At 42.3% G+C, this 60,948-nt stretch overlaps 1 protein-coding gene and 1 pseudogene across 2 annotated transcripts in view; one reads left to right on the top strand and one right to left on the bottom strand.

Annotated features, from left to right (window-relative positions):
- Window positions 1–12,500: 12,500 nt before the first annotated feature.
- Window positions 12,501–27,456, bottom strand: LOC311360198 (arachidonate 12-lipoxygenase, 12R-type-like; annotated as a pseudogene). Its single transcript has 12 exons — window positions 27,310–27,456; window positions 26,535–26,737; window positions 26,306–26,385; window positions 26,028–26,147; window positions 25,605–25,708; window positions 24,402–24,574; window positions 23,773–23,916; window positions 23,267–23,433; window positions 22,591–22,710; window positions 13,486–13,586; window positions 12,984–13,154; window positions 12,501–12,680 (listed from the first exon to the last, which is right to left on the bottom strand). The product of its transcript is annotated as an arachidonate 12-lipoxygenase, 12R-type-like (transcript).
- Window positions 27,457–47,068: 19,612 nt separating this feature from the next.
- The window catches only part of LOC311359114 (abl interactor 1-like), an 18,380-nt gene continuing 4,500 nt past the window's right edge, over window positions 47,069–60,948 (top strand). Inside the window, exons 1-8 of the mRNA XM_084479073.1 lie at window positions 47,069–47,118; window positions 48,558–48,691; window positions 49,021–49,191; window positions 49,959–50,147; window positions 50,536–50,594; window positions 50,692–50,742; window positions 53,336–53,544; window positions 54,003–54,128. Of these exons, the coding sequence (XP_084335199.1) occupies window positions 48,560–48,691; window positions 49,021–49,191; window positions 49,959–50,147; window positions 50,536–50,594; window positions 50,692–50,742; window positions 53,336–53,544; window positions 54,003–54,128 (937 nt within the window). The 5' untranslated portion in view covers window positions 47,069–47,118; window positions 48,558–48,559. The remainder of the gene's footprint in view (window positions 47,119–48,557; window positions 48,692–49,020; window positions 49,192–49,958; window positions 50,148–50,535; window positions 50,595–50,691; window positions 50,743–53,335; window positions 53,545–54,002; window positions 54,129–60,948) is intronic.

Raw genomic sequence — 60,948 nt, 5'->3', positions numbered from 1 at the left:
TGTAGGAGGACCCAGAGAGGGAAATGACTAAGAATTAATAATTACATTTAAGAATCTTGTCTGTGGTACAGTATACACTCAAGAACACAAAACTCAGCTTGCAGAGTTTCTTTAGAAATGACAGTCTTGTTTGACCACTTGGGGGCAGACTTGTACTTATACAAGACCGTCGTAGAGAAGACTGTAAGCATGGAGAGAGACATGGAGCAACTTCTCCAAAGGCTGAAGAATTTAACAGAACAGAGAGACACACTGCTTTGTAAACAGTGCTGTCCAAATGGTTGGGATAAGTTTGGCTGTTTGGCCCCTAGGCTCTAAACGAGCCTATCTCTGGGCCCCCCTTCAATTGGGAGATTGAAGGGGGCTCAGCTTATAAGGAGAGGCCCGTTGTACTCCTATTGACCACTTTCACATCAATGAGGGCATTCAACTCTACTCAAATTATATGTTTAACAGGAAGTGATGGACTTGGTGGGTGATCCAGTGTTCTTAAATGGGGGGGGCGGGGGGGTTATATGGATGAGGGCCTAAAAGACGCACAAGATTATCAGTTTGGTGATTCTATCTGGCCCAACCGGAGGTGATGCAATCCCTCCCTGAGAGGTGATACAAAACTTTTTAAAAACACCCCATTAATGAGCCTAGAATGACTGGTGAATAAGATAGAGACGTCTTTTCTTTATATGAATCTGCAGACACATTTTTCGCCTTGCCACTTCTGAGATTGAATTGAATTGAATGAGATTGAGTGAATTTCTCTTGTATCTTTTCTTGGTAATGAGATAGAGGCCTGATTCTCAGGTATGCATGTTGGACGGGTAGGGTGTAGGACTGGGGAGAACCACAGCTCAAACTCTTGCAAGCGAGCCGCTGGGCGATCAGGAACTGCTGGACCTCCTCCATTGTCGCTCTTTGTTTAAAGGTGCCATGACATGCCACCAGGTGTGGTGCGATTGGCCATTACAAGCCGTTTTGGAAATCAGCCCCTTAAGACATCACAGGTGGGTGTGTCCACCTAGATGTGTGACGGATAGATGAGCAACGTTTGCTACAGTCCACTGGGTAGGCTGGTAGACTGATCTATCCAGCACACATCTAGGTGGACACACCCACTTTCTGCCCCTTATGACATCATAAGGGGCAGAAAGTGGGTGTGTCCACCTAGATGTGTGCTTTACAAAACGGCTTGTAATGGCTAATCACACCACACCTGGATGCACATCATGGCACCTTTAAGGTCGCGTTCTTCTTTATCATTGAATTTATTAGCAGGCTAGACTGTGTCGCGCTGCTATGATGTCACGATGCTTACGTGGCTGCAGCGGCTATCGTCATCCGGCTTAAACCCCGCCCACCATAAGGGTGGTGTCGGCGGTGGAAACGCCAGCCTGAGTTAGCGTAACCGAGCTGTCCTGCCCCGCCCCGCTCCGCTCGGTGGAAACGAGGCATTAGAGAGATGGGGGTGGGAGTGTGTGTGGAGGATGGCTGGTTGAAGTGGCCTCACCTGGACTCTGGGGCTGGGTGCGGCTGCACACCTGTTGCACATGAAATTATCAGTGAGCAACAGGTTAAACCGGCCAACTCCACACGCACCCCGGAGAGCTCCTGCATGGCAGCGGAGCACCCTTGCCACGTTAGTTAACTTAAGGAGGGGGCGTGTGTTACAATGTGTGTATTATTATTTAATATCTGGTATTAGCCACACCCAGTTGGCCATTCCACGACCAAGTGGGGGAGACCAATCTGGTGGGCAGATTTGCATTTGATATTGTCACAACCCGGCTCCAAGGCTGTGACAAAGTAGGGAGAACAAGCACGAGCTGGCTACTAACAAGCAGTATTTATTTAACAATTCAAACAAGACAAAACGTGTAAAGATCAGTATCAGTCATGAGTGCGTGTATGGGTGGGTGATAGTGTATGTGCAGATCAAAGTAACCAAAACGAAAACGCTGCCATCAGGCCTGCCGGCAAACAGGAGTCAGTTCCCCGCCACCTTTTCACAGAATGAGGAAGGTCTTTGTAAGCAGAGCACACTGGCCCAGGTGTTCCTCATGCCGCTGACGATCCCTCCACTCAGCATCTGTAAAACACAACTCAAAAGACACAGGGACACCTAGTGCCTGGGAGGAGGGATCGTCACAATATATTCAATTATTATAACTAGCATGTATATTATAATACGACTAATATTTATAATCCCCCGAAACGTCTTGTAATACGACGTTTTGCATCGTTTCGATGGTGATTGATATGAACACTATGATTTGATATGTGTCTTTGTGACATGACCGTCTTTGTACTTTTGTGCTTTTGTGTCTTTGCTGCGGTAGGTCCATGTGATCTGCTGAAGTTACCATGGCCAAACTTGGCACCTGGAAAGCTGTGTTGATGTGAGGTCTGAGAACTGCTGCCAGGTCTTGTCATTGTTATCATCACACAGTTAACAAGTGTTACAGGCAGGAGACTGAAGGGGTGCAGGGTGTCTGAACCCTGATACCTTAAGGCACCCCTGAGCAAGATGCCCTAACCCCTAAACCAATGACATCTGAATTTGTCGCTTTCACACTCGATTCTTGGTTAATAGTTATAACTTCCCCATATACAACGCCAGACAGATTAGTGTTGATGTAGCATGCAACATCTTTGTAAACAGCTCATTTGCAACAACGGAAAAGCAGAACTTGTGGACATTAGAGCAGAGAAGCGTATTGCAGACAGTGCAGACACATGGTCTGAAGGCCAGACACCAGCATTGCTGCACTATAACAAGTGTGGGAGGAAGACTAATGTAAATATCAACCAGGCTCTTCAAGACCACCCATCCCATTCACTCTGAGTGGCGTATCCAGTTCTCCACATTGTTATGCCTCGTTTCCACCGAGCGGATCGGCTCGGATCGGAGCCGTCTGAAAGGGTGCCGAAAAGCTGGAGCTACACACTGCCGTCCGTTGATTGGTGGACAGAAGTGTCACTTCCATGTGAAAAAAATCAAACACAGTACCAAGTACCACTTTCAGCAAACAAGGCTTGTGTTCCTATGTTGATGAACTGCCACATCCCAAGAAGGAAGATGAGGAACTGCTGGACGTCCTCCATTGTTGCTCTTTGTTCCTTGTGCCGCGTTCTTCTTTTTCATTGAATTTATTAGCAGGCTACACTGTGGCAATTTATTTTCCTATTTTCTTTGTGTTGGTAATGATTGCATCCTAGAAGGTGGCCAGTATACTGCTTAAAACAGTACTGTATGCTGTCTTCATCCTAATAAGTTATTGGTGCTTTAAGTACAGCTGTGGTGAATAGAAAGTGTCCCAAGCTGTTGCACCACTTCCACCTTTGTGGTGACTTGTGGGTCTCATGTAGGCTGGGTGTGGGTTCCTGTGAACAGACGAGTCCTGGACTCCACTGAGACCACACTGTGGTCGAGATGCTCAACATGGGGGCTGTGCTGCTGTTACTAATCGGGGTGACTGATGGTGAGTCTTTTATGGCATTTACTGAATTAGTTCAGAACAGATTTTATATAATTGAGTCACTTACGGTTTTGTAGTTCTTGGTTTAAACATTAGTAGTTTTTATTTGTTGGGTTGAACCAACATTTCTTTCATCGTACGTTAATTCTGGGTAAATTGACTGATTCATTTCTGAATATCATTAATTAATTCTCTGCTTTTTACTTTGTGACTTGAACACAATGCATCACCAGATATCAATAGTATTAGGGCTAGGGTAGGGTATTTTTATTTATATGACAATCGTAGGGAAATTATGTATATCAGATACAATATGTAATAAAATATTACATGATTCAACATATTTTAGTACAGAGTTCCTCTCTGCAACGGCACATACTGTATTCAAAATGTCCACCTCTCTTCTAGTAATAATAATAATGAGATTGGGTCTGTGAATCTGAGTGAGATACATCTCCTGTGGTGTTTTATTGTCCTCTGTAACCTCCAGGTGTGAAGACCTTCTGCGACGCCACACAGTCCTACGACAGAGCCCAGTGCTTTGGCTCTCTGGGAGGAATGTAACGGAACCGAGCGGGTCGTATACACAAAAACTGTGGGCTTGGCCAAGGAAGCAGAGGCAGTAGTGGCTTAGGACAATGTTTTAATGAAATAGGGCTTGAACAAAATGATCAAGCAGTGGAAGGTCCAAAAGCATGAAAATGCAAAAATAAGGGAAATGAAATTAAGCAAAGAAAATACAAACAAAAGTAATTAACTATAAAACTTAAACAGTTCACTACTTCTGCATTAAGTTCTGTTGTAGTCTCTTACCGCAGAGAACTACAACTCTCAGAGTAGGTGTCACACCCTGGACACTGCCAGACCCTACCAACATGCAACAAAACCAGGGGAGACATATACAAGGCGGCCAGCACCATTAACAATAGACAGGGGAACATTCAACAATCAATTGTGACACCAACAACAAAACAAACTCTGAGACAAAACACATAGATTGCACCTGCCCTTACAAACATTACGATATTATTTCACATTCAGCTAATTAAACATACGAACGAAATTCACCACAGAAGGCTTGATCAAGGCCGATTCCACGGGGAACTCCCCCATAGCAAATTCACTGTTGGTCCGGACTTAGTTCTGCCCGGAACCAATATCTGCGACCCTGTCCCTCATCGGCATCCTTTGCCCGTCTCGCAGGAGCCGCACAAGAAACCACAGGTGTTAATCTCCCATCTATTTAGCTACGTAAGCGTGGCGCCTTACCTACAATCACGACAATAAATATGTGCAACATGCATTGAAGTAACTTAATTGTTTTGTCATTCTTATAACCGGTTAAAATGTCCATTGGCGTTGTGCAAAACTCGCAAAGTAAAGTGCAGGATGTTTGTGGCGTTAGCCACTTAGCTATGGCCAGTAGCTGGTGCCTCTTTCCGTTTGCGCAAGTCCACTCTTTGTGTGTTATCAGTAAGTGTATTGATCTTCTTTAATCTTCTGGATTTCACACGGTATCAGTATACATGTCAGACCATCAATGTATGTAGTGCGTGCGTGCATGTGGATGTAAACAGCTGACCGGGAGGCCAGACGAGTGCCGAGCCGGCACTCTGGACCGTCACAAGGAACCCTGGAGGTCCAGATGCCTACTCAGTTCTCAAGAGTGATTGTTTACACAGTGTGGAAAAACAACATTGTGATAGTTAGTTCTGACCCTCCAAGAATAGATGACCCTCGATATTCATTTAAGGTCGATACTGGAATATTAACTATAGAGGACCTCAACAGGTTGGACAGCGGTGAATACTCAATGGAACAACCATTTAATTTAACTTTTTTATACACAAATTTTGATTTATCCATTCAAGGTGAGTAACTATATCTATATTTCAGTAGCAGTAATTATTGGTAAACCGGGTTACAGATAAGAGGGAAACAGCCGGTTCAAGCTGTCTCATCATCATTAAGGATTCATTAAGGTCATTAAGGGTCATTTAGACCCTGACCTCTGACCTCGTAGCTCTTATAGAAACACTGTTGGCTCTCAGGCTCCGGTTAACAATATTGATAATGTCACATGCTCAACTGTACTTTGTGAATGTTTATTTAAGGCCTATTCAATACTCTTTAAACAGTTCCTCCGCCCATTTATTATTAATACTGTCTACATTTGATTTAAAACCTTTTAGAAATGTACTTTACTACTTCACTGAACTTGTCGGTATACAATATGTCAAGTACAGTTAACACTAGTTAGTCTGGGAGTAGGAGGGGGGGCTAAAGAGGTGGATACTTCTAATTATAATTGTATGAAGTTTCTCATTGAGGATAACAGAAGGTTTCTGTTCGGTCAAGCTGTGAGCCTCACCTCCTCGGTCGGTTTCCCTTAGCCCCGATGTCCTCTCCCCTCCTGTCCCGGGAGTGTCTGTCCCGGGGACAGCAGAGGGTGTCCTGCTTTGCCGGGGGGGAAGGACTCCACTACAGCTGGAGTCTAGACGGACCCCCGCTGAACGCCACGCGTCTCCTCTCTGGACCCAGTGGCGCTAGTGACGTCACTCTGGAGCCGGGCCGGGCGGGGGTGATCACCTGCTGGGTCCACAACATGAGCGCCGCCGCGGCTAACCTAACCCTGTCTGTGTGTCAATGCGAGTGAAAAACACAACGACGGAAATCAACGAGAGGCCCTTGGATCCACTAGCTGTTGATCCGTCACATGACCTATAACCATCACATGACCTATAGTATACGTTTATAGGTCACATAATCGCCCCCCCAAGTAAAAATTAGTTCCTTACTGTGTGTTCACACCAAAAGACACATTGTTCGCCTGGTCGCGCTGTCGCCGAAGTTTTGTCGCGTGACAAATCATAATCCTACGCTGTGCAGTTATGTCAGCCAAATTTTGTCGGGCAACGGTGCTTCATGCCAATTCATTCTCAACCACGAGATAACCGTCATTGCATGTCTTTACCTGTTGTGGAAGAGGGAGAGACGTCGGAATGCCCGTCGTTTATGGGTTAATAATATAATCCGGAGGTGCACACAGCTTTTGGCTGTGATATTATATATTATATTATATCAATATTTATATTTAAGCAATAGATCACGACAGGCTGTGGTATGTGCTTATTATACCACAGTTAAGGGGCGTTGTCCGTCCCGACGCGCAGCGGAGGGGCGGACAACGGTTACGTAAGTATGGCTAAATGAAAGTCAAAGACACCCTCAATTTTGAAAAAGCGATAGTCAGAAAAGCATTTTTTTTAACGAATACAAAAAAGTAGTCCCTCCTGGCTGCCGGCAAAGTGTACGGCGGTTGCTATGCAACACACTGTAGCGTCCTTCAGAGAGAAGGCTAGGCTAGAGACGTTAGCTTCTTTCGCCGGCAATTTAGCCTACTATGGAGTTCACTCACCGTGTGCCTATTGCTTTACAACATTTCCACCCTCTCCAGCAATCAACATGTTTTTAGGCTTCAGTGAACTACGCTATCGCTTTTATATATACATAAACAACAGTTCAAGTTAGGCGCGGAGTGATTGTACTGTCCTCGCTGAGGTGTACTAACTCCAACTAGACAGTAAGCTAAACTCTCTTCCAATCATGAACATGAAGAATGCCGTAGATTCCTTTTAGTAGATTTATTTTCAATCTTCGCATTGTACTGACCCAATAGGTGAAAGAGAGTGAAACTAGAAAACAAACAGCAAACATATTGCATTTAGTTAAAACGATCTAGTTTCCATAACAGCACTTTTAGCATAGTAATTACATATTCAGCTTACTGCTAACATCTCCTGAACCTATATTAACATCCTCAGGTTCAAATTAGCTTCCATAGTTTTTAACATTGTCACTTCGATTTTAGCTTGATAACTTTGTTTTTACATCATGAACTGAATACTATTAATGAATTAAGTAAGTTTCAACAAAGGTGAGATACATACAAGTGATGCCTCTGCTGGGAAACAACATATAAGAAGTGATTTCTGCCGTCTGCACTTTTAAAGAACCTGCTGCTTCTAGTGTTTTCCACATTCTAAACGTGAATCTAGACATTTCCTGCCTACTTCCTGTACAGCTGAAAGATACAAATGTCAAAATAAAAGTCTGGAAGAAACTGAAACTTACAAACGAAAAGTATCATAATTTAAATGAAAAGCCTGAAGGGCAGAACAGTGATACTGAACTCTGTAAACTGAACGGGCGTCATAGCTGTGTGTATACGCTCAATATACAACAGTTGGGAACCAATCAAATCGCTTGATTTAAGCCACCCGTTTTTTTTTTTAGCCACCCATATTTTATAATATATATATATACCTTCAACTACTAATCGCAGCTGTCTCGCAACATCGTATGCTGCGTGTCATCGGCTCTCTCCGTGCATGCGCTTGTGATGCGTTCAAGGGGCATCGTAAACCACACTACTTATATGGATCTGCAGTCGCTTCCATATTTGATTTAATATATACACAGACAACTGGGATTTAGTTGGAGTGAAATTAAGGGAACTCCAATTAGCCATGTGCTAGGATAATGTTGTCAAACTGAATGAATCATACAGGAGTAGTAGTATACAGGAGGAAAAGTATTTCATTAAAAATGTCAGCCCTTAGCCGTAGCCAACACTGAAGTAGAATATAGTAGCAAGATAAACAAAAGTCTGAATCTGAATACACAGCTATGTAGAGCACTACAATGCTATTCAAATAGTGATGAAAACATAACATGTAAAAGGCAACACAAACTTAACTAAAGAATATTCTAGTAACATAACCCCTAACTGCCATCATTTATTTCCAATGGGATGAAATTTCCTACCACCAATTAGTTAGGTAACCTCTACATGTATATTGTGTATCTGTAACAGTATCATCATGTTTGTTATTCTTGTATTTCTTTATTATTTCAGACTCTGGGTCCATAGCAAAAAGAACACAACACAAGACACAATACAGCACAACAACAGACAACACAACACAGACAATAAGAAAAGCTAAAACATAAAAATAGAAATTTACACCACTGATATCAAAAATAGAATGACTATAAAGTTAAAAAGAGACAACTGTACCAGTGTCTCCAGAACAGAGATTGATACCTGATGGAACTACAGTTGATGTGGGTCAGACTGTTGATTATCTGGTTTTCTGAGGCATCAAGCCGACACATAAATCTATACATCAGGTTTCTGAGTACTGCATTAAAGGTGTTGACACGTGCATTTACAAACATTTCACTCGCACTTAACCATCGAGGTCTTTTAAGTAGGATTCTTAATGCATCATTATACGCAACCTGTAACTTTTTCATACTTGCTTTTTTGTAGTTAATCCACAGGTATGCGGTGTACAGTGGTGTACAGTACGCTTTAAACAAAGATATTTTAACGTCATCTGTACACGAATGAAATCTGCGAGCAAGAGTATTCGCCTGCGCATACATTTTGCAGCACTGCCTTCTAATATCATCATCATCTGTCATATCCTCTGTAAGAAAATGGCCAAGGTATTTGACCTTTTTACAGGGAACAATATTATGATTAGACAGATTGAAATCAGGAAAAGACATTTTTTGGTCCTCTTTAGTGCGGCAGATTAGACCGTGACTCTTGCTGGCATTATATTTTATGTCATGTTCAGCACCATATACAGAGCAGACATTCAGCAACTGTTGAAAACCAGCACTGCTCGGGGAAAGCACAACCAAATCATCGGCATACATCAGATGGTTTACTTTTTTATCACCAATCATACAACCAGTCCTACATTCTGTGAGTTGCCGTGATAGGTCGTCCATATACAGGTTAAAGAGAAAGGGGGACAGTATACTCCCCTGTCTGACACCATTGCTCACACCAAAAGGGGCAGACAAACTGTGTTCCCATTTAACCTGCATAGTTTGATTTGCGTACCAGTATGCCAGCACCCTCACTATGCATGCGGGCACACCTCTTTCAGCCATTTTTGTGAACAGTTTTTTATGATTTACTCGATCGAAGGCCTTGGAGGCATCAATGAAACACATAAGAACAGACGAGTTCTGTTTTTTATACTTACTAACAATTTCTTTTAGGGCATATATACACAAGTCAGTGCCATGATTACGCTTAAATCCAAATTGATTGTCTGAAGAATTAATGACATTAATTAACCTATCAAGCAGTATAGTCTCCAGTACTTTAGAGACAATGCTGGCTAACGCTATGGGCCTGTAATTGTCAATGTTACATAGCTTGCCAGCCTTGTCTTTAATAACTGGAACCAACAGGACTGATAACATGGAATCCGGCAAGATCCCATGTATCAGAAAGCCTGTGAAACAAATAGAAAGAAGAGGAAAAATCCTCGGACTAGCAAATTTAAGCTGCTCAGCTGTAGTTTGGTCTAAGCTGCTAGCTTTGTTGTTAGATAGTTTTTTTACTGCTTCACAGACTTGATGTGGTGTGACCCCCACTATCTCATCGCTTGCAATACTGCCCACTCTATAAACATCACTTTTAATGGTATTGAACAACTCTTTGTAATGCTGTCTCCATAGTTCTGCAATCTCATCTGTTCCCGATATGCCTTCCATGGTACAGGGTAAGGATGTTTTGGAGTTACTGAGTGCTCTCACCTCCTTCCAGAACCCAACAACATTATTATGAGACAGTTTTTTAGCTAGTGAGTCGGCTGTCATTGCCTGCTCATTTTTGCAGATAAAGCGCACAGCATACTTATATCTTGCAGTGGTAGACTTCTTATGTTCAAATACTGGACCTTGTCTTGGTCGACCAGAAGCTACCCAGGTTTTAAGTGCTTTTCGTGCCTCATCATGGTGCATGGCTACATAGTGATTCCACCCTGGTTTCATATTAGGTATCCTTTGCTTGTGCTTGCAGAGATGCCTACTGCCATCATGCAGCGATTTTACAATGGAATCATACACAGAACAGAGAGCATTATGATGCTCCACACTGGAACAGTTAACATCACTACATATAACAGCATCTCTTGGTATGTGGATGTTACTCAAGGATTGGTCTGTACGTGCATGATAGCCCAGGATTTCCTCCTTAGTAAGAGAAGACCAGTCAAGCTTTCCAATATTCATATTTATATTCTTATTTTTATTTAAAGCTGGTAAGGCATCTATCTCAATTGACATTGTAAAGGGTATATGATCTGATACAGTTGTTCCATACAAAATACTCATACTGCCTAGCGATGCATGGGCATCTGCTGTACTTATACAGTGGTCCAGCCATGACGTGGTGTGCCAGGCTTCACTTATATAAGTATAGCTATCGCTGGGCATAAGTGTGTCACTAGATAGGATTAAATTACTGTTCTTACAGAACTCTCTCAGGTGGTTGCCAAATTTTGATCTCTTATCTGTAATATCTGCATTCATATCCCCAATGACATATACACTCATATGACAGTTATCTTGAATAAAAGAATTGATAAAAGCAAGCTTATTTAAAAAGTCATCTTCATTCTGATCACACTCAAAAGGTGTGTACACATTCATAATCACAAATTCCTTATTGTTATGTTTGTAGTTTATTGCAATGCACCAGTCAGCATCAACTCTGATTATATTTATCAGCGGATCCAGCGACTTCCGCCAAAGAATCGCTACACCCCCAGGTATCCTACCCCTGACAATTCCCGTGCTGAGGTCGGTTGTAGCCTCCCCAGCTCCATGGAAGTCAGGATTTAGTGAGCTCAGCTGACCAAGGTCTTGTTTTGACAGGAAGGTCTCTTGGAGACATAGTATATCACAGTGGTTAAACAGGTTGTCAATTACTCTACGACGAGCTCTGTCCCCTGCGCTCTGGCCCAAACGCAGGCCACGACAATTGTATGACAAAACCTGCACAGACATTTTACATGGTTAGTGAGAAGTTGCCACTGTAGGCAGGCGCAGACCCTCAGCCGTACCATAAGAATTTTGTCCGATGAGTGCCTTCCGCGGCTCATAGTAGCGCCGCACCAGAGCTCCATCTGGCCACAAATCGGGATTATACATCTCATTCACTTCCTTGCATTCAGCAGAAACTTTAAATGAACAGAATCTGCGGTTTTCAGTGCCAATCTTTTGACAGTCCACATCCCGCCCAAGTTTCTCTTTAAGATAGCCAGATAAAGTCCCTGCATCTAGATCAGGATCAAACCTGGTGGCAAATACACTCACCAGTTATATAGAATATAGTTTGAAGCACTGAAGTAGAATATAGTAGCAAGATAAACAAAAGTCTGAATCTGAATACACAGCTATGTAGAGCACTACAATGCTATTCAAATAGTGATGAAAACATAACATGTAAAAGGCAACACAAACTTAACTAAAGAATATTCTAGTAACATAACCCCTAACTGCCATCATTTATTTCCAATGGGATGAAATTTCCTACCGCCAATTAGTTAGGTAACCTCTACATGTATATTGTGTATCTGTAACAGTATCATCATGTTTGTTATTCTTGTATAACTGATCATATACCATTTTGCAGTCAGTATTTCTCTACATGACAATAATGATAATCTAACAATGGAGGGGGGTACAGTAGGGGCCCCTATTATATCTGTTTTTACACAAAACAAATATCATTTTGGGCACCCAACATCATTTGGAATTAAAACATTTGTAATATATATTATCTTAATGTTTTTGCATGGCTAATTACACTGATGGATTGCCCATATTTCCTATAAATATTTAGACCTTTGGACATAACTGAATCCAGTTGGTGCCCCTTGCAGTGAGTGGGGCCTATCTCATGCTGACTCAATCCCGACTTGTCTAACTAATATGTGGCACTGCTGTTGTTGGATGAATATTAATGAATATTAATCTGGTTAAGAGAGTATTTTAGTGGACTGTAAATGGTTGATAGTAAAATGCGAGAGGCAGATTTCAATATGAGGGCAAGATATACAAAGGATGTAAATTTTCTAAATGATATCCCCGCATTGATGAGCATTATCAAACAGGAATGCTACTCCTCCTCTGGTAGCATCTTTGTGGTTCTAGTCATATAGACACACTATTCTCGATCTCCGAGGGTTGCAGGTAGCAGTACGGGACATCCAGACTTGAGTTCCTCGTTATGATCCTTTCCTCGATGCTGGAGAGTTCCTTCTGGAAGTTCTCCATAATCAGCAAGGCCGTCGGCTCACAAAAGCGTTCCTCAGGGTAGGAACCAAGAACAACCTGAGGGAACAAGACACATTCCATAGATGGCATTCTCTCTGAGATGTAGGCGTTCATTATTATCAGAAGCTGCATCTGTCTTACTGTTCATTTTAGGCAATAAGGCAAGATAACTTTTAGATGATACAGTACTTAAGGTAAGGGTTTCCCCTCAGGGAACGGTGAATTAAACGTATCTCATTTCATCGTCTTCTTGTTATAAAGCTTATTTACCTCATCTTATTATTTTTCAAGCCGGAAAGTCCCACCATGAGTAATCTTGTTCTGTTCCTATTACGCAATGCTCTCTATATCCCAACTTACAGAGTCCTTGTATTTCTTGTGTAGAACCGCCGTAACGCTGATGAAGGCAACTGAGTCACCAATATTTGGCAGTGTCTCCAGAATGGTCTCCATGGTAACCTGTCCCTTGGTAGTTGGAGGTGCTTTCCGAAGCTGAAGAGGGTTGTTTGGGACACAGCTGTAGTAGTCAAACTAAAACACAGAACAGTGGACAGTATCGTTTGTTTAAAGGGGCTGTGGCTTGAGCCTTGTGAGACCATCCTGATATTCAAGTTGTTGTGTTTCTGGGCTGCAATTGATTTTACTATTATGGGCGCAGCCTTATCTTCGTAAAAACACATGATTTTCCTGTTATCTTGCTTGTGTCAAATTTGGTTGGAAGTACAGCAGAAACATAGTCTCCTCAGAGAAACGCCTGCCGTGCAGATTTCTGTTCAGCTTGTTATGTCTTTATATCCTCCCCTTCGTACTGATTGGATCGTTTTGCTTTTTTGGAATGATGAAGAGAAGGTTGACCTCTGACCTGTCCACTGTTTACGGCTGCGTGTTGAGCAGATGTTGTGAAGATCACCATGGTGACAAACTTGACAACCCCTTCCACGGTGATGAAGGACTCTGGTATCCCTGCATGAGGACGTTAAGCATGTCTTCATATATACAAAATATACATTGTATGATATGTAGAAGCAATATTACATCATAATTATAAATATAGCCAAACCCTGACTGAGATACTGCCATTTAAAGTTATTAGTGTGCCATAGTACCTCCTGTTGGCCAATTTCTGCATTTAAACTCTGAGTCACATTGCAAACATATTTTAAGATTTGACAAAGCAACACTGAGTTCTAGAGCTGGCTTGTCCCGCCCACTTTGATGATGAGCACCTGAGGCCAAATTAAAAAAAAAATGCTATGAAGTCTGGACTAAAATGATATTTGTCTTCAAACACCACAAGGCATGGTTTGTCAATTGTTATTATAATTTCTACAATGTAAATAGTAAGTTTGATCTTCTCCCTCCCTTTGTCAATGTAGTGAGTTAATGATTATTTGGCGAAAGATTTCTCGGCCTACCTTTTAGTTAACTTAAAGGGACACTTCAACCCATTTGCTTTAAGCTTTGTATCATTAGAAGTTGTGACAGTTTGACCACTGTCCCTGTCTGTCCTCTCACCATGGTTCTGTACTGCAGACTAAAAGAGTCAGGGTGGGGCTGAGGGCTTTAAATATGGTGTCAGGAAACACCTGCTGCCACTGATTGGGCCAAACCATTTTTCCCTTGTGTCAAAGGAGGACACTGGACATTGGACATTAAGGGGTGACAAGCCTAAAATGCACTAGTGAAAATCACTGATCTAAAAGATGAAATGAACTTTAACATGGATGCTGTATTTCGATGAGTTTATTTATGGTTAATTAGCAAAGTGCCACAGTATTATAATCCCCCTGTTAATTGGGCCTGTCTAGTGGGAGGGGCCATGGGGTATAAAAGGGGTGAGCTGCTGTCCTTCTGACAGTCTGCTGTTGCCAGAAGAGGTGGTCTGGGTTGCTGTTGCCAGAAGAGGTGGTCTGGGTTTAGTACCACGAGATACTAAATATCAACTGAGGTGATTATTCTATTATGTTGTAAATTATGGTTGAATGCATTCAGTAATTGAGTTTAATTTGCATTTATTTTGCTAATGGATTATTTGATTTATTGACATTGATTATTTGAAGTACCGGTATTTGATTTTGAATATGCTTGATTTATTATAGAGAATATTTGATTATTTGATTGTGGAATTGGTTTTGAGTGTTTTATTTTACTATTTTCAGATGTTTGGCTTTTGGCCTCCTCTGTATGTTTGCACTTATCTGACACTTGGGGGGGAATAAATCTTGTTATAAACGGATTTGCAACTGTGTGCCTTGCCATCCTTTGGGTTGAAAGTCCGGTCTATTAAGGGTACATTACCTTCACCCGAGGCGGGGTGTGACAGAAGTCATATTTTGGTCTTGATCTTGCATCATTCCCTCATTTTCCCCTGAGACGGGAGAGATCCGTATCTACCTCTAACACTTCCTGCTTTAAATGACTCAAAATGACGATTTTTGCATCATTTAAAGGAGGAAGTGTAAAAGGGGGGGGCTCTAAAAAACTACAAGCACTAGTTTCAGTGGGCTGGACTTAGGGATGTATGCTATAAACGGTATAGAGAGTACACTGGTGTGAATTTGCGCTACGGTATGGATGACATTACCGTGTGCCCGGTGTGACCGGTAGATCAAACGAGCGCTAAAGAAGCAATGATGTAGTACCAGAGACGCAGTCTTTTATTCATAATACCATCCGGAGGCACACACAGCTTTTGGCCGTGTTCTATAAGATATTCTAGAACACTCCAGGAGCTCCGGCGGGAGACCTGGAGCTCTATATCTAAATAATATAATAAAATACATAGACATATCTAATATCACGGCCAAAAGCTGTGTGTGCCTGGATGATATTATGAATAAACGACTGTGTCGGGTTCTCCGACGTCTCAGGTCCTTCCACATCAATCTGAAGTCGTGGTTCAATCTGGACTTCAGAGTCAAAGCCAAAGTTTTTTCCCCAATTCCTTCTCCACCATGGCCGAGAATCAATGCACGGGTCTTAATTTGCAAACCCACACCCGCCTGTACCCCTGATTTACATTCCGTACCCGACCAGACCCGCTATAAATTGATATCGACGCCCGACCCCCACCCGAAGGAAAATTGGACACATTAGATGGAACGTCAGGGAATTACACTACCTGGTGTTGGCGTAGTGCTTTAGATTACTGTTCAAAAAAAGCACATCATCCACTGTGGACGGTTTTAGTTGACTCCTGCGCTCCTGAATATATATCCAGCACCGGAGAAGTCTCGCTCGCAATCGCAAAACCCGCGACCGACCTGCGCTGTTCAGGCGTCCAGGTGTCCGACACAGTACATAAATTTTTACCCGTTTCATCCAAATTGTGCGGGTCACCGCAGGACTCTGGCCAGGATAACCCCCACTACGAGTCTTTACTTGTTGTGGAAGTACCAGAGACATCCGAGAACTGGACACAGGCTTTAATTCATAATATCATCCGAAGGCGCACACAGCTTTTGGCTGTGATATTATATATTATATTATATTATATATATACCTATATATTATATTATTTAGATATAGAGCACCGGGAGTCCCTAAACGGCAACAATCACTTTCTCCTCCTGCTGCGATTCACTCTGGACTGCAGGGAGTGAACTCTGATTGGCTGTTATGTTACGTCCCTCAGGGAGTGAACGCTGATTGGCTGTTATGTTACGTCCCTCAGGGAGTGAACGCTGATTGGCTGTTATGTTACGTCCCTCAGGGAGTGAACGCTGATTGGCTGTTATGCTTTGTTACTCAGGGAGTGAACGCTGATTGGCTGTTATGTTACGTCCCTCAGGGAGTGAACGCTGATTGGCATTGTGGGAGTTGTCGTCTTCAATCCACAAGCCCCAAAAAGTCACTGTCTGCCTTTTCTCGGTGAAGAGGGCACCAAATTAGAAATTTATGTTACTATTCGTTAAACACTTTGCTTTATGTAAATGAATGCAATTACATCATAAATATGCAAATTAATGCATGACATCATCTTGAGACTTTTATCGACTTCTGGAGCTAGTGCTAGATGAGATAACTTGAAAAAAACATTTACCATCTTTTTTTTGTAATTAGTATTTTATTGAGTTTTTATACACCACTATTACACTGCAATCAACATTGTAGTCAACATGACAATTGACATCTTACCAATTGTTCCTTAGTGATGTTACATTTTTGAAAAAGAACATAAAGATTAAGCCAAAAAAGGTAATAAAAATCGGGTAGAAATAGTTAAATGAAAAAGAAAAAGTAAAATAATAATAAAATTAAATTAAAAAAAAATGAAAGAAAATAAAAATAGAAAAACACACATGGATCAATTTTACATTTTTACAATAGGCACCACGCTCTCATCTTATAGCAATATATTGCACGTACTTTCCCCATTTCGCCACATACCGTTCAGTCCTGTCATTAATGTTGAAAGAGATTTTTTCGTAGGATGCCACTTTTGCTAACTCCGTGCTCCGCTCCTGGAAAGAGGGCTCACCTGGGTTCTTCCAATTTCTCATTATCATTTGTTTTCCAACCATTATACTGGTCTGGATAAAGTCTGCTGCTCCACAATTGGATGTTATTTGTGGATCATTTAAGACATAAAGCCGCGGGCAGAACTCCAAGCTAGACCGGGTAATATTTTCAATGTGATCATGAATCTTTAGGCAGTAGTTCTGTATCATGGGACATTCCCAGAGCAGATGAAGGAGAGTCCCTTCTGAGCTGCAGCACTTCCAACAGTCTGCATTATCCCGCAGCTTCAGCCTGAACAGTCGGCTTGGAGTCCAATAAAAGCGATTAAGAATCTTAAACTGGATTAATCTAATTTTAATGTCTCTTGACACCCTCTTAATGTTTTCACAAATACGATCCCAGTCTTTATGTGTGACATCAATGTTCAAATCTGCCGACCAAGTTAACATTGATGCATAAGATATGGTAACTGTCTGTTGGAATAACATTGTATAGAATATGGAAGCCTCATGTCCCAAACCCATTATTTTCGTAGTCCGAGAGAGAAGATCTGACTGTTGAGGTTCTATTCCTCTCCCTATAACAGTAAGTAACAAGTGACGCATTTGTAAGTACTTCCAGAAATTATTTCTGGGCAGATTGTATTCACCAGTCAACATTTCAAATGACTTTATATTATCCCTCTCATATAGGTTTGCTAGTGTAATAATTCCTTTTTCCACCCAATCTTTCCATAAAAAAGAATGTTTATTAATACGTAACTTTGGGTTATTCCAAATACAAGATTCAGAATTAAGATAGACATTGATATTAAAAGCTTTAGAAAACTTCTTCCACACATTAACGAGGTTGGATATGATAGGGTGAGATTTTAATTCGGAAGGTATAGTGCTAGACAGAGCATTTATAGGGGCAAGTGGGGAAAGCAGTCTCTGTTCAATCTCAAACCAGGGAGGGGCTCTCTCAGGTGGCAGTGTCCACTGAGCTATATGTCTCAGACAGAAGGCATAATGATACAGGGCTAGCTTGGGGAGGCCCATGCCACCCTTATTGATTGGAACTTGAAGCCTTTCTAACTTTATCCTTGCACGTTTGCCATTCCATAAAAACTTTTTGCAAATTTGGTCAAACCTTTTAAAGTATTTCTGGGGTATTGCAATAGGAAGACATTGAAGCAAATAATTCAACCTTGGGATACAGTTCATCTTAAGAACGTTAACCTTCCCCCATAATGATAAGAATAGTGGTGACCATCTATCTGTATCTAATGACATTTTATTAAAAAGTGGGTCCAGATTCTTTTCGATTATTTTATCAATTTGGTGAGGGAAGAGAATGCCAAGATATTTTATGCCTTCAGTAGGCCACTGAAATAGCCCTGCCTGAAATAAAGTTTTTGGGCAGTATGAGGTCAGTGGGAGGGCCTCTGACTTAGACCAGTTGACTTTATACCCTGATATTTTGGAGAATGACTTAATAACGTCCAATAATGCTGGGACAGATCTGGCTGGGTCCGAGGTAAGCCACAGGATGTCGTCCGCGTAAAGCAGAAGCTTATGTGTAGACTCATTTATTTTAACTCCCTGAATATTCTGATTCTTCCGAATAGCTGCCGCAAGAGGCTCAAGAGCTAGACAAAAAAGCCCTGGCGACAATGCAGAGCCCTGCCGGGTGCCTCTACCAAGTGTGAAATAAGAGGAAATCAGACCATTTGTTCTCACTGCGGCCTGTGGGTCTTTATAGAGAATATCTATCCATCTGAGAAATGTTTGACCAAATCCAAAAGCTCTAAGCGTATGAAACATATACCTCCACTCCAGCCTATCAAACGCTTTCTCAGCGTCAAGTGAGATAGCTGCTGTTGGATCGTTGGAGTCCCGTACAGACCACATAATATTTATAAGACGTCTCACATTATCAGAAGAATTTCTTTGTCTAATAAAGCCCACTTGGTCCGGATGGATAAGTGACCTAAGTGTTCTATCCAATCTATTCGCAAGTATTTTAGATAAAAGTCTACAATCAACAGATATTAAACTTATTGGACGATAGCTTTTACAGTCAGTTGGGTCCTTTTCTTTTTTAAGTATAAGTGTGATAATTGCCTGGTTTAAGGAGGGAGGTAATTTACCAAATTCAAATGCTTCTGTAAGCATATTTTCAAATAACGGTAATAGATCTTCTGCATAACATTTAAAGAATTCTGCCGTAAACCCGTCTTGTCCTGGGGATTTACCTGCTGGTAGGGCCTTAATTGCATTAAGTATCTCCTGGGAACTAATAGGTGAATCCAAGTCTTCCTGTTGGGAGCTACTCAACTTAGGAAGGTTTAATTTATCCAGAAATGACATTATCTCTTTGTCCGTGGCAGTACTTTCAGATGTATAAAGATTTATATAGAATTTCTTGAACGCATCATTTATTTCCCTAGATTTAGTTGCCATGCTTCCATCCCCAGTCGTCACCGCTGCTACAGAAGACTTGGACTCTTTTTGTTTAATGTACCTGGCCAAAAACTTCCCTGCTTTATCCCCCGATTCAAAAATAGTCTGCCTGGCCCTAAACAAAAGATATTCAGTTTTCTTGGATATTATAATATTATATTGATATTTAAGGTGAGTCAGTTCTTTTAAAATAGATTCAGATATATTCCTTTTTAATTTAGCTTCAGTGTTCTTAATTCTCTTTTCTAGATCTGTGAGTTTAGCAGTATTGACCTTCTTCTTGTGAGAAGAATATTGAATAATAAATCCCCTTAGAAAGGCCTTCATGGCCTCCCAGGCCACTATGGCAGAGGGAGCTGTGGAGACATTGGTCTCCAAATACAGCCTAATCTGGGCTCGAAGATCTTCCTTAAATCCCACATCTTGTAATAAAGATGAATTAAAACGCCACATCTGTGATCTTTCTGTTTCCTGATATGGGGTGATTTGTAGTCTGACCATAGCGTGGTCCGTTAACAGAATGCTATCAATTAAACAGGACAATGTGGCAGGCAGTAACGAGCTAGAAATTAGAAAAAAATCTATTCTTGAATAGACTTTGTGGGCTCCTGAGTAAAAACTGTAATCTCTGTCCGTTGGGTGGTTCAGACGCCACACATCTGTTAGACCCATAGATGAACACATTCTCTTAACAAGCAAAACAGAGTCAGGCATTCTACTTAATGATGGCTTACTTCTATCAAGGATTTGGTCTAATACAATATTGAAGTCTCCTCCCAGAATTATTGGATACTGTCCCATATCATGCAGCTTACTTTCTAAGTCTACGAAAAAATTAGGGTGATCAACATTGGGTGCATATATATTGGCCAGTATCAGAGTCTGTCCTTGAATCTCTGCTAGTATTATAATAATTCTGCCCTCTTCATCTTTAACCTCCTTCCTGAGCCTGAACTGTAAGCCTTTGTTAATTAATATAGCTACTCCTCGACTTTTAGATGTCCCAGCACTAAAGGATACATGTCCTACCCAGTCCCTACATAATTTAACTGATTCCTGGGAACAACAATGTGTTTCCTGCAAGAATACTACATCTTGTTTTTTAGTTTTCAGATGCCCCAGTATTTTCTTCCTTTTAATTGGACAGCCCAGGCCATTCACATTCCAGGTCGAATAACATAATGTCCTCCCACTGCTAGTCATAAGCAATCTTAAAGTATTTTACTGTAGAATAAGTGGCCATTCTATTATGATATAAGATCCATGGTGCAACAGTAGATATACACATTGACAAGAAAAAAAACAAAAAACCAACATAAAACCAACACCATAGTGATGTCAATAAACTGCAGACTGCGAACCAGTCTGGCACAAAAAACAGAACCAAGAACATTGGTGAGATAAAACAAAAAAGTAAATCTCTTAGGTCCATGACTTATGGAATAAGGGCAGCCTAAAAGCCCACTGCCCTGAGTATCGTTTACAAAATTGTGTTCAGATATTAGGTTAAAGAAAACATAGCGATTTCTATACAAAAATAGAAATGGTCGGCAATACAGGCCCCGGCTATAAAGATATAAACTGAAATGCCAGCATCCAACTTCTTTGTGACGTGCAAAGCCGGAAAGGATCTTTCCATGTCCAAAAACAGAACAAAGGTCGTGAAATCTGCATATACACACACCCTATCTCACATACCGTTACTCTCCCGAACAAGCGGCCGGCAGAGACTTGTGTAGTTTCCAAGTTTATCCAGAGCGCGCCCGGAACGTATCACGCACAGTGTCAAGCATGTACCTCAGCGCCTCTCGATGTATTCCATTGCTTTTTCCGGGTCATCAAACACCCGTGGACTCTGTCCATTGATGAAAATCTTCAGAAGTGCAGGGTATAGCATTCCAAATTTAATCTTGCGCTCGTGGAGTGCTTTCTTGCAGCGTGAGAAGGCTTCTCGCTTCCTTTCGTCTCCCTCGAATAATCCGGGAAAATCATAACTTGTTTACCGTTCCACGTCAGGCGTTTCTTTTCCCGTGCTGCTTCCAGGATGGCTTGGCAATCTTTGTATCGTAGCAAGCGCGCCACAATCGTTCGGCCACGATTCTTCTCCCCTGCTTCCAGCCGCGTCCCGATCCTGTGAGCGCGGTCCATCTCGATACCCCCCGGGGTTGGATCAATGCCAAGGGTCGCTGAGATAAACTCGTTCAGAAACGCAGTAACATTGTTCTTTTCAGCCCCCTCCGGTATCCCAACGAATCTCAGGTTGTTGCGTCGGGATCGGTCTTCAGCTGTGGCCAGCCTGTCTGTCAGGAGTTTTATGTCCTCTTTAGTCGCTGCCGCCGGTCTTGCCTTTAAGTTAGCTTGCTCGTCCTCTAGCTGACTCACTCGGTCTTCCACCTGCGTAATACGAGAAATGAGGGTGGATAGCTTTGTATCAACGGAGCTCATAGACCGACAAATTTCTTTCAAATCCGCGGTTTCTTCTAGTATTTTGCTCAGCATCCCGTGAATCTGAGCCATATCAGGCTGGTCGGGCTCCGTGGCAGTGCCAGCAGTGGTATCCTTGCTAGATGCTACTCCCTTCGTACACATGTTGAGCTGAGTCTGTGCGGCTGAGCGAAGTTTTCTTTGTTCAATGTTACAGCCAGCCGTCGAACTTTTACCTTCTTCTGACATTGTTTAGTTCAACAACATGTAGGAGAAAAATGCCTATATCTGAACTTATTTTAGGATGTATTAAGGATATTAACCCAAAAGACAGCAGGAGCACACGTTTCAAGCTGCCATCACGTATCCCAGCGTCACGTGACCTCAACATTTACCATCTTATGGTAAAGACAATGTGGTGGGAGAAGAATAATCCTAAACCAGTGGGAATTGGGACCAGTGGGAATGTTTCAGCCCTACAGGCTCAGACTTTAACAATGCAAAAAGACCTTTCAATACAAGGACGAACATTCTAATTCAGAACAGGAAAATAATGAGCAAGTGGAACAAGAGAGTAGCAATCAGACATTGGCAAAGGCTTTTTATGAATGTTACATTTACATATAGTGGCACACTACACGTACCTGTAGCCCAGGAAGCCCTTTGTGAAGATATCTTGGATCCATCCCTGGAGCTCTGCGTCCCCAGACACCTCGTCGTCTGTTGGGTAGTAGAGTCCCAGCATAGCCCGGACAAAACTGGAAACGGATCAAAAAGCTTTTCATGCATTGTAATTATAGGAAGTTTGTGCTCAGGAGCAGACCTTTAATTCTTAGCATTGTGAATTGAAATCCAATTTTTGCTTTTAACATAAGTTTTTGTTTTAATTATCCACTTGCATTAGGAAAAAACAAAAGCCGTTGTTTGTGTCAGATACAACAAAGGTTACTGGCATATGCAAGTATAGACGTATTATGATAGCATAGATAATCAACATGTCTGAGATGACTCCCTGATATCAAGACTCTTCACACTACATCCGTCCAGTGACAGATCTCATTGACTTTGCATGGGGCGCTCTCGAAATGCATTGTGGGTCCGTCCGTTCTGTCGGCTCCGTTGCCTGCGTCAAAAAGTTGAGAAATGTTCAACTTTTCAGGCAGCGACGGATCCGTCGGCCAATCAGATTGCATTATGCAAAAATACGCAAGTACACTGTCCAATGAAATCGCCTTTGTAATACAACCCGGGAAAACACATGGATATGTCAATCTGTTGACGGACGGATGTAGTGTGAACGCGGCGTAAGGTAACCTGTTGATGGCCGTCCATAACTTCAGTCCATCATCTCTGTAGTGAAAGTTAGGGATGTTCTGCAGTCCTCTTTCAGCAATGTTGTCTGGCAGACATAGAGATGAGTAGGTGGTTTCAGCCAGGTGTCTCCTCAACAGCTCGTTTGTACCCTCATTGCCAGCTGAACTCTGAAGATGAAAGTCAATCAGCCTTCTTAACCACAACCAATGACGGCAACAACAATAATATAACAGCAACCACTAAAGATTGAGTGTTAAATTAGTGTTAAATGGGAGAAGGGAGGGCAGGGAGAAGACAAAAGGCATAGTCAGGAAGAACAAGTAGGATTCAAAAGACATTCAGAAGACATGAGTGAATCTGTAAAAACATTTCTTAAGGAGCAGAGCGAGACAGGACACATCATAGTAATATATGGAAAATCTAAATACAAATTAAGAAGTAAGAAAACTTGCATCGGCATTACTTTTCCTCATACCTATTGTATCTTATTCCCTAAAGGTAATCACCTGAATAGCTATGGGTTTGAGTGTGCCTGCGGTGTCCAGGTACAGCAGGCAGAAGGCAGCAGTGAGAGGCAGTGACTTCCCCTCCACCACGCGGGTCGGAAGACCCTTCAGTGACTTGTAGTCACACAGGAATATGTTCCCTTTCTGGATTACAAACACAGGAAGATACAATAAAGAAGACACTGAGTAAAGGCACACACTCAACAGCTAGTAACACACATGTGGCCACAAGTCAAATTATATCTCTGATCATGGTGGAGAAAAAGTGAACCTACAACCATTGCTAAATGTAGATCTGTAATAGTTGTATTACTATTGCAAGTTTTTTATATTATATTATAATATTTCAAAAAGATAGATGCCATGGTAGTCATCATTCAGCACCATAGGAGACATCTTTGATACGACACACTGGGCTTGGTAACCTCCAGGGGCTCTCCCATCTTAGAACCGCTTCATACAGATGTGTATATTTGTGTATATTTGTAAATTGGTTTGAATAGCACTCACATGCTTTTTGTGTGGCACTTGTGAGAACATCTATAGAAACATGTAGCCCACTGGCTTTGAAGTGGGTTACCTTTCTGCAGACACCTTTCTGGGTCCGCAGTTTGCACTCCTTCACATACCTGGATCTCTTGTTGTAGGGAAGTACCAGCCTCTAGGAACGGCCGCACCATCTCTTCAGTGACCGGGAAGTTTGAGGGCAGACGGGGGCAGTTTCTGATCATGGAGGGATGGACACCATTCAGGAACTCGTAGCCATAGAAAGCATCGTCCTTCCAGTGCTCAGCGAGAAATTCTTCAGAGAGGAGGGTTACATATTCATTACAGCAATGTAGTCTTCAATAGTATCAGATAAAAGTCACAAATATAAGCATCTCCCATACAAGCTAATGGTGCTGCCTCTTCGAGGTAGCCCTTCTCTCTCTGAATGCGAATACTGATACATGCAGAGCGTATCACAGGTGAGACTTACGTTTGATTATATGTTGGATTAATTTTTTTTTAAGATTTATTTTTGCATTTTTCAGCTTTTTATTATAGAGAGAGACAGAGAGGAAAGTGTGGAAGACATGCAGTAAATGACCCAGGCCGGATTCAATCCTGGGTCTCTGCGAGTAGGACTGTGCCTATATGGTATGCGCCTTAGCCCAGTGCACCACCTGGGTGCCCCATGTTGGATCAATTCTGTTTTGGTTTTTGTATATTGTATTATCCATTCAGTCTATGGTATTATCCGTTGTAGCTCCTTTCCTTAGCGTGCGATTGAGATTGTGTTGGCTTGACTCATTGCTAAAAGTAGTCCCAGTGATTCCTTCTCCTTTTGTAAGGATGTTAATTTATTCCTTTACGTCTAAACTTACTGAAACTGTCAGAAAACTGTGTGACTCCACTCTCATTAAACTGAACTATAGTGCTTTTCGCATTTCCGTCGGCTCAACATATTAACAATATCCCTCATATACTTACTACTAGGAACCCTTATATAATTGGCACAATTATTTTCAGGAGAAACATCCTATTAATATATACTTTACTGTTAAAAAATAATCTGTGATCGGTATCAGATCGGCTGATCACACATTAAAAAGATTGGTGATCGGGATCAGTGCATCCCTATTTTAAGGATGAAAGGATGAAATCAATCCCAGTAGTGCGTATTGGTGTTCCTCTCTAACGCGAAACTGAACCATGAATAAACTAAATTGTGCTAAAATAGTTGATTGAATTTACCTGCAAAATTCCAGACGTTTTGTGCAATACATTTTTCACTCTATTGAGCTATAGATATAAAAGCCTTGGTTTGACCATCCAGAAGAGGACATTACCAGCTGTTGGGGACGTCTTGGTGAGTTTATTCTTTGAGGACTCCAGGCTCTCCCATGATGATGCCTCAGACCGAATCAGACTTTTCAGCCAGAGTTCAACTGCACTGCAGGAAGAAGCAGAAGCACTTAAAGACCTACAAATAATCACAGAATCCGATCTTGAAATGATAAGGCCTTTATATCATAATTATTAATCGTCTGATAGCAGACTAGCTCAAATCAGACGCTTTCATGCTGAGTGTAGCTCCACGTGTTACTTTGATACAGTTGAGTTAAATTATCTGACCCAAAAAGTAATTCACTTACCAAAAAATCGAATCAAAAAACATTTTATTATGTGTCAACCTTATTAGTGTTAACCAAGGTTAAATGATTGCATTTTAAAGTACAACTAATGGAATTGAATCCTAATTAAACACTCACACATTTCCTATTGACCAGTTGAATTCAAATTCTTTGGAATACGAGAATTGAACTTCAGATGGAAGCTCATCCTTCTCAAAATGAGTGATGTGGGGGAACCCCTCAATGTATTCCTTCCACCTGTAGTAGACGCACGTTGTTTTGCAAGTCAGATGAATAACACAGGAAAAAGACCTACAACCCAAATTAAAGGAAGCACTACACTTTATTCATGAGACTAGATTTATCAACTGGAAAGTTATTATGGGGCTGCAACTGGAGAAGCTGAATAGACTCACTGATAAAGTTCACTAAGTTCACACCTCTCTCCTCCTGTGCTCAATCAGCAAAGGATGGTCTTCGTCACTCGCCTTCATCGCTGTAGATATTCAGATAATGTATACCAAAATATGTCATAACATAGAACAATTATAATGATAATTTCATATAAATATCAAAAGAGATCAGCCCACTGCATGAATATCCCCAGAGAGAAATCAAGGACTGAAGTGTAACTTGGTGAAAGACCTTTTGCTCCTCTGAGTTCCAGTACTTCCCCCCCTGGCCAACCATCTGTGGCAGGGGAAGAGGAGGGCCTCTTCTTCTGGGGTGTCCACCACAATCTTGGAGCAGAACCACAGATTTTCTGGCAGATAAAGATATTGAGCTATCTCCAGCTTGATGAGCAGAAGACGACCCAAGGGCTCGGCGTTCACCGTGTAGGTGCTGGTCTGTTGGACAAAACAACAACTATCGACTCTGCTCTTAGGTTTATTCTCATCCGTCTCAGGTCATTTTAACAAGCCCTTCATGCAACATCCAGTATGTCATTGTTTACTTTTCAGCCATCTTTCAAAAAGACCAGAACTGTATCATCAACATTCAGAGTACTGGTGGCCTGAGGGCTTTTCTATATCGGGTATGGTCACACAGCGCAGTGTTTTTAGAGATACAACCCTAACTTCACCATGGCTTTCCTACACAGTCTCTGTGCTGAGCTGGTTCCTTTAAAGCGCCCAGTGTTTTTCTGGTGTTTCTTCACTGAGCATTAAGGTTGTATGGCACAATAGGTTCTTTCAGTCCCATGACACTATGTGGTGTAAGCTTCAGATGGATGTGAAATTGTTTTAAAAATAATGAGTTACCACACGATATTTAAGATTCACCAACAATTGAGTCAGTAGATAGAAGTGTAAGAGTAAATTAACTTGTAGGCCTACTGCAGACCCCATAGTACCCCAGAGATGAATGAAAGCGTTAAAAAGCCTGGAGGAATATTACTTATCAAACTGCAATTCCTTACCTGGCCGAAGCAGAAGTCCGGGCCATAGTTATCCAGCTCTGTGCGCTCGCTCTTGCCATCCGTTCCCACCAAGGTAACAAACACGCCGTCCTTTGTTCCCGCCAAACTCATGTTCCCCGTCGTCACGTGTGCTTTATACACAGCCATGATGGGAACCTGGAAGAGACCAATGTTACCAATCATTCCATCAAAGGCCACTCTCTGAAATTCCTTGACACCTACCTACTACTACCTACTCTAAGGTCTAAAGATCTAAAGGTAATCTCTAGGTTGGTTGTGTTTGCGTCAAAAAGGTTTCATTGTTTTTGTTAAGGATGGGCTTACGACTGTAGTAACACATAAATTAGTGTGTTTCAATGCAATGACAAAATGTACAGTATAATGATAATATATGTCCGGATCACACTTGCTTGAAAACATATTCACAGGTTAATTTAGGTTCATACAAAAGTTTGTTTGCCTGTTTTGTCTTTTTCTTTCTGCCTCTCTGCCTTCTCCTGTCAAGTCCGCCCGGCAACGGAATGTTAGTACCGTAATACGTATTAATTAATAGCCCGGGCTTTGATTTGTTTCAATCACTGAACTCAACCGGCCTATATTAGGGACAGGCGTCTATATGGAACAGGCCTTTAATTCCTCTCGAACAAAACTCTTGCTCAGCAAAGATGGGAAATACTATCAAATGTATTATTCAAACCAGTATGAATATTACCGTACATGTATACACATTAACAGGCCATCGAATAACGCATAAACACACACACACACACACACACACACACACACACACACACACACACACACAGTGGTGGAGTGTTAATGGGGAGTCTGGAGAATTAATGAGACAGGGCTAGGAGGTAGCAGAGAAAACACAGCTACAGGTGTGCACACTGCACAATGTTATTAGTGCAACAAAGGGTAGGATTAAATTTCTAGGAACAAGTTGTAATATTGCAGGAAATGACAAGACAAATGTTATGATTGAAATATATGGAGAATTATAAGATAATATATGCTATAATATGTAGGCCTCAGAATACACTTGTGATTTTTTCAGAAACTAGAATGGGTTCTTTAGTTGATTTTTCAATTGTGTGTCAATTTGTTTTTGTTGGTTTGGAGGCACGACAGCATACATATTGAAAGCACCCTGGGGAAGCGCAGTGGCGTAGCCAGAAATGTCCACATAGGTGGGCACAGAAAAAAACAGGCGGGCAAAGCCAATTTGATTTGATGTTGTATTTATGACATAAAGGTGGAATTTATTAAAGGCATTTGATCACAGCTAACAAATTACGCTGAAACATTTTAAACTTGCGCAAAACTGCATGCAGAGAGAGAGAGAGAGAGAGAGAGAGAGAGAGAGAGAGAGAGACCTCCTCGACTGACAGACAGGCCTAATGTATGATGGCTATATTTCTTTATTTCTTATATTTGTATAGTGTGAGGGCTCTCACAGAAACGTTCAGGAGGGGAGAGGTTGCGATCAGTCAAACTGGTTGCGAATTGACTGATTCTTGAGCTCTCAGCGGAGTGCTGACTTGCACGCCTTTTTTAGATGATTAACGTAAACGAAGGAAAGCTCTCTGATTGGCCGGGCAAGACTGACAATTAGGCGGGCCTAGGCCCGCCCAGGCCCGCCCGTGGCTACGCCTCTGGGGGAGCTGGTTAATATGAACATATATTATAACATATTACACATAAATGATTTGTCTATTTAAGTGAAATCAAAATAATGTTTTTTAACTTATGGCCTTGATGCCCTGGCATGTGGCCTTTATGCCCTCAAAGAATTTGAAGAAACTAGTGAGAAATGCCGTCACGATTACCCAGAGATCAAAATCCCATAGATCCCGGTTAGACCACCCTGGATCCTTACCTGTCCTGGTGGCTCCGCTCTGGTCTTTCTTCCCTTTCCAGGAGCTGATGGAATCAGTCAGTATGGATCTGACCTCCCTGTAGAGAGCCCCTTGTGAGTCTTCTCTTATAGCCAACCCTAACCACGCCCCTCTGCCCACACCAAACTGCAGTGATGACAGCAGAGATGTTCGTTGAGATAAGTTGAGGCAAGTTGATTTCCCAGTTAAACAGTTTGCCCTTTGTTTTGGCACCACAATGGTAAAAACAATGGTAAAAATTAAAATGCAAATAGCCGACTTCCGGTGGGTTTTGGGGCATGGGTCCAAGGGGCTTTTCTGTAGGTATTGGCACGTTATACGTGCCTACCGATTTTCATACATATTGGTGAAACGTGGCGCAGGGGCTGCTTTTTAAAGTTCCTGTAGGGGGCACTACAAACATGACAAACAGGAATGTTGGTATGTGAGCTACAGGCACCAGTTTACACGTGTCCTGTGAATTTCATATTCATAACTATTATGGTCTCCGCAGAGTGATTTAGAGCCTCTGGATGTGGTCAGTGATGAACGGGATCATGTCATTTCATTAATTTGCATAAAGCAAAGTGTTTTTTTCAAGCAAGGGAGAGATCACCTTGAAGGAGAATTTCACCGGTGGAGACATGAATCTGTATTGAAAGTGGGTCATATATGTAGTCGAATAGTAACATAAATTTCTAATTTGGTGCCCTCTTCACTGAGAAAAGGCAGACAGTGACTTTTTGAGGCTTGTGGATTGAAGACGACAACTCCCACAATGTCAATCAGCGTTCACTCCCTGAGGGACGTAACATAACAGCCAATCAGCGTTCACTCCCTGAGGGACGTAACATAACAGCCAATCAGCGTTCACTCCCTGAGGGACGTAACATAACAGCCAATCAGCGTTCACTCCCTGAGGGACGTAACATAACAGCCAATCAGAGTTCACTCCCTGCAGTCCAGAGTGAATCGCAGCAGGAGGAGAAAGTGATTGTTGCCGTTTGCGGACTCCCAGAGCTCTATATCTAAATAATATATAATATATAGGTATATATATAATATAATATATAATAATAATATAATAATAATATAATAATATATAATATCACAGCCAAAAGCTGTGTGCTCCTTCGGATGATATTATGAATTAAAGCCTGCGTCACAACAAGTAAAGACTCGTAGTGGGGGTTATCCTGGCCAGAGTCCTGCGGTGACCCGCACAATTTGGATGAAACAAGTAAAAAATAATGTACTGTGTCGGACACCTGGACGCCTGAACAGCGCAGGTCGGTCGCGGGTTTTGCGATTGCGAGCGAGACTTCTCCGGTGCTGGATATATATTCAGGAGCGGAGGAGTCAACTAAAACCGTCCACAGTGGATGATGTGCTTTTTTTGAACAGCAATCTAAAGCACTACGCCAACACCAGATAGTGTAATTCCCTGACGTTCCATCTAATGTGTCCAATTTTCCTTCGGGTGGGGGTCGGGTGTTGATATCAATTTATAGCGGGTCTGGTCAGGTGCGGAATGTAAATCGGGGGTACAGGCGGGTGTGGGTTTTCAAATTAAGACCCGTGCATTGATTCTCTGATTCAAGGAATTGGGGAAAGAAACTTTAGCTTTGACTCTCTGAAGTCCAGATTGAACCACGACTTCAGATTGACGTGGAAGGACCCGAAACGTTGGAGAACCCGACGCAGTCGTTTATTCATAATATCATCCAGGCACACACAGCTTTTGGCCGTGATATTAGATATGTCTATGTATTTTATTATATTATTTAGATATAGAGCTCCAGGTCTCCCGCCGGAGCTCCTGGAGTGTTCTAGAATATCTTATATAACACGGCCAAAAGCTGTGTGTGCCTCCGGATGGTATTATGAATAAAAGACTGCGTCTCTGGTACTACATCATTGCTTCTTTAGCGCTCGTTTGATCTACCGGGCACACGGTAATGTCATCCATACTGTAGCACAGATTCACACCGGTGTACTCTCTATACCATTTATAGCATACACACTGAAACTAGTGCTTGTAGTTTTTTAGAGCCCCCCCCCCCCTCCCCCTCTTACACTTCCTCCTTTAAATGACGCAAAAATCGTAATTTTGCGTCATTTAAAGCAGGAAGTGTTAGAGGATACGGATCTCTCCCGTCTCAGGGGAAAATGAGGGAATGATGCAAGACCAAGACCAAAATATGACTTCTAATGATACAAAGCTTAATGCAAATCGGTGAAGTGTCCCTTTAAGTTAAATAAAAGGTAGACAGAGAAATCTTTCGCTGAATAATCATTAACTCACTACATCGACAAAGGGAGGGAGAAGATCAAACTTACTATTTACATTGTAGAAATTATAAAAACAATTGACAAACCATGCCTTGTGGTGTTTGAAGACAAATATAATTTTAGTCCAGACTTCATAGCATTTTTTTTTAATTTGGCCTCAGGTGCTCATCATCAAAGTGGGCGGGACAAGCCAGCTCTAGAACTCAGTGTTGCTTTGTCAAATCTTAAAATATGTTCGCAATGTGACTTTAAATGCAGAAACAGGAGGCACGCTAATAACTTTAAATGGCAGAATCTCAGTCAGGGTTTGGCTATATTTATATGTATGATGTAATACATATCATACAATGTATATTTTGTATATATGAAGACATGCTTAACGTCCTCATGCAGGTATACCAGAGTCCTTCATCACCGTGGAAGAGGTTGTCAAGTTTGTCACCATGGTGATCTTCACAACATCTGCTCAACACGCAGCCGTAAACAGTGGACAGGTCAGAGGTCAACCTTCTCTTCATCATTCCAAAAAAGCAAAACGATCCAATCAGTACGAAGGGGAGGATATAAAGACATAACAAGCTGAACAGAAATCTGCACGGCAGGCGTTTCTCTGAGGAGACTATAGCTGCTTTCATATATGGACGTACATTCGTCTGTTCTCCGTCTATTCTACGGAGGTGCCGTATATGTGAATGACATATCCTGACGTTTGTCCTCCTGAAAAAATACTACCCCAGAGGTAGTATGTTCTCCGCAGGAAATGCTTATTACCTTATATGTGAATGAGCAGTAGGATGTCGGCATTTCACACCAGTTGAGTGGGCGTGTTGATGATGCTTCGGTCATTTGCATGTCATTGAGTGGCACCCGCACCCTAATCGATAATCAGCCTATTGCCTTTTGTTCGCTGAATGAAAATATTTTTATTATTATGTTACACCTTTCCTGCTGTCGGCTCCCAGACCATAGTTGAGGAGCACAAAAGCGACGTTCCGCTCCGTCGATTCTCTCGGGAGTCACTTTGACCGGCAGTGGGTCTGCTTATAGGTTTGAATATGGTTGGAATGAAGCGGCCACCGATTATTTACAGGCTGGGTACTTTATTCTTAGTTTCACTAACTTTACAGTAGGGCCTACATGTTTGCACAGACACAACCAGACTCGTTCATTACTTCACTAAACTGACACACGCTACCGCTCACTCTCCTCGCTTGTCCACTCACACACTGCCATTCTCGCGCACACACATGCGCTACTCTCGTAACAATTATTATTATATATAACAGTAGGGCTGCAACAACTAATCGATGAAATCGATTAAAATCGATTATAAAAATAGTTGGCGATTAATTTAGTCATCGATTCGTTGGATCTATGTTATGCGCATGCGCTGAATGCGCTGCATGCGCTGCGGCAACGTCTCAGGTGGTGGCAATAAGCTAGCCAATGCCGTGCCGTGTGCAGCTCACGTGACGACGTCGTCTACCTTGCCTGGAGTAAACGTTTGGAAAATGGCGGCGGTAAACACTGCAGATAACGTGAGTTTAGTGGAGAAACGTGTGGAGGGCAATAATACAACGGAGAAAAGTGTACGACCGAAGTCTTCAAAAGTGTGGGAACACTTTACGCTAAAGCCATCCAAGAAATGTGCAGCATTGACCTTGCATGGCACGGTAGTACAACTTCACTGCGGGAGCACCTGAAGAGCACCTGAAGAGGAAACATGAAGGGAACCCACGGTACGTAACTTTATAAATCCATAGCCCGGGTACATTGATCCGTCGTGTCTGTGTATGTGTTAGGGGTGTAACAAAAACCGATTTGAATCGGAAAATCGATTTTGATTTAAAAGATGCGAATCTTCTGAATCGAATCGTTCCATTTTAAAATCGTCTTTTATTGGAGAGATGCACACCCCTAGTACGTGTGTTTTTAATCTTTTGTTAACGAAGTGTAATCCGATTGTTTTAACGGAGCGCAGCAGCAACTGCTGTGTATTAATTTTTAAAGTGTTACAAACTTTTTGGAGAGTGCGACGACTTTATTTTTTGTGTTGTTTTGGGTCGCAATAGGCATTCACGAGTTCAGCACGCCAGCTCTTTTGATTGAGTATCCATTTGTTGCAATTCGGGGCTGATAATGTGTCGGTCTCCGGCAGATTTGACTGTTTTGATGGAGAAATCTTTGGCTCTCTTTGGCTCTCAACGAAGGCGGTCGCACTTTCTGCTCCTCTCCTCCCCGTGACCCTGGCTTTGCTCTTGTCTTGTCTGTCTCATCTCGTCCTTACTTGAGAGACTCTCTCGGCACTGCTCTCCAAACTTAAATCATCATGGAATTGATCAAATGGTCTCTCAACGCTATTGACACCGTCTTTTCGACGAAACACTTTTCGACGAACCTGATTGTCCTGCCGGAACGTTCGCAGCTGGATACACGAGGGATGCCTGGGGGGGGGTGGCAGCTCGTGTGCCTGGCGCCTCTTTCCGTGGAGGACGTGGAAGACATCTACATATTTGGAATCGTATTCATGGGTCTTTTGCTGATTGGAATAGGCATGGCCTGGATGCATCGGGTGAATAAAGGTACGCAGTCAGCTGTTCAAAGCCCCTTAGGGCTGCCCGTCATGATTGATACGGTGGGCAGAGCCGTCGGCACTCTGAATATGACTATGAAAAGCAATACGGATAACATCACGATCATGATGGAGAAGCTCACGGCTTTGCAAAGGCAAGGGGATCGTTCTGGAGACCGGCATGGACTTGGAGTGTAGTCGCGCAAATTGGAATGCGGCTACTCGCCCTAAAACCAAACAACCCTAATCTTATCTTTTGGCCCCCCCCGACCTTCACCGCCCTCGGCCAAGGCCACCGCTGGAACAACATCTCCCGGATGAGCACTGCTGCGAGACGCTCTCTTCGTGCCTCCCTCCCCCCCACCCCACCGACACCTGCTGATTGACTCTGTCTGGGACATGATCAAGGCTGTCTCCATGGCAACTTGCTGTGTTATCGCGATGACATCCTGCGGCTGAGACACCATGGTTGTGACGCCAGGCGAAGCGACTCTTCAGGCCTACGCATACACGAACTCTTACACGGATACAGATACGCAATCACCCCCCTCTACCCCATCCCACGCCTTCGCCGCTTCGGTTTTCCCCCCAGTGTGACAAGACATGCCTGTGTCCAGCGCCTTGATGGCTGCAGGACCGATGGCTGCTTGCCTGCACTGGTGTCCCCCCCCCCCCCCCCTCCCCTAGGTTTATGTGCTTATGTGTGCTGAGGTGTTTTTTTCCGGTCCCCACACTGTACTCCCCACAGGAGCATAGTCTGGGGGTTGCCTTTTTTCCCCCTCCCCTCTCCTCATGTTGTTATGCTGTTTTTTCTTTTTTCCCTCAAGTTGGCGCCGTCCATGGCTGCCACGACGCACTTGAACGTCAAGACAAATTCCTACTATGTTCTGCATAATTGGTCAATAAAACTATTCTGAAAACGCACGGTTACCAATTTTGAAATAAACGTAACGGACAGAAATATATCCAGTTCGTTTCATAATGGATCAATGTAGCCGGGCCACCAATAAAGCTATTAAAATCTATTTAGGTTGGAGAGACACTTTAGTATAACTAATGTTATGAGTTGCTGGAATATATCTTGCTGGCAGTCTAAAGTGAATCCTTTATTACTTCACAACAGAAACTTATCTGATCAATATCAATATCTGATCAATTTCTGATCCAGTTCTGATCTGATTAGTTACATTTCCGTTTTATTTTTGCTGTATGCTGCATCCCCAATGTCCATTTATTTTATTTCGTTTTTTATGTGGTGGCATTGTCTTTATTTGCCTTTTACATCAGTAATTATTAATTAAATCAACAAAGTATGTATTGAGTTACATGTAAATGGTGCTAATATGTACGTTCATTATATGGTTTCTCTCATTTCAGAAAGACACAACCCAACATTACTGACTTTGTTCAAAGGAAGGTCTGCACACCACAGCAAGCAGCTGCATTGACTGATGGTATCCTGAATATGTTGGTAACTGACATGAGGCCACTATCAATGGTGGAGGATGAAGGTTTCAGATAAATGATTCACGTCCTCAACCCTGGTTACACTCTTCCCTCGAGGACCCATTTTACCAAACTGATGGAGAGGAAGTACGAGCAGACATTCCAAGCAGTGAAGAGTGACATAAAAGCCACCCAGAGCAAAATTGCTCTCACCACTGATGTGTGGACAAGTGTAGCCACGGAAGCCTACCTTGGCATTACATGCCATTACATTGGAGACGAATGGAACATGAAGTCAATCTGCCTTACGACCATGCCACTAGAGAAAAGACATACGGCATCCAGCATTGCAGAATGGTTGGAAGAGATAGTAACCAGGTTTGAAATTCCCCCAAGCAAAATTATTGCTATTGTGCATGACAATGGTGCCAATATTGTGGCTGCAGCAAAAGTACTAGAGGAGAAGCCTGGGTGGTCCTCAGTCCGCTGCGCTGGCCACACCTTGCAGCTGGTGATCAATTCTTCACTGAAGCACTCAAGCATTGAAAAAGCAGTTGGGGCTGCAAGGTGTCTCGTGGAACACTTCAGAAGAAGTGAGCTAGCCTGCAACAAGACAAAGACAAACGAGACAAAAACAGCAACAAATGGGAACACCTCAGCACAAGCTTGTTCAGGATGTAAGCACTAGATGGAACAGCACATTCTATATGATTAGCCGACTGCTTGAGCAAAGGTGGCCTGTAACTGCCACGCTTTCCGACTCGACTGTTACACAGAAAGGCAAACGGTACCTTGACTTAAAAGCCGACCAGTGGAACCTACTTGAAGAGCTTTCCACAGCCCTTAAACCCTTTGAATGTGCCACTGCGTTTGGTGTGGGGAGAAATACACGACAATCTCTGCAGTACCTCCACTTGTGAAGGGACTAGTGAAGTCCACCCAGAGTGTTGTCTTCGAGTCAGCGGCAGTGCAGGCTTTCCAAGTCACTGCTACAGAGCAGCTTCATCAGCGATGGAAGAAGGAGACTACTTTCTCTGACACAGCACCGAACACAGTGATCCTCTCCTCCGCCCTGGACCCGAGGTTCAGAAAACTGAGGTTTCTGACACCTGAGCAGGGGCCTCATGTACTAAGACTTGCGTGGATTTCTGACTAAAACTTTGCGGACGCCAAAATTTGGAAAGCTGCGGCGCACAAATAAATCCGGATGTATCAATCCTTGCGTAAGCACGATTTCACGCAGATTCTCTTTGTACATCCCAATTAACCTGAAATTGTGTGCACGTGCACGAGCCCGTCTCTCCACCCAGTCTCCTCCCTCATTTAATATGCTAATTCGTATAAATAAACCTGCAGTAGTGCGCTCGTTAGGAGAAAGGAGAAAATGGAGAAAGGAAGAAAAAATAACTTTAGTGATGCGAGGTGGAGGTGCTGATTTCGGAGGTAGAGGCCAGAAATAAGATCTTGTTTGGCTCTCTTTCATCCGGAATCAGCACCAAAAGCAAAAAACTGGCGTGGGAAAATGTTGCCAAGTCGGTCAATGAGGTTGGGGCCGAAAGCCGAACTCTGGCTGACATTTAAAAAAAGTGGTCGGACATCAAGGTGGACGTAAAAAGAAAGGTGTCTGCCCACCGGAGAAGTGTGGGTCAGACGGGCAGCGGGGCGGAGTCGGGGAGCTCGCCCTATTTGAGCAAAGGGTGGCAGCTGTGATTTGGGATCGGCTCACTTTTGTCCAAAAAATCATAATTGTCGCGGTACAACCCTTCATTTCGAATGCGACCATCTTCTAACAAGGCCAACACTGCCATTGTCAACCTATCGATTATTGCCACATTTTGCGCATGCTTTAATATTCTCATTTATTTGGATGCATGCTGACGGTTGTTCCCATACACCCAAGGTGTCAATAATATGTACATAATTCGAAATCGACCGACTGGTTCATTGATAGATTGAATTTAAGTAACAATGGCTTGTTCTTACTCCACGCAACATCAAATAATAATACTGCAGTCAAGAATCTGACGACATATGCGTGAAGAGAGATCCATTAGCGATGTCATGCGTGGTCATGAAATATGTAACGTTTAATAAACAAGAAAACATCACTGAAAATAATATTGCTGGGGCTTCCTTTTAACTCCAATAGTAACAATATATTTTTATGGGTCTGTTTATGTTTAGCCTAATATCAACAACAGTGTCACATTATGCGTCTCGACAACAATAATGTATGATTGAAGTGCATTTAAGATCACACATCCCGACGTTCAAATCCACTTTGAACTAGCCTCATATTGCAATATTACTTCATCATGACTCGTGATCGAGTAGGCCTAATGTTGTTGCGCTGCATTGCCTCTATGTGCCGCCAACTGACAAAATGCAGCAGAAATGTGAGTAAGCCAGGCATTTCGTTTGCGTGGAGAACCGCACTTTCTCACGTCAAGTCAGTCTTTGTACATCCGAACGTTTGCGTGAGTAGTTGCTTACGTAGCTTTTTTGTGCGTAAGCAAGCTTTGTACATGAGGCCCCTGGTCTTTAAGGTGCAAGCCAAAGTGCAAACACAGGCATTCGAAGTGAGAAAGGATCATCAGCAGCAGCGTGATGGTGTCCATGAGCAAACCAGTGTCACCTCCACCATTACTGTAGCTGCTCCTGCACCTACAACTTCTGTTTCTCTACTTTACTCACTCCTTGATTCTGGAACCAGCAGTGAAGAAGAGCAAAGAGAGGGGGAAGGTGAGGATCTCAATAGCCAAGTGAGGAACGAGGTCCTCACATACTTTGGAGAGAAGCCCCTTCCCAAGGAGGAAAATCCATTACATTGGTGGAAGGCTAATGAGAATAGATATCCCACCTTGGCCATGTTAGCAAAGTCCTACTTATGCATTCCTGGTACCTCAACACCATCTGAGCGCCTCTTCTCTGCAGCAGGCAACATCGCTTCCAAGAAGAGAGCCAGCCTTAGCCCAGAACATGTGGACATGCTTACATTTTTGCATTGCAATGCAGTTTCTTAAGTGACTTCAGTAAGTCAGTGAGAGTGAGGGTGTTCCTGCAGAACCATTCTTTCATACTCCAATTCTACCTCATGGCCTGTTGTTGAAGAACCATTTAGCAAAGCCTGTTAAACACTTTCGTTCGTGTTTTATGTTTTTCTTTGTTATTTAAACTGTTTTCAGCCAAATCACCTCCCTTTTTTAAACGGAAGACTTTTTGTTTTTGTTTTTGTTTGGAAAGGCCTGCTATGTGAAATGTGTCAAAACCTATATATATTGTGTTTTTGTTTAACTGTTAAAAACAGTTACCTACAAACTGAAGTGCACTTTATATCTTTTACATTTGTTTTTTTAATAAAATACTGGAAAGGATAGAAATGTCGTTTTTGTCTTTTTATCCGATTAATAATCGATTAATCAAACTAATAATCAACAGATTAATTGATTATCAAATTAGTCGTTAGTTGCAGCTCTATATAACAGTTAGCTGAACATTATAGGGTCCCAGTCTTCCACTCCGTGTTTTCTCAGTTAAACACAGAAATCAACTGCATTTGTCCCAGTGTTTGTTAGATGTGAAATGAAGCCAAAAAAGACTTTTTTTTTCTTTTCCTCCGGTAACGCAGTCGTTCGCGACGCCTTTCTTGTTCGTTGTTTCTTCTATTTGTCTGTAACTCATGCTCCAATCTTTCATCGATCGATGCTGATGTTGTGGATGCAACGGAATATATGCATCGCTGCAGCAACATTTAACATGATCGCGATGAGTTCTGCCCGTTCTGCCTGCGTGCTGTCTGCGGTCAAACCAAAACAAACCCGATCCTGCCTCTTGCGACCCTACGTCATATGCCTCCCCTTGCAAGCCCGCCCCCTTAAGCAGCCGGAGATTCTACTGACACAGATCTCTGCATATCGGGCATCAAGTGTGAATAAGTGTGAATGACCCTCACGGTCGAACCTCCTGCTCCACAAATGCGGAGAAAAGCCGGAGGTCATATGTGAAAGCAGCTTATGTTTCTGCTGTACGTCCAATCAAATTTGACACAAGCAAGATCACAGGAAAATCATGTGTTTTTACGAAGATAGGGCGCCCATAATAGTAAAATCAATTGCAGCCCAGAAACGCAACAACTTGAATATCAGGATGGTCTCACAATGCTCAAGCCACAGCCCCTTTAAACAAACGATACTGTCCACTGTTCTGTGTTTTAGTTTGACTACTACAGCTGTGTCCCAAACAACCCTCTTCAGCTTCGGAAAGCACCTCCAACTACCAAGGGACAGGTTACCATGGAGACCATTCTGGAGACACTGCCAAATATTGGTGACTCAGTTGCCTTCATCAGCGTTACAGCGGTTCTACACAAGAAATACAAGGACTCTGTAAGTTGGGATATAGAGAGCATTGCGTAATAGGAACAGAACAAGATTACTCATGGTGGGACTTTCCGGCTTGAAAAATAATAAGATGAGGTAAATAAGCTTTATAACAAGAAGACGATGAAATGAGATACGTTTAATTCACCGTTCCCTGAGGGGAAACCCTTACCTTAAGTACTGTATCATCTAAAAGTTATCTTGCCTTATTGCCTAAAATGAACAGTAAGACAGATGCAGCTTCTGATAATAATGAACGCCAACATCTCAGAGAGAATGCCATCTATGGAATGTGTCTTGTTCCCTCAGGTTGTTCTTGGTTCCTACCCTGAGGAACGCTTTTGTGAGCCGACGGCCTTGCTGATTATGGAGAACTTCCAGAAGGAACTCTCCAGCATCGAGGAAAGGATCATAACGAGGAACTCAAGTCTGGATGTCCCGTACTGCTACCTGCAACCCTCGGAGATCGAGAATAGTGTGTCTATATGACTAGAACCACAAAGATGCTACCAGAGGAGGAGTAGCATTCCTGTTTGATAATGCTCATCAATGCGGGGATATCATTTAGAAAATTTACATCCTTTGTATATCTTGCCCTCATATTGAAATCTGCCTCTCGCATTTTACTATCAACCATTTACAGTCCACTAAAATACTCTCTAACCAGATTAATATTCATTAATATTCATCCAACAACAGCAGTGCCACATATTAGTTAGACAAGTCGGGATTGAGTCAGCATGAGATAGGCCCCACTCACTGCAAGGGGCACCAACTGGATTCAGTTATGTCCAAAGGTCTAAATATTTATAGGAAATATGGGCAATCCGTCAGTGTAATTAGCCATGCAAAAACATTAAGATAATATATATTACAAATGTTTTAATTCCAAATGATGTTGGGTGCCCAAAATGATATTTGTTTTGTGTAAAAACAGATATAATAGGGGCCCCTACTGTACCCCCCTCCATTGTTAGATTATCATTATTGTCATGTAGAGAAATACTGACTGCAAAATGGTATATAATGGTATCAGTTATACAAGAATAACAAACATGATGATACTGTTACAGATACACAATATACATGTAGAGGTTACCTAACTAATTGGCGGTAGGAAATTTCATCCCATTGGAAATAAATGATGGCAGTTAGGGGTTATGTTACTAGAATATTCTTTAGTTAAGTTTGTGTTGCCTTTTACATGTTATGTTTTCATCACTATTTGAATAGCATTGTAGTGCTCTACATAGCTGTGTATTCAGATTCAGACTTTTGTTTATCTTGCTACTATATTCTACTTCAGTGTTGGCTACGGCTAAGGGCTGACATTTTTAATAAAATACTTTTCCTCCTGTATACTACTACTCCTGTATGATTCATTCAGTTTGACAACATTATCCTAGCACATGGCTAATTTCATAGGGATTTCCCTTAATTTCACTCAAACTAAATCCCAGTTGTCTGTGTATTTCATTAATACACAGGATCAGATGTTATAATCTCTTGTGCCAAAATCCAAGGAAAACACATATTCAGAGGCCCCTGTCCAAACCAACCTTACGAGCACGCTGGCTACCAAACTACCAACCAAAGGTGAAAAGAAAAGAAAAATAAATAAATAAATAAAATACAATGTACCTATCCTATCCTATGGCTATCACAGCCTAAAAACAGCAATGCCACCTTCAACAGACCCAGGCTCCGTTTAAGTGCAAGCTCCAGGTAGTGACAATGCCCCCCTGACCAAACCAACCTTATAAGCACACTGGCTACTAAGCTACCAACCAAAGGTGAAAAACACACGACAACTAGCCCAACTAACAGCAGTAAATACAGCAGTATGCAGTAAGCAGAATATCATTGGGGTTATCAAGTGGGCACCCTGTTTCACAGATGTTTCGTTAAGTTAGGCCCACGACACCTTCTGAAGGCTTAACAATGAAACCAGCGTCCTGGATTCACCCCCCTCAATGCTGCCACCACATTGCCACATTTAATGCAACTAAACACTCTTTCCTGCATCGTACCCCTAGCCCTACCACTAACCCTAAGTCAGTCAACTAAGTCAGGCACAATAGCACACGTTAGCACATCTGGCTTACCTTAGCTTGGTAACCCCAGGAAGTATGTTTTCTCCTTATCCACAGCCATTCACTTGCTTGTTCTGCTGCCACGGACATGTTACTAACCGCCTGCCTCAGACTTCGTCCACAAATACCCAGTTCAGTCAGCAAGCTAATAGCAGATCTAGCCATGAACCCCCGCGCACCGACTTCAATAGGCCTTAGTCGCGTAGTCCAGCCTCGCTGTGCTGCCTCTCCAGCCATCTCAGCATACTTCGCTTTCTTAAGCTCATTGGCTACTTCAACTCTGTCTTCCCAAGGAACTGTAAGCTCAATAAAATAAACAATCTTCTCTGAGTCTGACCACAATAGCATATCTGGTCTTAGCCGAGTGCTAACAATGTGTGGAGGCACAACAACCTGCTGAATAAGGTCCGCCTTCAATTCCCAGGCTCCTCCATTACTTAGCTGCCCGACTCTATGCCTGCCTCTAAATGGTCTAGCCTTTTCCCCCTGATGCACAAAGTTAATTTGCCTACCCTCTTTACTAGCGGCTGCTGAATTAGCTTCTCTCCGTTTAACATCAACAGCCTCTGCCAAACATTTCAATACCTGATTATGACGCCACGTATAGCGCCCCTGGGAGAGACTTACCTTGCACCCTGATAGGATATGGCGGAGGCTGCACACACAGGAACATAGTGTGCATGTCTCATCCTCACCAAACCACTGATTTAAGGTCTGGGGAGATGGGAGAACATCATAAGTGGCACCTATCATAAATCTGATCCTGCTAGCCTCCATGCTCCATAGATCTCTCCACTTTATCTTCTTCTTCTTCTCCACTCCCTCCCAATTCACCCACTGCCCTTGTTTAGCCTGCGACACCTTAGTACATCTTACAATCTCCTCCTGTCTATGTATTTCCTCCACTACCATTTTCCTCCTTTCTCCTGCAGAAGCCTTACCCCATGAGGGTTTACCTACGTCCTGAAATATGTCACAAGTGGTATGAACTCCAAAAATCTCTCGACAGGCTCCCCACTTTTCTTCAGGACATAGCGAATTATCAAAGCAAGCTGATCAACATGTGTGACATCAGGTGTTGAGTCCACAATGATGGAGAAATACTTGCCATCTTTAACTTCTTTTACAATGGCACGCAGAACCTTCTCAGCCATCAGCTGAATAAACTCATCACAAACTGTAGAGGACAGGTAACTGGTATTTCCCCTGCCCTTGTTTCCGTATCTGGCTAGATGTTCTGACAGTAGTGGATCAAAGCGACTAATTAACTCCAAGCATCCCAAAAAGTTCCCATTGTGGGGTGATCCTACTAACTCATCGTCCCCACGGAAAGGCAGTCCTCGCGAAGAAAGAAACTGAATAGTTGCCACTATACGTTTCAAAATGTTGAGCCAGTATGCAAGTGATGATAGACTCAGCACAGCAGTGCGATGATCCATACTATTCTCATGTTCATGCAAGCGATTAGCACAGTTTTTCCAGTCATTAAATCCAGTGACAATTGATTGTCTCTTATACTGAACAACTTGCAGCAGTAACAGAATACAGTGCCAGTAGACGGTGAGTACACTAACCATTTTCTTGACAGGGTTTCTCCATTTAGCTTTTTTCAAAAGAAATGTTCCTTAGTTAAGCTTCAGTTAATGTCTCCATATTTCCTCTGTGATGCAGAGAAATCTCCAATATTTTGAAAGGGATGGTTTTGTGCAAAGTACTCACGCATCCTGTCGTCAATTTGGTCCCACTTTGCAGGATCAGATGGATAGCTGGTCAATACCCTTTCTGGGTCTAGAGGCTCCGTCAAAATTATATTGGGCTCACTTTTTCTGGCCGGCTGCTGTTCTTCCATCATTTTGTCATTCTGTGACGGCGCTGATGTTGACGGCGCCACAGCGTCTTCCGCCGTGTCTTCGGGCCGCGTCTCCGGGCCTGGCTCTGGTCCTGGCTGCGGGTCTGGCTCGGCCTCTGGCTCTGCTGACACGAGCAGGTTCACAGCTGTCGGACGGCTGCCCAACAGAAACTTCTGTATAGCCCCCCGCTGTCTCTTCTTTTGTTCCTCTTCATTTTTTTTCTTTTTATGTTTTTCCGCACCTGAAAGCATCTTGAATGTTAGCCTACTCAAAAAACGACCTGCCTGCTAGCTTTATGTATATCATTATTTGTTCCACTTAGTCTTGACCCGCTGACCTCCCCTCGGACTTAACTGATTGGCGTTAATGTCACGTAACGTTAAGATAAACAACGTCACTATTTTTAGTTAATTAATATATATTGATATACAGTATTAATACTGAAATAAATAGTAGATAGGACATTTGTATAGGCTATTTCAAAAAAAAATTTACACCTGTTTATATTCTGAGAAATGCTCTGATCCAAAATGCATGGGTTAACATTTCGTTCTGTGTAATACGAAATAAGTCAGACAATCGTGCTTTGGGACACGATTCAATAGATTAACGTTCGTGCACATGAACACGAAATGTTTTTGAGGAGGTCTGCTCTTAAAAGCAGGGAAATCTGTTGTGGTTTTGGCATAAACATAACTGGGGAGCATTGTACTATCTGCGCACACCCCTTCTGAAGCCTCTCTCTCTCTCTCCCTCCCTCTCTCTTTTTCTCTCTCGTTTCGTTTTGTGAAGCACGTTAATTGTCTGAGAAACGCTCCCATTCAAAATGCATTGGTTTACATTTTGTTCTGTGGAGCACATTCGTTTCAGTTTTTGAGGAGGTCTGCTTAAAAAATCGGAAAATTATATATTCTCTCTCTCTCTCTCTCTCTCTCTCTCTCTCTCTCTCTCTCTCTCTCGTCTGAAAAACGCTCCCATTCAGAATGCATTGGTTTACATTTCGTTCTGTGTAGCACGAAAAAAGTCGGACAATCGTGCTCTGGGACACGATTCAATAGATTAACGTTTGTGCGCATGAGCACGAAATCGTGTGATACCGGGTTGGCCTGAGCGTAGCCTGAGATCCTCGGGTAGGGGTCTCCTGGTTGTTCCCAAATCACGCCTTGTCACCAAAGGTGGCCGGGCTGTACGGGCCCCTCAGTTGTGGGGCTCCCTGCCTGAGAATCTCAGACAAGCTTAATCAGTATCATCTTTTAAGTCTCTTCTCAAAAATCATTTTTAAAAAGCTTTCTTATAGTAGATTATTATTTTTTTATTATTATTATTTTTTAACACGTTATGTTCTTTTAATCTAGAAAAGGTTGCCGAAACAAGATCGCTTTTAACTCACTTTATTTGCTAAAGGTTTTGGTCTATTGTCTATGAAACAAAAGGAGAGGAATTGTATATAACATAACTTCTCCAAGCTGAATATCTAACGATACGGTTAGGGTTAGCCCTAGCCCCAACCCTAACCCTGCCCGTTAGAATCTGATGTCTAAAAGCTAAGATGGGGCTTAAATAGACAGGTACGGGTGGGCGTCTTCTACGACGTTTAAACCTGCCCACTTCATCTATGTGTGATCCGTTGTAGCCCCCTTTTGGCTATGTACAAGTGTTGCAGCTTTATTGCATGTGCTCAGTCTGCTCCCTGTGGCCATGTGAGGATATTACCTCCTAACTATTATGTGTTCGGTGCTGCTCCCTGTGGCTATGTGAGGATATTACCTCTTAACTATTGTATGTGCTCGGTGCTGCTCCCTGTGACTATGTGAGGATATTATGGCTGAAATGTGTCACACACATTGCTCTCTTCCTTGTGCTCTACTTTATGGTGTTTGTTAGTACTTATTGTATTCTCTTACAATGTTTTTTGTGTCACTGCTTTTAATAATGTTTTATTCTGTTCTGTGAAGCACTTTGTAATCCTGTTTCGAAAAGTGCTATACAAAGGTTATTATTATTATAAGTTGAATGTAACAAAGACTCAAATCCTCTCCTCACACTACTTCCCTGCCCCGACAGTAAGAAAAATACAATATTAATTGGAAATATTTGGTTGTGGTAATTGCAAAGAAACTTGATAAAGTATTTGAAATTTATTATAACTAAATTAACACCAGTATCCAAGAAGATTTCAGAAGACAACCTTCTGAAACCTTGTAAATATTTTGGAGGAATATTTGTTTCATTTTGAAAAAGGTTTTGGGATATGATCTACCTATTCATGGTAAGGTCCTGTATTTAGGTATAAGAGAGGATGTTATTAACAAAGCGGACTGGTATTTGTGTAAAACATTGTTTATTGCCTGCAAAAAAGTAATTACAAGAAAAGATCTTAAAGAGACAGGGTCCCTATAACACAGAACGAAAACATGTCATTAACACAGTATGGTGAATTATGTCTATAGAGTCCACCACAAGACCACACTTTGTTGCTAAAATGTAATATTACTCCTTGAGCCTCCCGAAATGTTTAGTGTGTAGGCTATGTGTGACTGTAGGCCTCTGCTGTCTGTTTTACCAGGACACTTAAAAATTTGATTTTTTATCTCAATTAGGTCATTTTCTGGTTAAAAATTAAAATAATTAAACATTTTAAACTCTCACGTCAGGTAGCCAATGTACAATCCGCAATCTTGCCCTCACACCCCCCAAGTTTCTATGCAGGGTTGTTAATGGTACACATTTACATTTTTATCCAATTTGATTTTAGACAATTTGATTTTATATCTTATAAAGATTATTTGGTGTTTTATATTATGCCTTACTTTTGCAATTTTTATGTATGTCTTCCATGTCGATAAATCCTTCTAACCCTTTAATCTTGAATCGTCAAAAATCGCGAGACATAATTGTTTATTTACCCACCAGACTTCTTCACCTTGCAGTTATTGGGCTCTCTCTTTCTTAATGCAGTTCAGTGTCACAAGTAAGACTTTACATCTTCTAAAGACTACATAGAAATTAATTTGATTGACAAGCACTGCCAGAGAAGTGGGGCTGTGCTTTCTGAACACCATGAAATGCTAGAGAAGGCGGGACTCCAAGAGGTCTTCCACAATTGGTCTGAACTAGAAAAAGGAAGCAGACAGTGTTGAACCAGTGTGCAGAGAGAGAGAGCGAGATACAGGGAGAGAGACAGTGAGAGAAATAAAGAGAAGCACAGACAGAGAGAGAGAGACACACACACACACACACACACACACACACACACACACACACACACAGAAAAAGAGCCTAGTGAATGTGGATCTCGAGGTAAGGACATTTTAATTTAAGGACTGTTTGATTTGAGCAGTGTTTAATCTAAGGCCTATTTCATTTAAAGACTTTCAGGTAAGGACTCTTTAATTTAAGGACTGTTGGATGGAAGAACTGTTTCATGGAAGGACTGTTTAATTTATTAACTGTTTATAGGGTGACCCGGTTTTCTGCTTAATGCAGGACTGCACATCATTTAAGCCCTTGTCCCACATAGCGTGATAATGTCCGGCATTTTGATTGGCTCTTGTTTACAAAGGTCAAACAACTGCAGGACACTTTTCTAAAATCTGGCTTTAACCAATGACTGAAGAAAGCAGGGAGGGCTGTCGTCATTTAGCTGTGTTTCATGGCAATAGAGGTTATCCTGTAGCGTATAGCTGGGTATAGTTGGGTGAAGCCACATATAGCTGGGTGAAGCCCTGTATAGTTGGGTGAAGCCACATATAGTTGGGTGAAGCCACATATAGCTGGGTGAAGCCACATATAGCTGGGTGAAGCCCTGTATAGTTGGGTGAAGCCCTGTATAGTTGGGTGAAGCCCTGTATAGTTGGGTGAAGCCACATATAGCTGGGTGAAGCCCTGTATAGTTGGGTGAAGCCACATATAGTTGGGTGAAGCCACATATAGCTGGGTGAAGCCCTGTATAGTTGGGTGAAGCCCTGTATGGCTGGGTGAAGCCACATATAGCTGGGTGAAGCCCTGTATAGCTGGGTGAAGCCCTGTATGGCTGGGTGAATCCACATATAGCTGGGTGAATCCACATATAGCTGGGTGAAGCCACATATAGCTGGGTGAAGCCCTGTATAGTTGGGTGAAGCCACATATAGCTGGGTGAAGCCACATATAGCTGGGTGAAGCCCTGTATGGCTGGGTGAAGCCCTGTATGGCTGGGTGAAGCCACATATAGCTGGGTGAAGCCCTGTATAGTTGGGTGAAGCCACATATAGCTGGGTGAAGCCCTGTATGGCTGGGTGAAGCCCTGTATAGTTGGGTGAAGCCACATATAGTTGGGTGAAGCCACATATAGCTGGGTGAAGCCCTGTATGGCTGGGTGAATCCACATATAGCTGGGTGAAGCCCTGTATGGCTGTGAAGCCACATATAGCTGGGTGAAGCCCTGTATAGTTGGGTGAAGCCACATATAGCTGGGTGAAGCCCTGTATGGCTGGGTGAAGCCCTGTATGGCTGTGAAGCCACATATAGCTGGGTGAAGCCACATATAGCTGGGTGAAGCCGGTCCAAGGCGATTCTCCCAACTTTTTTTCAATTTCACACAGGGGAATACAACTACGTGAATGTCAAAAGTTAAAAGGACTTGTATCAAAATTGGTATTGGCAACAAGTCCCACACAAACATAATCTTTGTCTGACATGTGGTTTGTTCGGATCTTGCCACCCTAACTGTTTCATTTCATTGTGTGTTGTGTGTCCAGTCATGAAGGAGCAGAAGTTGAAACAGGAAGTTGGCAGAATCCAACAGGAAGCTCTGTGTGCTCGGCAGGCACTGCTCGACAACTTCACCAACCTATTGAATGTTGCCGAATACTGCCATACAAACTACCTACAGGTACTAGTACAACTACTAGTAATACTACTAGTACCAGTACTACTGCTAGTACTACTTGTACTACTACCTCAAATACTACTAATAATACAATACAAACTACTTACAGGTACTACTACCTCCAATACTGCTTATACTGTAATATGTATTACTTACAAGTACTGGCACTACCCCCAATACTATTAATACTGCAATACCACCTAATTACAGGTACTAGTACTACCTTCAATACTGCTAATACTGCAATACCAACTACTTACAGGTACTACTCACATACTTATACAATAACAACAACATGCAGTTCAGTGTGTATCTCTCCCCCACCCCCACAGTCAGGAGCCAGCAGCAAGAAGGCATTGGAGGAAACCAAGAGCTTCGCCAGCCAATCGCTGGCCAGTGTTGTTTATCAAATCAGCACATTGGCCAATAGCCTGCTTGGTTTGCTTGATGCTCAGACCAATCAGATTGGTCACATGGAGTCTTCCATCAACCTAATTGGACAGGTAAACTGTTCGCACCCACAACAACTTTCTCATAGAGTTGTTTAAACGGGTCCTATTATGGCCTCTTTTTTTTTTTTTTTTTTAATTAGTTTGATCTCATAGAATTGATTTACAACAATGAAGGGTTGTCGAGCACATTCTTTTTTTACAACCCCTACGTGAAAGTTGCTGAGAATTTTGAGGCAGTTAGATGGCTATGTGAAGGCTCTGCCTTTGGCAAAGCATACAAGGGAGATGTCCCTTTACAACGAAGAAAACACCTTCTTACTTTGAGATAATTTGTTAGCACTTTCAGATCATTTGTTAGCACTTTTAGATCATTTGTTTGATGAAAGTTTGTTATAAATTAAATGTAATATTATTATTATTTTATTATTATTATTATTATTATTAACCAAAACTTTACTTAATGAGAGTAGCAAAATCAAACTGTTGACTTTTACTTTTGACTCCCAGCAAAAGTAAAAGCTTACATCACCTCATACCGGAAGTAAAAGAAAGCCACGGCTGAAATCCCAACTCAGCTCAGTTCAGTAACTGTGATTTGCGGTAATCATTTACTCCCCCTTGTGGCAACTTTGTGGTATTGTAACTTTGCCAACCATTTATATACCCAAAAACATATGTAAAGAGCAATAGGAGAAGGAAAAAACAGAAAAGCAGGCATTAACATGCCGACATACATCTACAGATAGACACTAATGGATGTAGAGAAGACTAATAATGATGATGTTTGGATGTATGGGCGGTCAATGGCGGACGGTCAGACTGTGGAGATGCACAGGGAGAAAGTCGCCCGGAGAGAAATTGGCATTTCCACGGTTATGAAGCGAGTTCCCTGTGGAGCAGAGATGACCCCGACTGACCCCGCGGTACACCGTACCCCGTGCCCCACCGAGTTCCACCGCCGACCCATCGACTACTCAGTACTGGACTCTGTTGGCCACCAATACACAGTAATGCACAGTAATACAGTTATACACTGTAATACACTGTTATACGCAGCAATACACCTTAATACACATTATACTCAGTAATAGACATTAATGCTCAGTAGTACACAGAAATACACCAGTTATACTCAGTAATACACAGCTCTGCACAGTAATACACAGTTGTACCCAGTAATATAGTTATAATCAGCAATAAACATACACAACAAGACTTACTATTGGACTCCCTGTGACACCAATACACAGTAATACTCATTAGCACACACACAAACACACAGAAGGAATGCTTTGTGAGCGTGGGAAAATGCCTCAACAGGAGCCTCCATTCATTTATTCACAGAATGAAAATCTCTCTCTCTCTCTCTCCAATCTCTCTCTCTCTCTCACTCAGACACCAGGGAAGCAGCTGGAACGTTCCGGAATGATCCGTAAAGTTGGAAGCTCGATCAGGTCAAATAGTCTCTCGTTTCTCTCATCCCATTGGTCTTAACACTGGATGGAACTGGATTTCATGTTTTGTTTGTGTGTGTGTGTGTGTGTGGTGCAGGTCCTTCAAAGCTCCTGGACCAGTGATGTGTCCACTCCCTCCGTCTCTTGGGTCAGTGTGTGTGTATTTAATAGCAATAATTAGGGGTCCTACAAAAAACCCTATTGTATTTGTTAGTATTATTCTTTTTTCCTGACAAATTTGGCTATATTTCAAAAACTACAAGCTCATAAGTTATAAAAAATTGGCAGGCTTGTAGAACTCACAGAACTCGGGATAAAAAGGATGGGCTATAGGTGGCGCTATAACAAGCTTTTGAAGTGCAACATACTCAACAGGCTGCCGTTTACACTAGGAAAGTGCAATATGCATGAAACTTGTTACACATGCATCATTCGTCATGATGAACAACTTTCAAGGTGGAACCCATACGATCAGACCATTTGGATATAGTGCAGTGACCAGAACTTGACCAAAGGCCAACACTACAACAAATTTGGTGCCGGAAATGGTAAAAGCTGCAAACTTTGCACACATGCACCATGTGACTGTGGGACTATATGGTGATCAATTCATAGCAATAAGGCCAAATACAGCAGAGATATACATTTTAAAGTGAAATGTAAGAATATCTACAATGTTTAAACTGCTCCAACATTGTGTCAAAACACGTAGACTCGGCTGTCAAATATTGCTATTAAGAGGATATTCCATGGTATGCCAGATTTCAAGTCTATATCTGAAAATAAAAATTGGATGCATTTGTTTGTAGTTGCCTTTCTGAACCACGGCCTCTCTTCAACGCAGGCTGGGCCTTAAAGCGGTAGACACGTCATTTCGCAAACGTCCGTTTTGACGATGGGTTTTGAAAAAGTATGCTTTAGAAACATGGTTGGTGATTGTTTTGATATGTTAACTTCCGGTAAACCATTTTTAAGGTGGTCGCAAATGGTCGCATTTTGCGACCAAAATTTGAGAGTGTGAATGAATTTTACATCTGGTCGCGCATGTGAGACCAGTAAATTTTCCCTTTTTTATTTTTTATTTTTACACGTTAAACGTGGAAGGGGCGCGTCAATGAATCCGGAATCTGTAGCAGGCCAATGAGTGTGAGAAGGATAGGGAATGGCCACTGTAAGTGGCTCATGTGTGGAGGGGGAGGGTCATAGAAATTATCGAGCGCGGGAAACCGGCACGGGTCTGTAAGGAGAAAGATCTCAACCTGCCGTTCAAACAATGAGCAAGCAAACAATTGATCCATTCTTCTGATCTGCGGCACTTGCGGCAAGTGCCACAGTCTACAGAGTCAGAGGATGATGATTCAGAGCATTGTGTGGCTAAAAAGGCCAGAACCCACCATTTTCGGGAAGACTGGCGCTCGTAGAACCTTCTTAGGTCTACCGTAGTGATGTTTCAGCTCCTGCAGTCTCCGCCACTGTACAGTAACCTTTAGAAATCCCCGTTGCACATGTTCATTCCAAGTTCGCATCCGTATACCAATTGAGGCCAAATTAAACTGCATGTTTGAATTAAGGATATTGTCTCAGTTGTTCTTTATTTTCAGCCGTGGGTACAGCAGGCAAGGTCAGCTCAACTCGCTTCCAATAATTTCAAAAACCCACAACTTAAAAAAAAATATTTTATTTATTTTACAATTCAAAAATTAACAAAACTGTCTTCTAAATTAAGGAAATGATACTGGGAAACGAATAAACCATTATAAGCAACGAGTGAACTTAATAAGCGATCAAAATACTTTTAGTTTTCACCTTAAATATGCGACATATGTAATTAAGGCAACCTGGTCTCACAGGAATCCGTGAAATGAGTCGGTCTACGTCCCATTTACAAAAAATAATGCCCATAAACTGTTTGAATATTAAGGGCTGCCTAATATTCGTTTGAATATTAAATATATTTTTAATATTCGAATAACGAAGTTTGGAGTCAAAGCCCTACTGTGAATATGTTTGTAGTTTAAATAATCACTTCAGGTGCCATTTTCACACGGGATGCATTTGTCGCGATGCATTCTCAATGGAGAGGCGAGCGGGCATGCGAGTAGGTGCAGCATCCTGTCAAGCTGCACGACAAGCACTCCCGTGGAACTGTCGCTTCCGTGCTCGTCGAACGCATGTGCGCACGCATGGAAACCGTTGGGATAGATGAGAACTGTTTATCTTTTATTAACTAAACTTTTTTTCTAACCCCTTTTTTCATTTTAAGGTGTATTTAAGGTGTAAAGAGGCATTCCAGCATCTAGGGACAGAAACAGGGTGGTTAGAGAAGACAGTCGCCATTGGAGCTCATGGTGCAGCTGTCAATCTCGGGCATAAAGCAGGGGTATTAGTCCTCCTAGTAGGCTAGAAATGTGAATATTTGGTTAGCATGTTGATTTATGGTGTGTGCCCCTAAAATTTCTGGTTGTGCGCCTAAAAATTTCAGTTAGGGGCTACAGTGCTCCTAGTGAAAAAAGTTAGTCTGGAGCCCTGGTGTAGTGGTATTGTGTCAAATTCATGACCATTGGGTCGCTGGTTCAAGTCCAACATCAAACAACAGTACTGTGAGACATGAAATCAAATAATATTTACCATCATGTCATTAGGCCACCACCGTTCTCGTCATACAATAGGACCCCATCCTGGTTGCTTGCAACTTTATTTATTATTATAACCTTATCATTTAATTATACAATTTTCTCCAGTTTTGGCAAGCCTGAGGCACCACCAGTTGAGAGCGACATCATGATGAACAAAGCCCCGCCCTCGAACGATAATGTCACAGGGATACCTGCCCCTTTCAGCTCTCCCTGGTTGAATTATCCACCGGAGCTGGTGGCCCAGCCCACTTCTAAAGAGTTTCTGTCCAATCACAGCCTCCGTCCCCCCTCCACCCCGCCAAGCCTTGAGCCTGGTAAGAAATAACAAAGATACTGCAGTAGTCCTACACAGTCTTACACATTGTACTACACACAGTACTACACAGTACTAAACACATTACTAAACATAGTCATACGTATAGTACTGTGTAGGACTATGTGCAGGGGTGCACATAACTGGTACGCAAGTACACATGCGCACCCATAAACAGGAACGCTTTTGCGTAACTAACGGGAGATTTTAATTAAAAAAATAAAGGTGGAGCAAAAAACACTGCTGTGCTTAAGTTGTGTATTGAAAATGGAATCTCCTTTGTGAAACTGGGTATGTTTCATAAGATCAGATGTTACGTGTGGGGCTATGTGTGGGGTGCGTACCAAACACCATCTCCTGGTACTCACCTGAGTAATTCACTAAAAATGTTATGTGCACCCCTGACTATGTGTACATTTCGTGGTGCATAATGGGCAATGGTGTTTATTTCTCTCCCAGTGGAAGAGGTGACAGTATTACTGCCCACTCCGGCTCCACCTAACCTTGATGTCATCTCTAATTCAGCCATCGAGGAACTCATTCCAACATTTCTGCCACATCTCGACCTTATTCAGGATGGAGAAGGTACATATCTGACTGTCTGTCTTGCTGTCTGTCTATTTGTGAATCTCTTCACCTGTCTGACTTTCTTTCTGTCTTTTACTGAATTGTTTAAACGGTTTCAATAATCATTCTCTGCAGTATGAATTACCAGCTACGCTTTCTCGCTCTCTCCTCTCGGACAGCGAGTTAATAGACACATCGCTACAGCGCATTACAGTAATTCGGCACTAGTCTCAATGATCTGTGTGACGTGTTAGCTAAAGGTTAGCCAACACAGCTAGCATGTCTAGTGCAGCGCCTCCGCGACCGGTTTTGGTAGGGAAAGAAAACGGCAGGAGTGCTGTTTTCTTTCCAAGTACTTTCAAGTACTTTGGATTTGAGAAGATTACCAAGGAAAGTCAAAAGAGGCATGTTTACCAATATGCAAGAACAAGGTTTTGTGTTTCATAACTGTGCACAAGCACAGCAATAGCAATCTTTTTCACGAAATTTGACCTGCAAAAATACATATACTATACTATACATCATCTGAGCATCTGAGCCTCCACTGATTCCAACAGTCCAAACCATATCACTCTGTGACTAAAACTAGCAAATAACTAATTAAGAACAAACTTCCCCCTTTTCTTTTTACAACCCAAAAAGTTTTTTTAGCTTTGTTGTTTTTAGTTTGATCGTATAAAACCACCATAAATGGATAATCCAGTGTCTGGGCCCAATTTTGCCACTAAACACGGTGTTTACAATCAACGATTAAGAGGTTTCTGAGGAAATAGGTAAATTGCCTTCAATCAAAACACATGTCCTTCATTGCTATCTGGTGGCCATATAGTGTATTTTCGAGTGTTTGGCTAGGTGTCATTCAATTTTATTGACCTTATAATATAGGGGTCAAGTGTCAAAATTGAACAATGGGTTCTCAAGATATCTACCTGTTTGTGTCTCAAAGTACTACAGGGCTACCAACTGAAAATGACCAACTGATAATTATTTCAGGTGGAAATGTAATCTTCCACTTATGCTGTGTCCTAGCTTTATCCACTCTAACCAAGTAGTTTCCACGTTGAATATTTCATTTGCACAACAGTCTTTCTTTTGTTTTCCCTGTGGTATCGAAAATGGTATCAAATATCTGTCTGCAGATAATAGATATTTTCAAGGTATCAAAGTTAGAAATCCAGTATCGTGACAACACTAGTGTAGCCTACTTCTACTGTCTACTTCCAACTTTCCATCTGTTGTGTTGTTACAGGCCAGTCCTAAGCCTACTTGTGCTTAAGTATGCACCACATACATTTACTCCAATAAATGTATTATGTAAAAACTATATCTATGTGTCAGAAAACTGTCCTATATACGCTACGGCTTTCGATATGGCTTGGTAGATCTCGATACACTTTCAACTTTAAAAGTAGATCTTGGTTCAAAAAAGGTTGGGCCCTAGGCTGTCACTGGTCAAAGGAGTTTTAAAACAATATGGTTGCCAACAGAGATATTCACAAGTCTTCAAAAATGCAAACTTTGAACAGGCATGTCTCCTGACCCCTTTGACTTACAGTCATGACACTGCCCACATATGCATATCTTAAATTCCTTAAGGATCCTAGGTTTTTTGTCAAAAATCCTTTGGTACATACCATATATGAATCAATGTCTTCCATCTGAGCATAAGGGAGGTCCAAATTAAAAGGTTGATCCAGATCAGGCCATAGGGGTGCTATAACAATCAACTGATAATGCAGAGGGGTTAAATTAGGGCAATCATCACCAAACTTTTTGTAGTTAAAGGAACAAAGGGCAAGGTTAATGAGGGTAAAGATAATCCCAATAGGAACATAGAAGGCGCATCAACGATCTACTGAAAACTTATAAGAAGCATAACTCTGTTGGGAAAATCTGTCTGTCTAGTTACTTGACCAGAGAAAATGAGACGGAGAGGTAATAAAGTCTGTCAGCACGAGGGCCTCGGATTTATTAAAGACCGGGTAAACCAAATTCAGTATTTTTCTTCTTATCATATTAATTAGGCCTTAAATGTGTCCCTCAAAACATGTAAAAAATATTTTTCCCATTCATCATTTCCTTGAGGATCTAGGCCTCAGAGAATGTTCTGTGTGCAGGTTTAAAATGGGCGGGTCTACATCGAAGACCGCTTTACGTAAAGCGGTCTTCGATGTAGACCCGCCCCCTGCTGCCCTCTAGGTATAAATACATTAACCGCGCACTAGCATTCTGTGGTTTCACCCGTCTATGGTTTTACCGCTCACGAGTCTGGTTTGAATTGTCAGTTTGCAGCTAGCTTGCCCGTTATGCCTCTTCAACCTCGTTGGTGCATCTTCCCTGGATGCCACAGTGGGAAACGTAACGTTAACGGTTCGTTTACTTTTATTTAAGTTTCCGACCGAAGACGGTCTCTCTCCGGTGATGGGCGTGGTTTCCTGGCCTGCAGCGCACACGCCCCCACCGTCCTGAGCCAGGGATTACTGCTCATTTTTCATCAACTTTGAAGCATAATTTTATATACTACTATATACTACTACCCGGTCTTTAAGTAAAGTGGTAAAAGTGATACAGGTTTGTAAAGCGTGAACGATCGAATATTTCAAAGTCCCTATCAGCGCTGAGGTCGTCTGGAGCTTCGCCTCCGTGGAAGTTCTGCTTCAGAAGAGTATGAGGTGTTCCGTGTGGTACAGTCTTATGCTGTATTTTCCCTCCTAACGAGGTGTGTGTGCGTTTGGGTTGGTGTGTGTGTTTTTTAAATGTTATCAGCGCTGGCGTGGGGGTTACCTGGATCCAGCTCCCCGTTCAGCTCCCTAACCTTGGGAAAGGCGGGAGGCGCCCTGGGCTGTGGTTAGGCTATGTGTTAATGACTGTGGTCCAACGGTGGGATTTCTAACCGTCTTCTGGGTTGACTGGATCTTATGGGTCATGACATAAAAGTTGAAAGGCGTACTACACACCTGTTCTTGCGAATGTGTGGTGCATTGGCTGAGTTTCTAGCATCTCTCCATGTTGGGACATCCGGCCTCTGGCTCAGGCCTTGACCTGAAGAATAGCTGGTTATGTGTGTGTTAGTTTAGAACACGGGTTAACTATATTCGTAATGTACGTATCATGTGGTGTGTTCATAACGTACATATCATGTGGTGTGCTCATTGGGGTGTTTTGCCCATCAACTCCTCACCCTGTCAAAATATGGTCATGAAAGTCTTTACACGCCTCACCTAACTGCTTCAGCTAGCTGAGACTATTCCAGTGTCATCAACAGTATACAATCAAAAGGTCTTAATGGTCTGTGTTAAGGCTTGGCCCCTGTTATAGGCTGCTTGAACTTTAATTTATATTGTTGTGTAACCTTTTTTACTTCATGAACTATAGCTGTAACTCTGCCTCTCCACCACACAATTGGGGACATTCATTTAGGAACAGAAACTTGAGGTCACATGTTAGCCCTAATCCACTACTAGATGACCTCCTGTTATGTGTGGCTACTTTTTTTTCAGCAACAGAATCCAAATTTCAGCCTTCGCCTCGCCTGTCGCTAATGCTGGCTCAGCCTGCCCATATTCAATAGAGGTGTTGCCCAAGCTTCCTGTCAGATGATTTTTTGGACATGATCGTCCTTAATGTAATCAGCTTCAGCAACAGGGACACTGTAGGAATTACTCCAATCTAGTGGTAAAATTGTATATTGCAATCAAACAAACGCTTTTTAAAATAGACGTTGCTATCTGGTTGCAACTACGGTAGGCGGTGTGGGCCAAGAAGCTATGACAACATGTCATCCAATACTAACTAATCTAGTTTTCTTTCAGGTGATGTGGTACGTTATTTCAAACAAACTTCAAACTGCATTGAATCATTAGTGTGAGCATGTATGAATAATTATTCCTCGAGCAAGATAGTGAATTATGTTGCCATGTTTATATTGTTTTTTTATTGGTAACATTACTATGTCGTAGTCTACCTATAGCATCTGTTAACTTGACACACAACAAACACATTTTTTACTAGTGCTTATATTGCTCTACAACGCATGAACTATGTGTTATAATAATTAATTAATAAGTAGTAATTAATTAGTAGTGATACGAAGAAATCAGGCAACTTCAGCTTCCCTTTGAAAATCGTAATCCTTCATTAGCTCTTTAAACCTGGGAAAAGCTACCGCGATGTTTACCCTCGTATTTTGAATTCGCTGGTCACGTTGCCTTTTTAATTCCCTTTTTTGGTGACGAGGATTCCTTCTCCTGTGGCATTAGTATGATCTTGCATTATGAACGAAAGTGCAGTGCAGTCTTTCAAATTTGCCGGGGCAGTGACAAGCGCGTCTCGCTGAGCTCCTTCTACGTTTCAGTCACGCTGGCTCTGAGCAAAAACGCGTTTAGCCTGCTAGTACCACCTAGTGCTTTATGTCCCTCTCGACAGTGGCGATTTCTCTAAGACTGCAAGAGAAGCAAAGCTTCCCCTAAAATTTCAAAAATGAAATGGTCAAATATATACTGTTGTGTTAACATTTCATTGACTAAAAGCGTTAGAACATGTCCATCTCGAAGACGAGTTTGTTTAGAATCAGCTGCTTATTGCAGGTTGACTGACTCTCAGCGTCTCTGGGGGTGAATGGAGGAGTGGGCTGGCCTGGACGCTGGGCTTCTGCGTGATGATTGGAAGGTCTGCGAAAGACTGAGTTGCCGTTTGATTGACAGCGCTTTTGAACTATAAAAAGTCGCCAGAGCTCTCTTCATTCCTCAGTCCCATCGCAGATTTTACAAGCGAGTTGAAAGACGAACTGCAACCTATTTCTTGATATTTGCTTGGAGAAATTGCTAGACAATTTTCATCATACATTTCATACACTTATTCACACAATTCCTTGCCTCAGTTTAACATAATTCCCACATTTCCTTGTTCAAGTTTAAGAAGCTTCTCCTGTTTAAAGCGGCTCAAGTCCTACACCCGTAACACAATAGCTCTGCTGGCCATTGAGAGGACACTGGTCAAGTCAGTGGAAAAGACAGCTAGTTGGTATGACAGAGCATTTCCTTGAAAAGGAACAGAGAGCATAATTTACATATATATATATATACATACATAAATTGAAAATTTATATGATGTAGGCCGAAAATGAGCTTCCCCTCTTGGAAAGACCAGCAGCCGCCACTGCCTCTCGGCCCTTATAGTTTAGCCTGCTAGTACCACCTAGCGCTGTATGTCCCTCTCAGCCCTTATAGTTTAGCCTGCTAGTACCACCTAGTGCAGGGGTATTCAACAAAAATTCAAGGTCCAGTTAGAGAAAATGTCCTCAAGCAAAGGTTCAGAACATCATAATGTCTAACTTGCATTATGATTCAGTGTGATATATATTGAAGTAGCCTAGTAGTTGTATCAACGTCTGCATGTAATCAACAACTGACTGTCAGATCAATATAGGAAGAATGGCAGGGGCTCCATCTGTGGTTATTGAAACCACTTGTTTTGGCTCTATTCCTCGCTTTGTTAACATCTCCTTAATTGCCAGGTAGATGTCCTCTCCTCTTGTACTGGTCTTAAGGGGAGTTACACCTAACACATCTTCACAGAACTCTTTCTTTTCTTGGTTGAAGAACCTTAGATAAATTAACAGCTGAGCATTGTCAGACACATCAGTGGACTCATCTACAGCTAAGCCTACACATGGTACATTATGAACGGCTTCATCCAGCTGGGGTAGCACATCCTGGGTTAACATTTCACTTTTCTTTGTGGCTGATGATGCTGACATGGGTATTTGCTTTATTTTGTCACAAAGCTCTTCTTTCTGTTTCCCCTCAAGTAAGGTTTCAGCTACTGCACTCATGCACTCCTTGACAACCCCTCCATCAGTAAATGGCTTTTTGTGTTGACCCAAAATCCAAGTGACTGAGGGAACATTCATTAGCACATTATTGGGCAGTGAGTGAATGGGTCAGGATCCGGGTGGATTGTTCATATTGGGCTCTGAGGCTGCTTATTTTCTGTGACCGCAGTTCAGACTTGAGTGGGTATGTTTGGTGAAAAACTTGTGCTTTGTCTCATAGTGGCGTTTCACGTTGGCACTTTTTATGAGTGCCACTGTCTCTGAGCATATGAGACAGACTGGTTTTGTGTTTCCAGTGGGAAGAATGAACATGAATGAGTCTGTCCATTCTGGGTTGAAAGCTCTGTTTTCGCTGTCCACTTTTCTCTTCTTAGAGAGCGCCATGTGTAGTTCTTTTTCTGTCTCCGGCTCACTCTGTCTGTCTCTTTTCTGTCTCGCTGTATTACTCACTCTTCTCCCGCTGTCTTTCTCACTCTTCTCCCGCTGTATTTCTCACTCTTCTCCCGCTGTATTTCTCACTCTTCTCCCGCTGTATTACTCACTCTTATCTGACTTCTTTCTCTGTAATTCTCGCACTTCTCTCTGTCATCTCTCGCATGATCGCTCACTGTCTGTGAGCCAGGCAGCCTGCGCCGGGAATGCACAGATTTGATTGGCTGAGTAGCATCACATGGGATGGCTTAGCTCGAATGCAATTGGTCAGTGGATTTCCTGATTTGCTAAACCAGTACCATAAAGTCTAGAAACGCTGCGCCGGTCAAAATAGAAGCGCCCCGTCAAAATTTAAAATACTTGAATTTATTGACTATAGGACGGCGTCTGGGTCCAGACCCGGACCGCGGTCCACCTGTTAGTGACCCCCGACCTAGTGCTGTATGTCCCTCTGGCCCTTATAGTTTAGTCTGTTAGTACCACCTAGTGCTGTATGTCCCTCTGGCCCTTATAGTTTAGTCTGTTAGTACCACCTAGTGCTGTATGTCCCTCTGGCCCTTATAGTTTAGTCTG

This window comes from Micromesistius poutassou (assembly GCF_964030765.1).
Source record: "Micromesistius poutassou genome assembly, chromosome: 15".
NCBI lineage: Eukaryota > Metazoa > Chordata > Actinopteri > Gadiformes > Gadidae > Micromesistius > Micromesistius poutassou.
This window is presented reverse-complemented; position numbering and strand designations above follow the sequence as displayed.